Source organism: Silene latifolia, chromosome 10 (genome assembly GCF_048544455.1).
Source record: "Silene latifolia isolate original U9 population chromosome 10, ASM4854445v1, whole genome shotgun sequence".
NCBI lineage: Eukaryota > Viridiplantae > Streptophyta > Magnoliopsida > Caryophyllales > Caryophyllaceae > Silene > Silene latifolia.
Genome location: NC_133535.1, coordinates 156,115,138 through 156,187,226, shown reverse-complemented (window position 1 = coordinate 156,187,226; position 72,089 = coordinate 156,115,138). Strand labels below are relative to the sequence as shown.

General features: G+C 34.4%; 2 protein-coding genes and 2 long non-coding RNA genes across 4 annotated transcripts; 2 read left to right on the top strand and 2 right to left on the bottom strand.

The window, feature by feature from the left end:
• Window positions 1–35,239: 35,239 nt before the first annotated feature.
• LOC141608713 (receptor-like protein EIX2) lies at window positions 35,240–36,585 on the bottom strand. The gene has a single exon (XM_074428057.1). It carries the CDS (start codon window positions 36,583–36,585, stop codon window positions 35,359–35,361), a length of 1,227 nt encoding a protein of 408 aa, XP_074284158.1. The 3' UTR covers window positions 35,240–35,358.
• A 2,767-nt stretch (window positions 36,586–39,352) lies between these two features.
• Window positions 39,353–40,750, bottom strand: LOC141608711 (receptor-like protein EIX1). Its single transcript, XM_074428056.1, has one exon. The coding sequence runs from the start codon at window positions 40,748–40,750 to the stop codon at window positions 39,353–39,355; it is 1,398 nt and encodes a 465-aa protein (XP_074284157.1).
• A 3,216-nt stretch (window positions 40,751–43,966) lies between these two features.
• LOC141609411 (uncharacterized) lies at window positions 43,967–50,241 on the top strand. Its single transcript, XR_012527413.1, has 4 exons — window positions 43,967–44,125; window positions 44,225–44,292; window positions 45,268–45,354; window positions 49,957–50,241. It is a non-coding gene; the product is annotated as an uncharacterized LOC141609411 (long non-coding RNA).
• Window positions 50,242–53,149: 2,908 nt separating this feature from the next.
• On the top strand, window positions 53,150–56,073 carry LOC141609410 (uncharacterized). Its single transcript, XR_012527412.1, has 3 exons — window positions 53,150–53,263; window positions 54,240–54,326; window positions 55,784–56,073. It is a non-coding gene; the product is annotated as an uncharacterized LOC141609410 (long non-coding RNA).
• The last annotated feature ends 16,016 nt before the right edge of the window (window positions 56,074–72,089 follow it).

The following is a 72,089-nucleotide window of genomic DNA, read 5'->3' as shown; positions in this document are numbered from 1 at the left end:
CCAAGAATTGCACATCAAAATTATTTGGTTTCCACACAATCCATATCCTACCTCCACTATGATAGGCTGAGTTAGTAGAGATACTCCATTCCTTAAAAACATTATTCATAACATTATTCAATCTCCCTGGTTTAATTTTAGTCTCAATGAGACCAAATAGACCAGCATTATTAGACTGTAAAAAATTATGTACATCCAACTGCTTCTTTTCCCTATTCATCCCCCTCACATTCCAAAATCCAAGATTCATCATGGATCAAGGTGAGGAGGAGCATTACCATCTATACCAATCCCTTGTTTTGGAGAGCCAGAGAGATTCTCCATATGCATAGGGGATGTCTGAGTATTCCTGCAATTATTGTCCTTACCTTGCTTAGTAACTCTTAGTTTTATGACAGGTGATGTTGCTCCTGTCACTGGCATCACTGTCCTGGTCCGAGGAGTTTTGGGCTAGTTACATTCTCGTAAGAATCACATTCTCGGGCAAGTCACATTCTCGTAAGCTCCACATTCTCAGGGCAAGTCACTGTCCCAGTAGAGTCTCCCTTAGTTAAAGTAACATCTTTTTTAACTTGTGCAGGCTGCTGAATGACAGGCTTTGACAGAGTACCAGTTTTCTGAACAGGTCGCCATACCTTTGCTGTAGTCTGAACTTTCCTATTTTTATTCTTCCTGCAATTTTGTTGTTCATGTCCAATCTGACTACATTTAGAGCACACAGTAGGTTTCCATTCATATTCTACAACAATTTCACATAACTGTTGTTTTTCATCAAGAAATTTGACTTTACTTGGAAATTTTTGACCTAATGTTAACTCAACCATAACCCTTGCAAATCCCAATCTTGTTTTTTCAGTGGTAGCAGTATCACTTTTGAGGTACTTCCCAATCAGGTTAGCAATTTTTGGCAAACTATTGCCCCAAAATTTTAAGGGTAAGTTCTGCAATCTTACCCAGCCGGGACTTTTTTACCTCGTCCTTGGTCAATTCCACATCGGTGACCATGGTTTAATAATAAGGGGTTTATTATCAAATAGAAAATATCCACTTGAGAGACGACTTGTTTCATTTCCTCTCGTATTAAACCTAGCTAGAAATATACCATTTGGAAGAAAGGATATTTTGTCACGTATACTTACTCGATTCGTTTCAGAAACCTTCCAACACTTGCCATGGTGGATTAGCCCCTACAATGAAACCATACCGCTTGTTGCCAATACTCCAATTCTCCTTGGACATCATCATCTGACAATTGAAGTAAGTCATCTTGTTCTTCTTCAATAATCTGCATAATTTTCTTACCATGTCTTTGATACCATATTTCATCTTCTAACACTTCATTGTCAAGTGCTTCTTCCTCAGTCACATCCTCAACGAGTACCTCCTCCAGATCATAGGCCGGGATACCTTGGATTTCATGAATGCTCTTATGTTTTTGCCCCTCCTCAACATCTGGTTTGCCAATAGCCTTCAATTTCTCAGATCTTAAAGGGTTCAACACATCAAACTTATTGGCCGTGCTATGATGTTTATTAGTTGCTGATTGAATTGATTTCCTAGTCATTGTAAACCAGAAATTCGATAAGATTATGCCCTAGAGATGACGGCTGTTTCTCTTTCTATCTCTAGGTTAAACATCATAAGACTTTATTCTATCAACTCTCCTTGAGCCCATGTATCCCGATAATAATTCATGGTATGCCTAACATAGCGCATAAAACTTTAAAAGTTGATTTGATTAGTTGTTGACTTATTAGGAGACATGGGTTCTTGTTGGTGTTGACAGGGAGAACATATGAGATTGAGGGAATAATTGCCATTCAAAATCTACACTTGTTATAAACTAATGGTGGTTGATACCTGTTAGAATAAGTCTGCCCAGATTTGAAATATTTTATATTAATTCCAAATGCCGCATGCATCAACTAGGGAAATGACCAACTCTTTGAGACACTTCAAAGCCTGCAGAACAAATTCAATATTAAAAAAATACTCCGTAAATCCGTAATACATTGCGTTATAAATATCAAATGAATATATAAGAACGGAGGATTTACTCTCTACGCATCAGTCATTGTGAGGTGATTCACTTTTAACAAACAATAAGATATATTCCCTCAGACTTGATCGACCAAAAACATAAATAATTACTGCAAGACAAGGTAAACCAGAATTATTTCTGTGACAGCACTCGAAGAATAGACTGAAATTCCATAGTTTTGGCAATACACCTATGTTACTCAAAGTCGGATAATGGTGTCCAATACTAGTACATATGCAAGTGTTAGACTCTCCAGATACACATATGAGTACCCTAGATACACAACTCGATTTGTGTATCTGAAAATAATCATATCCCTTCAGATACACATATGAATACCCTAGATACACAACTCGCTTTGAAAAAAACACGACTTTGGAATAAAATCCAATTGAAACAGGCAATGCAAAGAAAAATGAGTTCCACAAACGACACAACACAACTACTCAAAAGCTGGTTAAAAAAACTTCACATTAAAGACAAGTCTGTTACCTGTATAAAGAGCTTCTTGTCATGGCCAGTTGCAGCAACTCGGAGAACAGATTCGGCAACTCCAACCGTGTTTGCCAAGCACGCAAAAAAAATTGTTTGCTGAATCATGTGAAATCTGCCACTCCAATGGATCCACTGGCACCCTGCATACACATATTAAACAAAAAATTAATCAAAATTCCACCACTTAAAAATCAGGATACCCATCATTCAAGTACAACTGATTAATCGAAGTTTCCAAAGTTTCCACAGATACGCAACACCACCTCCATCTACGAGCTCGCACCCCTCTGCACTCCTCTAGTCGGCACCTCTCGTACAGTCCTTCGACCCGCCGAGCGCCCAAAGATCGAGAGGCAGTGGCTTGGACCACCGCATGACCATCCAAAGAACACCAACATTCAACCCACCTGAAAAATCATAAATATGCAACCACCACCATTTGAATACTCCGATGACCAAAGACGATATACAACAATCTCATATCAGGATGTCATGCCTTTTGAATAGGACATGGCTATTTCATTAGTAATATATACATGTATCCAGAGTAATATATAAGTGTATCTAGAAGTACTATTCTATGTATCCACATACCATTACCATCAAACCCATGACCCATCACCACACATGACTAGTCCACCACCGCCTCCGCTCACTCCCACGACCATCACCACGCACAGCCACCTACTGCCCACATTGCCGTCACCACACACCCACAAGACCACCCGAGTGATCACTCTCACATTTTATGAACCATTGTCGCTGAATAAATCAGATAGTTTCATAGACGACATAGCACATATGCAAATGGGTAATATATATGCATTATCTACCATCAAAATCAAAAAATTGTTTGACAAAATACGATCTCAAAATCAATTACTAAACCCTAATTTTTCGAATTCCAATTGTTTAGTAAAACCTAATTTTGTAGATAATTCATGAAAAATGGAAATAGAAGTTGGAATTAAAGCTTACCTTTCTGAATATGGAGGTGTAGTAATGGAGTTAGTGTGCATGTGTATCGATGGCCTGCATAGAGGAAATGCGGGAGAGAGAATGTTAATTAGATGGAAGTTGGAGATGAAACGAGGATAGTGAAATGAGACGCTTAGTAGCGGTGGTGGCGGTGGCGGTGATAGTGGATGGGGGAGAAGGAAGTCAGATGTGGTGGTAGGGGGGATAAGAATGAGATTGAATGAAGTCAGGGGATGATGCGCGTGTTTTATTGATTTGGGGAGTTAAATGCGGTTAAATACGGAACTTTAGTTCGCACCGACCCGATATATATATATATATATATATATATATATATATATATATATATATATATATATATATATATATATATATATATATATATATATAGAAATAGGATCATATGAGTTTGGTTTTTTTGGTGAGTTACCCCTCTGAATCTGGACCATTGATCTAATCTAAGATGGATGGCTGAGATTAAATATTACATCTTGTATATAAAGATGGTATTAGGCGTTTAACTTCTTTTTTTCTCCATTTTTCCAGTAACTTTCTCTCTCTTTACAATCTCCTTCTAATATTCATCTTCCACTTTGTGTTTTTCGTGTCTTTCTTCATGATTGTTCTTCGTGCTCCTTCTTCGTGCTCAATTATTTTACTTCGTCTTCAATTTCGTGTAATCAGGTAATAAATTTCTTCTTTTTATACTGTTTTTTCGTTGAATGTGTTCAATTTCGCATTCAATCTTCATGTTCTTTGTTTCAATTTAATGTTTGTTGTGCTTGTAATCTTCAATTTATTCAGTTATCTTCATTATGTTGTTCAATTTATTGTGTTTATGTTGTTAAATGACATTTTTTTCCGTTTTCGCATAATTCTAGGGTTTTGTAATTGTATTTTGCGATTTTGCACCTGATTTTGGAATTGGATATTGTTCTTTCTGGTTGTTCAATCAAACTATTATGAATCTAGATAGGTGAAAGAATCTTGAGGTTGTTTACAGTATCTTATGTTGCTAACAATGGTGCGTCCTGATGTAGTTGAGTTTTTTTGGTACATTATTATTTCTCTGAAATATTCAGTTATTGTATTGTGTTGTTGCAGTTATTTCAATGTATTAGTTGGATTATTGTATTTCATTTTGCTTAGTAACTTCATCCTGACAAAATATGCTTCTATTTATCTAATATATCCAATTATTTTATAGTGTTTTTATGATTATTTCAATACTTATGGGTGATTATTGTATTTGAGTTGCATAGTTATTTTCAACTTACGTCTTCTTTGTTTTTATTTCTTTCAGCGAGCATCGCTTTATCCTGGTTCAACCCTCATCAATAGGCTAGACACGGTTCTCGTTGGGAAGAAAGGTGAAAACACGAGCAAGACAACTTCTTCTTAATGATTAACTCCAAGGATAAAGTCTGAGACAAAGTACACAGTAGTTCAATCACGGTTATTGTAAAGTTCAATCACGGTTATTGTAAAGTTCAATCACGGTTATTGTAAAGTTCAATCATGATTATTGTAATAATCATTGTAGTATTTCAATAGTTCAATCATGATTATTGTAAAGTTCAATCACGGTTATTGTAAAGTTCAATCACGGTTATTGTAAAGTTCAATCATGATTATTGTAATAATCATTGTAGTATTTCAATAGTTCAATCATGATTATTGTAAAGTTCAATCACGGTTATTGTAATAATTTAAGGCAATTATTATATGACTCTAATGTAATTACTCTATTTTTATGTTGTAACAAGTGTTGCTTCTGTCAAATTAAGATTTCAATTCATCTTCATCCTCTTTTTAACATCCAACTCCTTAGCTTATTCATCTTTCTCGCTATAGTTCACTCATGATTATTGTAAAGTTGAATCACGGCTATTGTAATAATTTAAGACAATTATTATACGACTCTAATGCAATTACTTTATTTTTATGTTGTAAATCTGTATTGCTTCTGTCAAATTCAGATTCTACTTCTACTTCATCCTCTTTTTATCATCCATCTTCTTATTCATCTTCCTCGCCTTCTTCTAAAGCACGCTCAATAAATCGAGAAGGGGGTTTATTAGCTTGGTTATTGTATTAACCAATCTTAATCTTTTCATTGAAGAAAATCAATTATTCTATTGAAAATGGTCAGTTACTCAATTAAACAAGATGAAAACAAACAAAAGATAGAAAGTTGGCTATATTTGAGTTTGACTCAATACAATAACATGAGTTCTTCATTACAATAATTGGCTTTCTACATTACAATAACTATCAATACCAGAGAACATTGTTCTCAGTAAACAACTGACTTAACTATAAAATAACTATGCTTCTATATTACAATAACCAAGTTTCTACATTAAAATAACTATATGTACCAGAGAACATCATTTACACTAAACATGTTATTTTATTACAGTAACGTAATTATTCTATCCTACAACACCGGTTATTCTATTACGTCTTCAATTATTCCATTAAGCATCAACTATCCTGTTCAACATCATTCCTGCAAATCACCAAAAAATATACAATTAATCGAAATACTAATGTTATTAATCACGGAAAAACACACATAAATCATAAGAATTTGTTATTTGATTCAAATACTACAGTTATTTGAGTATTAAATATGAAATCGTAAGAAATATTCATTCCTTCGTTTTGATTTGAAGAGTTAGGGTTTTCAGAAATTTGAGTATTAAGAAAAAATTGATAGTTTCGATTGAATTAATCGAAATTGTGAATGAATTTTGTGTAAACTTCTGGAATTTTCAAAAAAAAAAGTGAAGAATCGATGAATTCATCGATCAATTTTGAAGAAATTTTGTGCAATTTTTTTGACGTAATAGAGTAGTAGCGGCGGTGAGAGAGAGAGAGAGAGAGGGGAGAAGCGAGTTTAGTTTGTTTGTCGTATGATTGTGAGCAATTGGTTTTATTAGGTCAATTGTATATATATGTAGTGTCAAACTCACGAAAAGTGTCAAACTCACCGGACTTTTCGTGAGTTTGACACTACATATATATACAATTGTATATATATGTAGTGTCAAACTCACGAAAAGTCCGGTGAGTTTGACACTTTTCGTGAGTTTGACACTACATATATATACAATTGACCTAATAAAACCAATTGCTCACAATCATACGACAAACAAACTAAATTGCTCTCCCCCTCTCTCTCTCTCCTCTCACTGCTGCTACTCTATTACGTCAAAAAAATTGCACAAAATTTCTTCAAAATTGATCGATGAATTCATCGATTCTTCACTTTTTTTTTGAAAATTCCAGAAGTTTACACAAAATTCATTCACAATTTCGATTAATTCAATCGAAACTATCAATTTTTTCTTAATACTCAAATTTCTGAAAACCCTAACTCTTCAAATCAAAACGAAGGAATGAATATTTCTTACGATTTCATATTTAATACTCAAATAACTGTAGTATTTGAATCAAATAACAAATTCTTATGATTTATGTGTGTTTTTCCGTGATTAATAACATTAGTATTTCGATTAATTGTATATTTTTTGGTGATTTGCAGGTGGAATGATGTTGAACAGGGATAGTTGATGCTTAATGGAATAATTGAAGACGTGTAATAGAATAATCGTGTTGTAGGATAGAATAATTACGTTATCGTAATAAAATAACATGTTTAGTGTAAATGATGTTCTCTCGTACATATAGTTATTTTAATGTAGAAACTTGGTTATTGTAATATAGAAGCATAGTTATTTTATAGTTAAGTCGATTGTTTACATCGAGAACAATGTTCTCTGGTATTGATAGTTATTGTAATGTAGAAAGCCAATTATTGTAATGAAGAACTCATGTTATTGTATTGAGCTGAAACTCAAATATAGCCAACTTTCTATCTTTTGTTTGTTTTCATCTTGTTTAATTGAGTAATCGACCATTTTCAATAGAATAATTGATTTTCTTCAATGAAAAGATTAAGATTGGTTAATACAATAACCAAGCTAATAAACCCCCTTCTCGATTTATTGAGCGTGCTTTAGAAGAAGGCGAGGAAGATGAATAAGAAGATGGATGATAAAAAGAGGATGAAGTAGAAGTAGAATCTGAATTTGACAAGCTAAATATGATTTACAACATAAAAATAAAGTAATTGCATTAGAGTCGTATAATAATTGTCTTAAATTATTACAATAGCCGTGATTCAACTTTACAATAATCATGAGTGAACTATAGCGAGAAAGATGAATAAGCTAAGGAGTTGGATGTTAAAAAGAGGATGAAGATGAATTGAAATCTTAATTTGACAGAAGCAACACTTGTTACAACATAAAAATAGAGTAATTACATTAGAGTCATATAATAATTGCCTTAAATTATTACAATAACCGTGATTGAACTTTACAATAATCATGATTGAACTATTGAAATACTACAATGATTATTACAATAATCATGATTGAACTTTACAATAACCGTGATTGAACTTTACAATAACCGTGATTGAACTTTACAATAATCATGATTGAACTATTGAAATACTACAATGATTATTACAATAATCATGATTGAACTTTACAATAACCGTGATTGAACTTTACAATAACCGTGATTGAACTTTACAATAACCGTGATTGAACTACTGTGTACTTTGTCTCAGACTTTATCCTTGGAGTTAATCATTAAGAAGAAGTTGTCTTGCTCGTGTTTTCACCTTTCTTCCCAACTGAATAAATTGAAGATTACAAGCACAACAAACATTAAATTGAAACAAAGAACATGAAGATTGAATGCGAAATTGAACACATTCAACGAAAAAAACAGTATAAAAAGAAGAAATTTATTACCACGATTACGAAATTGAAGACGAAGTAAAATAATTGAGCACGAAGAAGGAGCACGAAGAACAATCATGAAGAAAGAGCACGAAAAAACACAGTGGAAGATGAATATTAGAAGGAGAGTGTAAAGAGAGAGAAAGTTACTGGAAAAATGGAGAAAAAAAGAAGTTAAACGCCTAATACCATCTTTATATACAAGATGTAATATTTAATCTCAGCCATCCATCTTAGATTAGATCAATGGTCCAGATTCGGAGGGTAACTCACCAAAAAAACCAAACTCATATGATCCTATTTCTATATATATATATATATATATATATATATATATATATATATATATATATATATATATATATATATATATATATATATATGATTGTAGGCATAGTTATGTAATTTGTTATCCTATTCGTTTTTTTTATCTTAAGTTCTAATTAATGGTTTTTTATAATATTTGTAGGGATAAGAGAACACAAGATTGCTAGCTTACCGAATCATTCGTAATTATAGGGTCGCAAGCTAAGTTTTTGCAATTCCGTAGAAAGGTAATAACGTGCATGAATAAACTACATAGTACCGTACTTCACAATGGTTACTTTCATATTGTTTATCTATACTCCTATTTATATTTCTTCTCATCTTAAAGTATTTGTCTTATATGAGTTATCAAAGAAGACAACAATGCATGGTGCATGTAATGGGATACGATAAAACGAAACAAAGACATATAGTATTGTAGGCCTTACTCTTTAGTTACTTTGATGAGAATTACTTTTCGCATTGTATAACAAATCATGCGACGGTTAGATACCGTGTTTGTGGGACTTGAGTAAAGCACGTATTATTAATTTGTTTTTTTTTTTAAATAAGATGTAAATTTAAAGAAGATAAATGCAAAAATTATTAAAGATTACTCATTACAAAATTCTTAATGTACAAGGATATAGGGCGATTTTTATAAGATGTTAGGGTGCAAACCCTTGTCCCACATCGGTAAAATAAAGATGGAAGATCATCTTTATAAGTGTCTAGAAAATATAATAGTACGAGGCCTTTTGGGAAGGAGCCCAAGAGTAAATCCGTGAGGGCTTGGCCCAAAGCGGACAATATCGTACTATTATGGACAGTGGACACCGGTGCAGCAGAGGCCCAACACGGGATATTCACGCTTCCGCACAACATAAGAAGTAAACGACTTGGGGATCATAGCTAGAGTCAATTTGTTTATTCAGTTGTTGGAGCTTCGATTGCAGGAGGATCGAGAATGGGTTCTTTAAGCTTCAGATAATAATTTCGCTTTCATCCTCAAATTCGTTGATTTGTTGCATAGCGAATATAGAACGCGTTTGCAAATTTTTGTTATAATTGTCAATGATGTAATGGAAGGAATTCATATATGAAGTCAGGTTAATAGACGTATTCGAATCAATTTTTTGGTTAAAGTTTATATATATAATTACATTCACATGATTTTTTCCGTCGTAACTTTAATTACTTTGTGCTTTTATCATGCGTCCTAATCATTTGTTTACCTTTAATTAGATATCTGTAATTTAAATATAAGTGCCTAACTATTACATTACCGCATAATGGCACATCATTATTATCCAAAAAGGCATCTTTGGCATCATTGTTGATGTAGGCCTTTCTAAAGTAAGACGGTAACTTGGATGATTGTGGGTTTAACAGTGAGTCCTATCTATAATTTAAGTAGAGAAATTTTCTCAATTTAGCGAAGTTAAGATATTTTTTACACCTCAATGTACGTCTATGTTTAACTAAAGAGTATCGTAAACTAAAGAGCATGGCATTTTAGGAGTGTTTTTGTTTTTCAGCGAGCGACCTATATAAATACAAGTGTAGAACTTTTTTTTTTAAAAAAATATAAGACTTAGCCATTAACTAATATAATTAATTGATGCATTATTATGAATATCAACTTCTTATCATTACTATCATATATACACATAATACAAAAAAGCCTATATTAACCTATCAAATTGATGGGAGTGAGATAGAGCATGGTAAGGGATGCAAAAATTGATGGTGTGAATCAGTGCATTTACGAGATTTGTGAAGATTATGGATGATCTATGAAATTTTGATTATATTTTGTTGTTATAAAGATCGCTTTTTTCGAGTAATTATAACTTTTACAAGGAGTTTTCAACTTTTGTGAACTATGTAAAACTAAAGATAGTATATGCAAACTCTTAATAAAATAGATTAAAAAATTTAAACTAATTCAACTAAACTAGATAGAGTTTATGAATTTATCAGAAACCATCAAACTCTATCTTATGTTGCAATCCTAAATTAATGCACTATCAATTTCTCTTAGTATATAGTAGTTGCGTTGTAGTAGATTACTAATGGATAAAACAAATTGATGATCAACTAATTCATATAGTAGTAGTTGCGTTGTGGTAGCTAGATTACTAATGGATAAAACAAATTGATGATTAACTAATTCTATACGGAGTATTTGTTAGGCATAGACAATTCTACAAGAACAACACATTATCGATAGATAAAGGGATCCTACAAGTTTCCACCTATTTTAAAAATAGATAGGATAATAAGGTCTAAGATAGTAAACTTTTAATGAATGGTGAGACGGGGACAGAGGATTACAAATAGGCCCGTGCATCGCACGGGCATTAAATCTAGTCTAGTATATTTATAAAAGAGGCTTTTTTCGAGCGATTTTAGAGCGTCCACATCATCAAAAATCAATTTAGGAAAGTATCATAAATAATAATTTTTGATGTAAAAAAATAAAGTGCAGAATCTTTTAATTATTATAATATATTTCCTAAATTATATTCAAGTGATATTTTCAATTTTTATTTAAAAACTTTTCCATTTCATTTGACAACAAAGTATTGTTAAAAAAATTTATGAAAATAGTATAATTAGATTCGTGATAAAAAATGCTATCATTAGAGTATAAATTTTATATCATTTGTACATACTAAAGATAGTGTACCTCTTAGTTCTTAATACATTATATGTCCCACATTGAAAAATAATGTAGGTGTGGAGAATATACTACGTATAAATAATAGAATTGTCCCACATCGAAAGATTAACCAAGTGGGTTAATCCTATGATTATAAATAGGAGACATTCTTGAAACTTAGGTATTAACTCACATCTTTTTAGTCTCTTAAGTATTGTCTTAAAGAGCTCTTAAAAGTTTGTATCATATCTCCACAATATGATATAAAAAATAAAGTGGATATTTTTTAATTATTATAATATTTATTTCCTATATTATATATCCAAGTCATGTTTATAATTTTTATATAAAAAACGAAATTATTAGAGTATGAATTTCATATCATTTACACACAAAAAAAAAGAAAAAAAAAGTACGATTATTAATAGACAGTATAGGATGTCGAACTAGGCGAGAAAAAGAAGACGTACTTCTTAGTATGTTATATGTCACGCATTGAAAAATAATATAAGTGTGATGAACATACTACGTATAAATAGTAGAATAGTCCCACATCAGAAAATTACCATAAGGTGGGGTCATCCAATTATAAATAATAGAATTATCTCACATCGAAAGATTAACATAAGGTGTAATGATCCTATGATTATATATATGAGTCATCCTTTGAACTTAAATATCAACACAAAATCTTTTCAGTCTCTTAATTATTGTCTTAAAGAGCTCTTATATGTTTGAGTTGTCTTATATGTTACATTTGTTGTGCTCTAACAGTTAAATTGATACAAGTGACCTTGATTTTCTTAATTCAATTATCTAATTATATTATACTTTAATCTAACAATCGAACACCGATAAGACTAACTAACAAATGTAACAATAAGTATGCATGATCTCCATAAGTAATGAATCTTAAAAGCGATTAATATTGATTAATTCAATTTAATGAGAATGAGAATATAAAAATGAGTTAGGTACGATTTCATTACGATGGGACCAACTCACTGAATATTAGTTAAACAATTAAGCGGACAACAGTTGAAGAAATCCAATTATAGCAAAAAGCTCAAGGTTTAGCTACCATAATAATTTTAGGAACTGCCAAGACACTCATAATAAAATGCTACAAAAACATTTTCCTAAAAAATCCAAAGGCCATAACAGCTTATATAGTCTTAATACCAAATTTATTTGTATTTTATTATCCACGATTTTTTATTTAAGACGGAATTATTCGTCTTCAACCTTTTTTTGTTTAAGTATATATGTACTTAAATTAAAAGACTTACAAAAAGAGTTCATACATCAGTTAAGGAGGGGAAATCCAAAGAACAAAACCTTATTAAATCGAGTTGGATGTCGAACTAGGTGCGAAAAAGATGATGTAATTCTTAGTATATTATATGTCATACATTGTAAAATAATAAGATGTGGTGAACATACTACATATAAATAGTAGAATTGTTCTCACATCGGGAAATTACCATAAGGTATGGTCATCCTATTATAAATAGTAGAATTCTCCCACATTGAAAGATTAATATAAGGTGTGCTGATCCTATTATTATAAATAGTAGAATTGTCTCACATTGAAAGATTAACATAGTGTGGGGTGATCCTATGATTATAAATATGAGTCATCCTTGGAACTTAAATATAAACCCAAAATCTTTTGAGTCTCTTAAATATTATCTTAGATAGCTCTTATAAGAATTTGTATTATTACCTCCTCAATAATGAAATTTATTTGTATTATACTTTTGATTTTGTTGGTTTCACAATTATATTGTTATATTATCTCCTTTTATACTCAAATTTAGTAGTTTAGCAATAAGTTATTTATTTTTTAATTTTTAAGATGAATTTTTACATAACGAACATACATCAGTAGTATTCTTATTATATAAGAGACTTTAAAAGTAACGTTACATAATGTTAATTTTTCAAGTTTTAACATTTTTTTCATCTAGACAGTCCAACCCTTAAAAACTAGTTAATATTTATAAGAAAAAAAATGTTAATTTTATACGTAAGAAAACCTTTGGACATTAGATAAGATTAGTTTGTTAGCAATAAGATAAAATTGCACAAATGTTACCTATATATGTGCGAAAAAATTTAGACTCTAGATAAGATTAGTTTATTAGTGTTTGCTCATTATTAAATATTAAATATAACTACTATTAGATAAATGAGTAGCAATTGTCCGTATTTCGGGATTCGGGTTGGATGTCGAGCTAGGTGTGAAAAAGATGGTGTATATATTAGCATGTTATTTGTCCCACATTGAAAAATAATTGAGGTGTTGTGAATATATTACGTAGAAATAGTAGATTTGTCCCACTTTGAAAAATTAGCATGCATAAGGTAAGGTGATCTTATGATTATAAATAGAAGTCATCCTTGAAACTTGGGAATCAACTCAAAATCTTTTGAGTCACTTAACTATTGTGAAGGAGAGTTCTTAAGAGTTTCTATTATTAACAGTTAAAATTAAAATTTAACAAACTATAATTTTGTTGTCACTAAATTGTATGTTTACTTATATTGGCCAAAAACATAGACGGATTTATCTTTTACGCCTTTACAGTGGAATGATAGCAATAAGATGATCATAGGAGTATACATAAATACATTACAAGTGCATTGTGAAAAAATGAACATAAAAATGAACTCTATGTATCATTAATTAAAAGATTAATTATTATTATTATTATTATTATTATTATTATTATTATTATTATTATTATTCTGTAAGACGGTCTTATTAATTGAACAAAAAAACTTGAAATGACTAACTTATAAGAATGACATGTATAAGTAAATTGTCCATATTTGAAGGATAGGTATATGGTTCAAACAAAATATATACTCCCTCCGTCTCAATTAATAGTTTACATTTGCTTTATTCTTCCTACCAAAATATAGCAAATGTAAACTATTCATTAATTTCACACCTGTCTTTGTATTAATCATAAGGGTTATCAAAGAGCCCCCATTGGCTTACACTTATGATGATTAGTAATTATAAATTTTGCTAGAATTCGAGATAACAAAGCTTTAGATGCTACTTAATACTTAGAATAAAATACGTATCAAGAGACTATAATGGATTAGGATATTTCATTTTTATTAGAATTATGTGACACCCGAATTTGAACTTCAAAACACCTATCTTTATATTACTCATAAGGGCTATCAAAACGCCCCGATTGGCTTACACTTATGATGATTAATATTTAATAATTTTTGCTAGAATTCGAGATAATAAAGTTTTAGAGGTTACTTAATGCTTAGAATTAAGTACGTATCAAGATACCATAAGGGATTAGGATATTTCTTTTTTTTTATAGAATTATGTGACACTTGGATTTGAACTTCGAAACACCTATTCGATAAAGTGCTAAAACTTAGTTTTAAAAAAATTAAGGTCATTAACCCGTACGAAGTACGGGCTTTCAAACTAGTAACTACTTATTTTTGGCATCGGTTCAATATGAATGTGATATGAATGTCGTAGACATGGCCGCCCGTAACTAAGTGCATAACTTTTGTATACAAGTCCAGCTACGAGTATATAATTATAATTCATATAAGCAAGATTTTATATTCATGTGAATGTTCAAATGATTTACCATGTGCCTGACTTTATTATACACAAATTCTTGTAATCTTATCCATCAGGTGTGGTTTTCTTTGATTTCAATTTGATTAATCTACTGTTAAAACAAAAAAAATATAAAAGTTACGAAGTATGATGCAATGATTATGATGTATAGGCCGACAGAAGATTATTATGAATTGCCTACGGACACTTTTGTTATCTTCTTATGTCACACGGAGAGTAAATGTTTAATATGATAATTTAATCAGTTTTGTATATTTTATATATTATTGAACTTGAAGTGTTGTATATTCGGTTATTAATTATTGAGAAAGGACATATCATATAATTTTGGATCTGAAATTCGAAAGGATTTATATTATAAAGATGAGAGATATGTCTATATTGTAACTTTGACATCAAATTCAAAGTTTTGAAGGTGTGTAATAATTTAACACCATCTCATCAGTACAATATATTTATATTGTATAAGTGTAAGTGGCCAGAAATCCATGTCTATGAGTATATGAACCGCTGTTCAAATTAAAGCGGTCTCTATAAAAGGCAAATTTATTTGCGAATTAATTCTTATTCACTTGAAGTTGAACAGTATAATGAGATATGAAATTTGTTCTATTCCTTGAAGTGAATGTGACATCTCATAAAAACTCTGTCTGTAGCAGAGATCGGGAATATGGCGTTATGATAAGCCTAATACTGCGCCTTAACTGAGCCTAATAATATGGCATTTGATGAGCCAAGAGACATTAATTGAGCTTAATGATGTGACCTTATTGAGTCAAATTTGTTCATTGAAAGAAATGAAAATATCTAATGAAAGTGAATATCTCATGAAAAATCATTTGAGAATATGAGACTCATATATGCAAGAGTTTGATATGAGAAATCAAAAAATGATATGTGAGCTGAAATTTTGATATTCATACTATATGAACAAACATCATAGTGTTTACATATACTAAATTATGACCAGAAGTTCATAATGTTTGCAGATATTAAAACCGTGACTTGAAGTTTACAGTGTTTATAAATTCTCATATTTCATATAGTGAGTATTATTTTGAGTATCAATATTAAGAATGAACTCGGTGTTTATACAGAGATGTCTGCAAATTATGCAACACTTTTGAAAATTCATAATCATATCAAACCGATTCAAATCATTCTATGGAGCGAATGGGATATCATGTTTTGAGGATGAAATTATTTACCTTTCATACAAGTAATATAGTCTTATAGACACATTACATAATAAATTTGATTACAGACAATTATTCCTCGAGATATTATAGCATTGCTTTATTGATCTAATAAAAGTATGAAAGTATACCACCAGCAGTGGTTAAGTATGAGGATGTATATATTTTCATAAGTTATGTGTTTATTTCAAAACACTGGTATTCCCACTAGAAGTGGACATTACTTCTTATTTGAAATAAGAGTGATAATGTCACCAACATATAATATATTGTGCAGTAATGGTCGAAAAATACAACTAATTTGAAAGTTGTTGAATCATCTCTGATCCTTTAAAGGAATAATTAATTTGTAAGTTGAATTATGAACAATTTATTATCATGCTATATAGTAATACAACAGATTAAAAGGATGTGTTAAAAATAAAATTTTATTTATTACCTTATTTAGCTAGATGCTTTTTAGATGGAAAACTAAGTGAATTTTTATTCTCTTAGTAGTATGGGGGATTACTTGTATAGATCTCGCGCGAATGCGCGGTTTTGTAGATGGGCAGATTAGAGAAAATAATAATTATACTAATAGTATTTTACTCTTGTTGACATTTAATTATAAAATTTAAATTAGTATAGTAATGTTTTGTATTAAAAGGTAGAAAAGAATAGTTTCAACATTTTTAATCCGTATAAGATTTCCGGTTTTACTCGAACTATTTTGTTAACTTTGTTTTAAAAAGTATTGTTATTACTCGTATATTATTATATCCACTAAATGCGTAATATAACCGTTAATTAACTATTGTAGTCATCAAGTTTGGTTTTAAAAATAATAATAGTAAAATATTGCTTTCACATCGTACTATAATCAGTACAATTTTATTTATATAACAGAATAAGAATATTCTATTAATATGTCTAATCAAATTGAAAAATATTATCCCTTTTAAATGGGCTAAAATTATATATTTATTACTCCGTATATGAAATTAACAATATCGCACAATTTTAAATATGACATAATGAAGCCAATTAAAGAGTAGTTTTCATTTAGGCGGGAAAATATTGAAGATCTCGTATTTCTTTAGTATAAGGGGGATTAATTAGGGGGTGTTTGGTTGGATAATTTGGAATGAAATGGAATTGGATTGAGTCTATTTAAGTGTTCGGTTAGGTGATATTGGAATGGAATTAGATATCCAATGGATTCTAACTGCACCCCAACCCCTTATAATCACATACCCACCCTCTTCTCTCGGATTCAAACTTCATCCTCCAAACAAGATTAGACAAGTATGAATTTAGAACTTCATACTATCAAGCTCCATTTTCTTTCAACTTTTTGAACCAAACGACTCCTTAATTATTTTTTTTAAGAAGACAAAGAACAACAAAATAATTTCAAATACCCTAATTTCAAATACCCATAATATATCACATGAAGGGTTACGAAGAGTATTATGAAATGTTTAACTCAAATAGGTGTGTAAAGCGATTTTATGTAAAGTATTACTCTCTCTTATTCTAGATAACTCTCCCTATTTATGGGGGCACTAGAATTAAGGAGATGGATTAAAATAAGATAAAGTATTATATTGGAATTAGGCAATTGGAGAGAGGGAATATATTGTGAGGTATTATTATGAGTGGAGTAATTAAAATAAGTATTGTTGTGGGGTTGCATGTCTCTTTGGTTGGTTTGAAACAAAACCATGCACATATTATTATGAGTGGAGTAATTAAAATAAGTAAACCTTCATTCACCCATGAATGGACTGTTCGAACTGAAACTCCACAGTTTTTAGAAACCCTCTCCATGGTGTTTCTTTTAGAACCGTCAAGTGACTTGATATGCTCAATGTCTGGTAGTATCCTTTTCCTGTTTTTATTGCCTATTCTTCCACTCTTGACATCAAGTTTATCTCCTACTAACCTCGGTTTTTTTTGCAAGTTTCCACATGTTTGAGATGCTTCTATCACTCAACCCAAACCTTTCTGCTGCCTCTTTGATAGCACCAAATGACAGCTTCCCATCATTAGTTTTTTGAAGCAAGTAGATGGCAACTTCAGTCCTCAATTCCTCTGTCATACACTTGAAAACCACGGCTGTGAAGTTGAAGTTTTCTGAAGATTGTTGTGTAATTTGAAGAACTAAAACCATGTAATTTTTTTTAACTTCAACTTGGTGTGAATGTGTATCCAGCTGGTTCCTTGTAATTTGAGCTGACATTTTTTTGGGGGAAAATTAAGTCCCACTTGTTTTGGTGGGGTTTTTGAAGTATTGAAATTTTTGGTGGGAAATTTAGAGGCTAAGTACTTCCCTAATTCAGATTATTTTATGGACAAAACTTTCTTTCATCCCATTTCCCATTGTACTTTTATTAATTCTTTATAATTTTCTTAAGACTTGTGCAAAGTGTATTATGGTAGATTGGAGTTGAATGGAGAAAGTATTAATTTTAGGCCACGACCAATGATATTAAGCGTCACTAAAAACACAAACAATAATTTAATAAGATACGTTTCTCAAATTTTATCTCACCAAAAAATTGGACTAAGTACGCACTCCGTTATGGACTGCATTGACAAGTCTTTTACACGAACAATTTTCGATAAACATCACATCAAATACCACGAATTAAACAACGATTTAAATATCATAATCAAAGACCAAGACTTAAATTACCCTTCACAAATTCTAATTAAAAAGGATACTATTCGTCATAAATTAAAGATGAATAGTGCTCATTTTACAATATGCAAGTGGCAAATTAAATGAAATTAAATAGAGCACTCCGTTTACCTTTCTACTTGTGATATTTTGAGAGAGATACTATCCGTTTTAAACTTATGACATATAGTATCCGTCTTCATTGGGACAAGCTTAAATAGTTTCATGGACAATTGGATGATAATGAGTTACAAAAATAGAAATGAATGTTGTTTAGTTAAAAATGCCGCAAGGCAGTCGCAAACGTACGGTTAGACTGAAAAAATCAACTCGATTCGATTGACCTGATCCGAAAAGGTTGACCCGAGACCCGAAATTGACCCAAACTGCCGCACCCAAATGATACTCGAAGCCCGAATTGACCAGACCCGACCCTAAAATGACCCGAGCTTTCATGGACCCGTAACAGACCCGACCCGAAATGTCCGACCCGAAACCACTCAACCCGAAAATGACCCGACAAAATATAACTCTAATTGACCCAAAAATACTTGAAATGCCTTTTTCTCTCTTAATCATTGACCCGGAAATGACCCGACCCAAAATGACCCGACCCGCTTGACCCGACCAACAAACCCGAAATAGACCCGAAATGACCCGGCCCAACCCGAGCTAACCCGAAAATTTGAGAAACCCAAAATGGCTCGACCCAAACCCGACCCGTTAACCCAATTTGCCAAGTCTACCTACGGCTCAGTTGTAGGGCTTAGGAGTCGATCTCAGGAATGTTAGGGATTAAGTACCAGTCAGTCTTAATCTAAGAGACAACTAAGCGAATGATAATAAAGGATTAAATAACTAAATTAAGTGAGCTACTAAAGCAATAATAAAACTAGAAAATACGAAATCAAAAGTAATAAAAGGTCTAGAGTTCATATGATCACTAGATAAGCTTACAAATAACGACATGATTGCTTAATTGCTATTCAAGTGGGACTAGTGCACCTCTGACATATTAAAGCTATCTCCTGAGTAACGATTATTCTTCCTAAATATGTCTAATCCTTGCTCCCGCATGTAAAATCGACACATAGAAGTAGTATGACTTGTAGATGTATCCTACAATAAAAACTTACGCTAAGTATTGTAGTGACTAATATGTTGGTACAATAAATGTTAGAGAGTACTAACTAACATCACTAAACATCAGGTTCAAAGACGAAGACTTTGACGATTCTTTTTTTTTTTTGATAACGAGGAGGTTGGATCCTCCCCGGCACGTGCCAATACCATGCTAACCAACACGTACCATGTAAGCTCAATCCACGGGATTACCCCTCACTGGAAGACATGTGGCCAAGTCTCTTCCTCTAGGGAGCTCTCAAAGACAATTCAAATAGTTATTAGTGTTAAAATTCTACATGTGTCGAAACTACACTTTTCAGGCCTTAATGGTTCTTTCGGAACAAAATATGTTCTCTTTACATATTTGTAGCGCACTCAGTTCCTTAAGCTAATGAAAAAGGAAAACTAAACCGTAGGAAACAATCGATCATTCGAACACAAGATGCGAGCACATAACTCGGTATTATGAAATCTAATGGTTTAATATTCATAATATTGGTATGATCCTTTTCAATACATATTTAAAATTAACGGTTACATATCATAGAATTATGAAATACAAGGTATCCTCCAACCCTTGGGCTATAATCTCCCTAACTCACTCACATAATCCTATCTTTGATGTTATCAAGAAACCGGAAATAGGCATGCCTCCAAGATGTTTTGATAACTAAAGTGCCACAAACTCCCCAAAACCCGACAATAAAGCCAAGCACCACACTTATGTAGAGTCCAAGGAAAAAAACAAAGTCGTCATCCCTGTTTTGAACACTAGTATTATCTCCTTTGGGTACATTGGAGGGTGCTCGATCTTTCAAACAACTTGGGAGTGGCGCGCCACAAAGTCTCGGGTTTCCTGCATACGATGACGCATCAAAGCTCTGCAACTGAGTGCTAACTGGAATTTCCCCGGATAAGTTATTGTTCGACACATTCATGATTCCGAGAGTAGTCACTTTGACAAGGCTTGTAGGTATTTCTCCGAAGAAGATGGTTATTTTTGTGGATCAAGAAGCTCCAAAGACGTAAGGTTACCAATTTCAAATGGAATGTTACCACTCAATTTGTTTTCAGACAAGTCGAGGGCTTCTAGTGCAGTAAGACTTGATATTCCATATGGAATTTCCCCGCTCAACTTGTTACCCGAAAAATCAATATATTTAACAAACCTAATTGTTCCTTTGAATCTCTGCTCCACCTTTTTCCATGAAACAATCACAGATTCAATCCTAGTTTCAGTTCCATAATCAGAAAAAAAGAACTGCATTACATCAAGTTCAGAATCCAACTGGAAGTTTTTTACCCCTTTCATCGCCCTAAAATTACCAATGCAATGGGGGAGTACCCCTGAGAGGTGATTAATTGCAAGGTCTAATATTTGGGAAGAGTTTAGTTGGCAGATACTTTCAGGTATTTCTCCAATAAAATGGTTTTTCCTGAGGATAAGTGCACGTAGGCTTTTAAAAGCATTACCAATCCATGATGGTATGTTTCCACTAAATGAATTGTATCCTAGATTGTAGAATTCTATGTAACTCCATAGACATTAGTTATGGAAGCCATTGATGATCAAGCTTAAGCTCAAAAATATCTAAGTAGAACTCAAGCTAAATAAAGTGTGATATTATTGATGTAGGTAGAAATGAGAAAATGAAGTTCTTAACTTACAAGAGTTTGTTACAGCTTTATTTATATCAAGCTGAGTAACAAACTATACAAAGAATGCTAACAAACTTTTGTTGACCAAAGTTGACAACTATGTAACTAACTAGGTCCATATACTTAACACCCCCCCCCCCTCAAGCAGGACTGGGAGCAGAAGCAAGCAGACCTAGCTTGGCAACAAAAAAAGAATGTTGTGCTTCACCCAATGCTTTAGTGAAGTCATCAGCAGTTTGCATTGAAGATGAAACATGGGCTGTTGCAATAAAACCCTCTTCAATACGTTCCCGTACATAATGACAGTCCAGTTTTAGATGCTTGGTCCTTTCATGAAACACTGGATTGGCTGCAATGTGCTGGGCAGCTTTGTTGTCACAAAACAAAGTGACAGGTTGGGGTATGTCAATCTGCAGATCTTTTAGAAGTTCTGCAATCCAGACCAACTCACTTGCAGTATGACTCATGCTCCTGTATTCAGCCTCTGCTGAAGATTTGCTAACTGTATTTTGCTTTTTTGTTTTCCATGACACCAAAGCAGAGCCAAGGAACACACAATAACCTGTGAGAGATCGACCAGAGAAGGCACAAGTCCCCCAGTCAGCATCACAGTAGCTTTTAAGGGCAAAATTTTGTGTAGCAGAATAGAAAAGTCCCAAATTGATGGTATGCTTGAGATATCTAACAAGATGGAGTGCTGCATTGTAATGAGGTGTCCTGGGAGCACTCAGAAACTGACTCAAATGCTGTACACTGTAGCTGATATCAGGTCTGGTCATGTTGAGATAGAGCAGTCTGCCTACCAACCTTCGAAATAATTCAGGATACTCCATCAATTCTCCCTCATCTGTAGAAAGATGTAAACCAGTGGGCAAGGGAAAAGAAGCAGGCTTGGACTCTTGCATATGAGTATCCTTCAAGATATCTACAATATACTTCCTCTGATTAAGGAGGATACCACTTGGTGACCTTGCAACCTCAATACCCAAGAAATACCTTAGGTGTCCCAGATCCTTGATGGTAAAAGCATTATCAAGTAAAAGCTTGATTTGAGAAATACCTTCATTATCATTGCCAGTAAGGAGAAGGTCATCCACATAAACCGCTATTGCAATGAATTTATTAGGAGAAGTAGTCTTAGTGAATAGAGAATAATCAGACTTGGATTTTTTGAAACCATGTTTGATTAGAAATTTAGACAACTCTAAGTTCCATTGTCTTGAGGCTTGCTTGAGACCATAGAGGGATCTTTTGAGAAGACAAACATCAGTCTTATCTCCCATGGTATAACCTTCAGGTTTCCTCATATATACTTCCTCCTCAAGGAACCCATGAAGAAAAGCATTATTGATGTCCAATTGATGAAGTGGCCATCCCCTGGCAGCAGCTATGGCAATAATACATCTCACAGTGGTAAACTTTGCAACTGGACTAAAGGTATGTTTGTAATCTTTACCTTCAATTTGTGTATATCCTTTTGCCACTAACCGTGCTTTATATCTTTCAACAATCCCATCTGGGTTAAATTTAATTTTATAAACCCATTTAGCTCCAATCACTTTCTTGCCAGGAGGTAACTTGGTCAAAATCCAAGTCTTGTTCTCTTCTAAAGCTGTCAGCTCCCTTTGCATAGCCTCAACCCATTTGGGATCAGTGCTGGCTTGAGAGTAACAAGAAGGCTCATAATGAGTGAAGACATTATAACAAGATGCTTGATAGACTGAAGAATAGCCTTGAAAATCAAGCTTGTCCAGAACAGTAGCAGAGAGTGCTACAGAATTAGCAGTAGCAGTGTCTTTGGAATGCAAAGAGGGAGGAAACCCTTTGCAGACGTATCCTTGTAATCTGCTAGAAAGTTGTCTGGCCCTTTGTGACTGTCTGGACTGAACAGGTTCATCAGTAGGAGAAACTGATGGTTGAGGAACAACATCAGTGCTAGCTGATACAGTAGGAGAAGGATTTGCCACTGGTTGAGCATCATCAAAGTCAGTAGCTATTACAGTAGGAGATGTAGCATTGATAGTAGGGGCACTAGGTGCAGGTTCTTCATCATAAAGGATATTTGAAGAAAGATTTGTAGTTGGATTTTTTTGAATATTTGAGGATTGAATGTAATTTGGTGAAAAAGGAAATAAATTTTCTTGAAAGATGACATCTCTACTAAGTATTATTTTTTGATTAGCTATATCAAAAAGTTTGTAACCTTTTTGTCCAAAAGGATAACCCAAAAGAATACATCTAATGGCTCTTGGTTCAAATTTGTCTCCCAATTTTTGTGCAGCATAACACAAACTTCCTATAACCTTTAAATGAGTATAATCTGGTGGCCTTTTGAACAAGCATTCATGAGGAGTTTTCCAGTCTAGGACAGCAGTGGGCAACAAATTAATGATGTGGGTTGCAGCTAAGACCATTTCACCCCAAAACCTTTTAGGTAGACTACTTTGTATCCTTAATGCCCGAGCAACCTCTAAAAGATGCATGTGCTTTCGCTCAACAGTCCCATTCTGTTGAGGATTACCAGGTATGGACTTCTGATGAACAATCCCATGGCTAGAAAGAAGACCCCCACATTCATGTTGCACTATCTCAGTACCATTATCAGTCCTAATGATCTTAACAGTGGCATGAAATTGAGTATGCACATAAGAAAGAAAATTACTAATAGCCTGTTTAACACCAGTTTTGTCTTTGAGTAATATAGTCCAAGTGACTCTACTAAAATCATCCACTATGGTTAGAAAATAAGAAGCACCATTGATGGACTTGACTCTGTAAGGACCCCATAGGTCAATATGTATTAAATCAAATTGAGCATCACTCTTAGTATTACTCAATGGGAATGGCAGTTTGTGATGCTTTGCCAACACACAAGTATCACAGTGGAAAATATCTTTATTACTGCTGGAAAGTACACTATGGTGCATGACATGCTTAAGAGTAAAAACAGACGTGTGCCCTAATCTAGCATGCATCAAAGCTACATCATCAAAAGTTACAGCAGCAGAGAAAGATGTACTAACATCATGTATTATTCTAGACTGATTACAAGAGGATGGAACTAAATGGAAGATGCCACCACTCTTCTGTCCAGAGCATAAGACTTCCTTAGTTGAAATGTCCTGGATGAAACATCCAGTATTAGTAAAAATGGCAGTCAAAAGACCATCCTTAAGAAGTTGTCCCAAAGACAACAGGTTATGTTTAAAATCAGGAATAAAGAGAACCTGATTTAGTTTAATTTTATCATTAACAATGACCTCACCAACACATTACACTTGTTTAGTCTGACCATCAGGTAAAGTAACTCCCAGTGACTTACTCAATTGTTTGATGTTATTGAACAAGGAAAGATCATGACACATATGGTCTGAGGCTCCTGAGTCTATAATCCAACTAGACGGAGCAACAGTATGAGAATGAGTACCAGCACTAGAGGCAAAAACCATACCTGTGTGGCTTGGTCCTGCAATGTCTGAGTAAGTATTTTGTGCCTGAATTCTAGCTATTTCCTTAGCAACAAGCTGAATAAACCCTGGATTCATCATTGGATCAGCTGGTGCAGAAGATGAAGAAGCTTCACAAGGAGTGTCTGCAAGAAAACCAGTTGTCTCCACCACATTCCCTGCAAATTTCTTGTGAGCACCACCAGCTCCCTGAGCAGGAGAGGCAGCTGCAGAGTGACCCTGAGCAGCAGCAGCTGCAGCCTTTGCTTTAGCCAGAAATTTCTTGTACTGCCAGCAATATTCAATTGAATGACCAGGTTTTTGACAAAAATTGCAAAAATAAGCTGGTTTTTCATACTTTGGCTTCTTGTTATCCTTCCTCCAAACATTAGAAGGCATGTATTGAGTGCCAGGTGCAGCAATGATAGGTGCATTATGAGGTACAGGATTAACAGGAAAAGTAGGATAGGATTGTGCAGCATTTGCAGTGGAAAACTGAGCAGCAGCAAGAGCAATACTGTGATGATCATTCCCTGTATCACTACTACTGATGTTCATTTGCACTTCAGTCTGATGGATCTTAGCAAAAGCCTGGTTAATAGTAGGTAGAGGATCTAAAACAAGAATTTGATTCCTCACATGCTCATATTTCTTATTCAATCCCATAAGAAAGTCAAGCAAATTGTGAGAATTCTCCCTATCTATGATCTTCTTGAGTAACATACAGCTACATTTGTCAACTGCACCACAATCACACATAGGCAGTGGATCAAGAGACCTCATATCCTCCCAACTAGACCTTAAACGAGCATAATACTCTGCAACAGGCAGATCTCCTTGAGAAATCTGATGCACATCCTTCCTCAATTGATAAAGGTAAGGGGCGTTGGATTGATTATAACGCTCATTCAACTCTTCCCAAAGTTGCTTACTAGAAGTAGCATAACCTAGGCTTATAGCAATATCCTCAGACAGAGAATTAACAATCCAACGCAGAACAGTATAATCAGCTCTAAGCCAATCATGAAAAGTCGCATCTGATTCAGATGGACGAGGACATTTACCAGTAATAAAACCTAACTTGTTCTTCGATATAAGAGCAACACGTAAATTCCGTGACCAGTGAAGAAAAGATTTACCGGAGAAGACCTGCGGTGTCAGCTGAGACAAAGACTGATCACCGTTGGTCAAATGCAGCGGATCCTTGTAGACAGAAGAATGCGTAACCTCTGGCATGATGATCGATCAAAGAAAGGCAGCGGAAAACTCAGTTGATCGAATAAGTGATCAGAAAAAGGATTCGGAGTAATCGCAAAAGAACAGCGAAAAGAAAGCAGTATTTTTATGTATTTTGATGAAGATAGACGAAAAAGGAACAAAAAATGAAGAAATTAGGGTTTCTGATTGAAGAAAATGAAAGAAATCAGAAAAAAAAAATGATGATCATAAAGAAGATGATCACTGAAACAACGCCAGAATCGAACAATTCGCGACTGATACCATGTAGAATTCTATGTAACTCCATAGACATTAGTTATGGAAGCCATTGATGATCAAGCTTAAGCTCAAAAATATCTAAGTAGAACTCAAGCTAAATAAAGTGTGATATTATTGATGTATGTAGAAATGAGAAAATGAAGTTCTTAACTTACAAGAGTTTGTTACAGCTTTATTTATATCAAGCTGAGTAACAAACTTAGTAACAAACTATACAAAGAATGCTAATAAACTTTTGTTGACCAAAGTTGACTAACTATGTAACTAACTAGGTCCATATACTTAACAAGGATCACCAAGGATGTTAAACTCTCAAATGCAACTGGGAATTGTCCTGAAAAGCTATTATTATACAAGTGCAAGTACTCAAGTCTCGAGAGGGTACTGATGGATTTCTGAATTTGTCCCGAAAATTTATTGTTTTCTAAGTGTAGGCTTTCTAGTTGTCTTAAATTCATCCAACAATCTGGAAGCTCTCCAGAAAATAAGTTATTGGACAAATCAAGCTCTTCTAAAGAACTTTCAGTTTTGGGACATAAGATATTAGAGCAGTTAGAAAACCTATTATCATTAAGCAATAAATAGCTTATGTATGCAAAGCCTGATGGTACAACACCTTCAAATAGATTTGAACTCAAGTCTATCGTCATTGCTAAATAATCTGAAAAGAAAGGTTTACGCCATTGTGGCAGATTTGGGAGCATTCTATAAAACTGATTATAAGACATATTCAAGTACATAAGATTGGATGACAATGAGCTCCAGAAAGAAACAGGAATGCTGTCATAAATGCTCGTATTTGAAACATCAAAATACCGGGGATTTGTTTGCAACTGAAGCCACTTTGGAAATCGTGGGCCTAACCTGCAGGATCGCAATTGGATTACATCCAGCTTAAAGGGAGGAATCCAATCCTCCTCAATGCTTATCACTATTCCCAGGTTATCCGACAAGCTTAGTTGACGCAAATTTACTAGCCTTGAGAAAAAAGTACGAGTAAGAGTACCTTCTAAAGAATTGGAAGAACCATCCAATTTCTCAAGCATGGTTAGTTGTCTAATACCTGGACTAATCTCACCTTTAAGTTGGTTACCGCCTAGGTTTAATTCCTTCAGAAAGGATAATGAGCCGATGTCATCAGAAATTCCTCCCCAAAAATAATTAGAACTCAAATCTAAAACTAACAATGCTTTGTTATTACAACTAACTAAAGAATGAATAACATCACTTAGCTCATCAGTGAAGTTATTATTCCCCAAGTTGAGGTGTTCCAAGTTGCATAACTTGCTAATGATTTTGAATACACTCCCCTGAAATGCATTATTAGAAAGTGAAAGATACTTAAGGGAGTGTAAATTCCCAATCTCGCTTGGGATGGGACCTACAAAATCATTGTATGATAGATCAAGATACGAAAGGGAGTGTAAATTCCCAATTTCGCTTAGGATGGGACCTTTAAAATCATTTCGGAAAAGATCAAGATATACGAGTTGGGTAGTGATTCTAGAAAAGTTGAACCAATGAATTATCAAATCGTCCTTTAAAGAATTTTCATAAAGGCTGATTTCTTGGAGAGTGGCTGAGGAATTAACATATGAAATTGATGATGGAATTTCTTGAGAAAGTTCACAAAATCCCATTGAAAAAACACGCAATGAAGGTAAATTATTAATAATTAATATCCAATTCTTAACTTTGCTAAGATTAACACCACTCAAATCAAGATATCTCAACAAAGTTAGACGAGAAATCCACGTTAAACTTGGCATGGGAAAAAAAGAATAAGCTTCATGTAAATCCAAAGTTGTTAACTTAGACAGATTACCCAAATGATGAGGTATTTCTCCCTTAAAGTTATTATGACTCAGGTTTAGATGTTCCAAATATTTTAACTTACCTAGGGAAGGACTCACTTTACCTTCTAGCGTACAAGAATCACCATCATAACCTACTACACTGAGCTTGACGACATGACTGGTCAAGTTATCACAGACGACCCCATGCCATCGACAACAGTCTGTTTGGCTCGTCCAAGAAGTAAGCATCCCACAAGGAATGTTTGTGAGGCCATGTTTGAATTGGAGGAGGGCATCCCTCTCAGTGTCAATTCATTGGATGTTATTACTACGGTTACCACCGAGGACAGGGTGACATGTACAAAGGGAAAGTACAAGCCATAACAGTAGAATGATGATAAGGTGATACAGTGGTTTCATTTTTATGTTGAATAATGATGATAATGATATAGTTTTGAGTTATGAAGCTGCTAGTATGGAGCAAGGGTATATATAACTCCAAAGATGCACAAATCACAGACGTGTTAAGTAGGGACATATTGAATATTGCAATATTATCGATATGTCATTGTTTTGACTTATGAAGCTGCTAGTATGGACCAAGGGTATATAAATACTTTGATATCGATATGTCATTGGGTTGAGTCAATATTAGTAGTTATCTTTGTTTTAAAATTCCCCTCATAAAAAAGTCAAATTAATAACTACCTATTGGGACGGAGGTAATACTTCAGAAGAGAGTAAATGTTACATAATGAAGTTAAGTCAACTTTGGTGACTAATGTTATATAATGAAGTCAAGTCAACTTTGGTGAGTTGAAAAAACAACATTATTATGATGACTGTTTTTCTGAATTATGAAATACGTAGTGCATAACTTTCAACTTTGATTCTTATATTATGAAAACCATTACAAGGCAGGCTTCAACAAGCCATATTATGAGTGATTGGAAAGAAGTCCATTCATGGTCCAACCCGCATACTAAACTCGTGCATGCTAGGAAAGGTCTAGTGTACTTCGACCCTCATTTTATTGCATTTTTTTGTTGTCAAATGAGACGTAATACTTGTACAATATAAAAGGGAGGAGGATTCAAACCTGTGACCTATCTATCGTTATATAAACTTGAATAATCCTAGGCGACAGGGCACATGGAATTACTTAAATGGTCGCGTAAAAATATTAGAAAATGAATTCCTGATTAACCGAATTACTAAAAAAAACTGTCCAAAAGATGTGCCCATGGATACTTGAATTCAAATGTTTTGCCTTTTTTTGAAAATATAATTCTTCGGTGAGACGGTCTTGGGACTAAAGCTCATCCACCTCGCGCAATTCTGAATAAGATGCTTGTAGTTTCGGGCACTAGTCAGTCAAAATCATTGAATAAGATGCTTATCGTTTAAGGTCTTATTCTGAAAACTAATTTGTAAGCTAATACAGTCCTGCTACATAATATAATCCGTCACAAATGTCGTTATATCCTACTATTACCCTTAGCCGTACTCCATTGTCCTGTTTCATAAGTCGCCCTGCCCTCCAAGGTAGCACAGTGAATAGCACCTAGGGTTTTGCAAAGGAAATAAAAGCCCTTCTCGAATTTAAACGGGCTGTTGTCAATGTTCAAACTTGAGGGGATATTATCGACGATGAATTCAGTGCTCGTCTAGAAGATAACTTAAGCTCCTCCCTTAGTGAGTTAAAACACGTGGGACATTGAACCTGAACTATAATTCTTTTATACAGCTGATTCCCGAGATAATAATTGCTCTCAAGACGAGCATTGCGATTATCCCTCACCGCCTACTGTTTTATCTTCCAGTGTTAAAACAGTTATATTAAAACATAAGCTCGTTCTTAGATAAAACGGACGAACTACGTACCATAGATAAAACAGCAATTAAGTTTTAGACGATGGTATTCATAAAACAGTAGAACATAATAGGTCACCGGTTCAAATCCTGACAACCTCAAAACTCCTCAAAAACTCGAAGTGGAAACTCAGGACACGGTACGGGGGAGCCGGTGCACAACCAACCACTCTTCAAGCCCAACGGGCATTTGAGTGAGGGAGCGTAATAGGAATATTTATAATAGTTGGGCCTTAACCATCACCTTAAGGTTTTGGTTGAGTTGGTTCATCTATCAAGACATCGCGATATCAGAGGACTCCATATCAGGATATCTTCACTTATCCTTCAAGTATCCATTCCAATTCTTCTTCAGGAAATTAAAGTCAATAGGCTATGTGCAACAAAATGAAATATAAGTGATACCATCCATATGATCATAGTACGAGTACAACATTGCAACAAAAGAGTCCACGATACTTACCACCAAGTTTCCAGTCTTTGCCAAACATCTTCCAGTAAGAGGATTATACATCTGATGTACTACATCCAATTCTATAGTTTCTGAGCATTATAATAAAGTTTTTGAGTTTTGTTTTAAAGTTTCCGAGTTTCACTATAAAGTTTCTGAGTTTATTCACTTAAATATTAAGCTCTAAAAAATTATAATAAAACTCAAAAATATTACATACTCCCTCCCATCCAAACCAAAGGTAACAGTTGCTTTATCACACTTGCCGAGGCGCGTTTTGCAACGTGAATATCTTTAGTTACATATTATTAAAAATTATAAAAATTTGATATTCTTATAGCATTTATGACGATAAATCAAACAAGATCTCACATGACTATATTTTGTCTTATAGATTAAGAATAATATCAAAAATTCTCTACGACCATGAATAGTGCCAAAAAGTAAGTGTTACCTTTGGTTTGGATGGGAGGGAGTACAAGACATGGTCTATTGCTAGTCTTAAATTATCGTATAGTAGTGTTGTGTACTTACAAGTGTAATAAGGGCGTAGTTTGCCTGAACTTTATGTAAGTGTACCTTTCTTTACCGCTGCCAAAAAAAAAAAAAAAAAAAAAAAAAAAAAAAAAAAGTTTAGTTAAATTTGAGTTTTGACGGAAAAAATACTAAAATCTAACTTATAAACTTTATTATGCTAAAATATATGCTCAAAAATAAATAAAGTTTGAGGTAATAAGCTCAAAAAAAATACATATATGCTCAAAAAATAAAAAAATTGGAGGTACTACATCCGATGTATGTTCCTTTTTCTCAAACATCTTCTCCCATTCTTCTTCGGCCCCTATAAGAAGGGAATGAGTAAAGTATACGAGTGAGCATGTTATATTGTAAAACCGTTTTACAGAAGACAAGCTGATATTAAATAGAGAGATCGAAAGAAAGTAGTTATTACCAGAGAGAGACATAATGGCAATGATTTTATCATTGTCAAGTCAAGATGCCTAAGTAAAAAAAGATAAACGTCCTCGTCCCCGTCCCCAAGCCAATCATCATCAACTACAGCTTGGTAAGTACCCAATTGGCCATTCTGCCAAGCGGTAAAAGTGATATATAACTCACATCCATATGAGAAGGCAACTGTTGGAATTTTGGCAGCGGAAGGTAATTGAGCCCGATATTCGTAACATGGATGATTTTATTTATATGTTGAATATGTATGATATTACATTATTTTGGAGGAGACGATGTTGGTGGTATGACCTTCATAGCTCCATGTTGGAGCTAGAGGCTAGTAGGCTACACACACAAATGGTGATCTTATGAGACCTATTTATAGGCTCCATAAGTTTACCTCTCTAACATTCTATTACATTGTAGAATAATCTAGAGCCTTGAGGTAGATTTTTACAAAGACAATTCTAGGAAATATTTCTAATGCATATATCTAGATTTTTCTAGATTAATATTCCAACAGCAACCCTAATAAAGGAAAAGAACTCAAGCTCGGATTGTTGGTTGCTGATACCGTTGTTGTACTGCATGATGGCTATGCGAGCTTTAGACGAGTAAAACTTGTTGGTTTCCTCGCTTAAAGTGGGACTATTCTCAATTGCAACCATCCCACCTTCACATTCTTCTCCACCAGGGTGAGTAAAGTCAGAGAGGCATCTCTTCCATCTACACTGCCACAACAGAGCGGTGAGGCGCGAAAACAGTTCCGGCTTGCTTAGCTTAAGTTTGTGACCGTCGACTTCCAAAATAGAGGCACCAGTTGTGTCAAGTAATCCTGTGAAATCACAGTTGGTTTGTTCCCACTCTTCTAATTTTCTTTTGGATTCTTTCTTTCTCATTTCCCTGTATGTTTCTATCTTTTCCTTTTTCTTTTCGGGTGTTATTCTCACCTCCGGATTCGATCGATACTCTAGACTATCGATAGAACTCGTAGAAGAAACGTCGTTATCGTCGTCGAATGAATTGGTCGTCATGTCTTCCTAATTTCAAATACCCAAATAAGTAATTAATGTTTACCCTAATTATATCTGATTGATATAATTTCAAATACCCGGACTCCAATCATTTTCACAACAGAAACACCATCGTCATGTTCGTATGAATAGAACGTCATGTCTTCCTAATTTCGTATTAATGTTTTAGATTAAATAAAAATTCAAAAACCCTAATTAATCTCGGGTCTTGCTAACTCCCGCACATTTTTATGCATTATTCCGTATCTACCCCTTTCATTTCCATCCCACCAAGAGAGACAAAACAAAAACCCTAAAAAATACTATGAATTTTGAATCCGTTTCAAAAATGGCGATTTTCACTAATTATTTAACGAACTAGGTCGAGTCTTAAATTTATTGTCGAAAATGGGTCCACGTAGGCTCGTTGTAGACGAAGCTAAGGAGAAGGGTTCAAGTCAAAAATGGGTACCATGGCGATTTGACTGTGAGAGTATATGAAATTTTGTCAAAAATTAGCTCAAATACATGCCTTTTCAGTCGCCATGGTGCATGGCGAGGTCGCCAGCCGCCCTGCCGATTTAACTCTGAGAGATAAGAACAGCAAAAGTCAGGTTTGGTTATACTTCGGGCATGGTCGCCAATTGAGATGGCGACTTAAATACAAAGCTCGCTTCGGTTATAACGTGAACCCATTTTGGGTAATTAATTTGCAACTCGACCCATTTCGTTAAATAATTAGTAAAAATCGCCTATTTTAGCAAAAAGTTCATAAAATTTGCCACCCAAATTTTCTCGATGGACCACCACTTTCCCTCACCTCCAAATGTCTCCAACCACCAACCGCTCCTCCAGCCGCTCCACCAAACGATCGGCGACGGTGAACGGTAAAGTCGACAACGACGTATTATTCCGAGTAAGGTTGGCGATGGAGAAGAGAGAAGGCATTTGGTTAAACGACGGCGTTCATGACAACTTCGAATGTTTGGAATCATGCCAACATGAGTGGGACTAATCTTCCAGTGTTAAAACAGTTATATTAAAACATAAGTTTGTTCTTAGATAAAACGGACTAACTACCATACATAAAACAGCGATTAAGTTTTAGACTTATATTAAAATTAGAACAGTCGAGAATAATCCAAACTAATAACACCAGGAAATGTCCTACTGGGAAATGTCCGGAAAAGTTAAATTAATTGAGTTATTTCATGAGAATAATCCAAACTAATGCAGTCGAGAACTAAACATATTGTTACGATCGAGGGTAGGATGACATGTACGTCTGAGTCGTGTTTACACCATAGTAACATCCGACCCCTCTGTACCCCACTATTTAATCCGTAAAGCCCTACAAACGCCAAAATATTGTATTTGATCACTTGGTGCAATAAATGATATAGTTAGGCAACTAGGCAAGCAGTAAAGGTTTGCATTCACTTGACTTCTACACATTCACCTTTAAAGACCAAGACTTAGACAATTCAAGTCCACGACTTCACCATCACATTTAAGACCAGCGACTTAAAAATCTGCTTCAAGAATAATCAAACGTAGTGGTTATTGATTAGTCACCCGAGGATCTTTCCTCGGACTCACCTTCGTCCTTCGACAGTAACAATGTAATTTGTGTCGAAACTCCACTAATCAGGCGGTCAGACTTCAATGGTTCTTTTGGAACAAAATATGTTCTCTTTACATGTTTGTAGCACTCTCAGTTACTTAATCTAATGAAATGGAACTGTAGGAAACTATTGAACATTCGTACCTGAGAGTAGAAATACCACTCAGGTTTATTCAATGAAAACTGAACTGTAGGAAACTATCACAGTGCGTTCGTTCATTGGAATTCCTGTTGTTACACATACAACTGAGCAAGAGTAGAAATACCACTCTGGTTTATTTGTACCAGCCTTTTAAATACAGATTATGAAATTAATGGTCTTAACATTCATAAAATTGGCCTGGTATGATCCTTTTCAATACAGATTTAAAATATCTGATTACATCATACAAATATGAAATATGAGGTCTCTTCCAACTTCATTCGGATATAATTTTCTTAACTTATTCACATGATTCTGTCTTTGATGTTGTCAAGGAACCGAAAATAGGCATGCCTCCAAAATGTTTTGATAACTAAAGTGCCACAAACTCCCCAAAACCCGACAATAAACCCAAGCACCACACTTATATACAATCCAAGGAAAAACACAAAGTCGCGATCCTTATCTTGAACACTAGTATTATATCCGCTGGGTTCATTGGAAGTCGCTTGATCTTTTAAACAACTTGGGAGTGGTGTGCCACAGAGTCACGTCCAAAGATAGACCCAAACATCACGTCTATAGACAAGTCACGTCATGTAGAAACCTTCCTTATATTCACTATATATTCACCCCTGACTGGCTCTCAAGTCTCAAGGTACACGAGATTTTATAACGAGGCCTTAAATTAGTACGAGAACTATCTATGATCTTTTGAAAGGCTTGTTCCAAAGTTTTTATCTGAAAAATATAATGCATGCTACAAATGATGGAAAAATATACTTTTAAGTTACAGGGAATATAAAATATGGGTAAACCAAGCACTTATGAGCTGAGTTATCCCATACTTACGTTTAACGTTCATAAAACTGATAGGATCATGTTCATTCAAACTGGTTATCACATGCTTAGAGCTTACATATCGTAATAAAAAAAAAAAATCATGAAATATAAGGTTTCTGCAACCCTTGGCCATGATTCCTAAAACTTATATAGTGCTTAAATACCACAAACTCCCCAATATTATCCAATGATATATCCAAGTGTCATTATCCTTGTCTTGACCACTAGTATTATCTCTGTTGGGTACATTGGATGACACTCGATCTTTTGGGCAACTTGGGAGTGGCGCCCCACAAAGTCCTGAGTTCCCGGCATATGATGAAGTATCAAAGCTTTGCAACTGAGTGCCAATTGGAATCTCCCCGGATAAGTTGTTGTTCGACACATCAATGGTAGTAAGCCAAGTCACTTCGACTAGGCTTATTGGAATATTTCCAGTAAGATGGTTACTTGACAGATCAAGACTCTCTAAATTTGTGAGGTTTCCGATTTCTAGTGGAATGTAACCACTCAATTTGTTATTTGATAAGTTCAGGAATTTGAGTCCAGTAAGACTTAATATTCCATTTGGAATTTCTCCACTCAACTCGTTACTTGAGAGATCAAAACCTTTAAGGAATTTGAGTCCAGTAAGACTTAATGTTTCTTTGAAACTCTGCTCCTCTTTTTTCCAAGAAACAATCGCAGTTTCAGATGCTTCTATATTTAAGATAGGCCTACCGAGGTACATAACTTCACTATAGTAGAAGTACTGCAATAGATGATCTGTATTACCTGCCATTGCCGTAAAATTAAATATACAATTGGGGATTACACCTGAGATGTGATTAATTGAAAGGTCTAACATTTGGAGATTGTTTAATTGACAAATACTTTCAGGTATCTCTCCGGTGAAATGATTATTATAAAGAAGCAGAAGACCAAGACTTTGAGAAGCATCACCTATCCACGCAGGTATGTACCCAGTAAACAAATTGTATCCTAGGTTTAGAATGAACAAGGATGTCAAACTTTGAAATGCAGCCGGGAATGATCCTGAAAAGCTATTGTTACTTAGGTCTAAGAAATGGAGATTCGACAAGGTACCAATGGATTTTGGAATGCGTCCCGAAAAATTATTAGTTTCTAAGTGTAGATTTGATAGTTGTATAAAATTCATCCAACAATCTGGAAGCTCCCCCGAAAATAAGTTATTTGACAAGTAAAGATCTGATAAACTACTCATCGTTTGGGAACATAAAATATTGTAGGAGTCAGAAAACCTATTATCATTAAGGTACAAATGGACTAAGTTTGTAAACCCTGACGGTACAACACCCTCAAACAGATTTGAGCTCAAGTCTATTGCAATAGCATTTAGTATGTCTGGCATATTTGGGATTTGCCCGTAAAATTGATTATAAGACATATCCAAGGACTGAAGATTGGATGTCAAGGACTTCCAGAAAGAAACACCAAGGTATTAACCATATCAAAGCAAATACACAAGATCTCACAAATATTGCCAACCAAGACAAGTATCAATTACACTGTCAATCTCCTCCTCCAATCAAGGCAAAATAATATTGTTCACATTGCAAATAATAGGAAACGTATATTTGTACAATATCAGAATTATAGAATGTATCATACCTTTCATCCTCTTGTATAACTATAAATATGTAACTCTTCTATCAATAATAATTATCCTTTACATTCACCCAATATCAAAGTCTAATATGGTATCAGAGACCTTCATCGATCCGCATTCAACCTACAACCCTTGCTTCCGCAACCCCCCTTCTTCAAGACCAACACCAATATCACCAACAAAAATAACACCATGATCACAAACCTATGTGAAACCTCCCAACCATTGATAACCTTGAACATTCAGCCTGCCTCTAACCAAACCGAGGCAGCCACCACCAACCGAAAGCAACCTACATCCAACCGTCAACACCAATGTGCACCAACAGCTCACCTCGCCACCCGTGGTAGTCCTCAGCCGAACCCGAATTTTCTCCTCGACAGTGGGGCGTCCCATCATGTAACCCATGACTTAGACACCTTGACTTCTCATTCTCCCTATGACGGTTTTGACGATTTGATCATTGGCGACGGTTCCACCATCACTATTGCCAACACCGGTTCCTTTCATATGCAAAATCTCAAAATCAATAACGTTCTACATGTTCCAAAAATTTCACGTAATATTTTATCAATTTCACAACTATGTCGTGATAATAATGCTTATGTGCTTTTCTCACATGACTCGTTTTTTGTGAAGGCTATGCAAACCGGGAAAACCCTCCTTCAGGGTTGTGCTAACCAAGGAGTATATGAATGGTGTCCTCCGAAAACCGTCGCTCTAGCTGCTGTCAAAGCTAAGACACCACCACTATCATGGCATCATAAGTTGGGTCATCCGTCTTATGATGTAATCAAAATTATCAATAAACACCTATCATCTCCAATTATGAATTATGACCACTGTCATTCCTGTAGTATTTCGAAGAGCAAGAAGCTACCTTTTTCTATTTCATCACTGCATTCCGATGCACCACTCGACCTTCTCTTTTCGGATCTATGGACAAGCCCAGTCCTATCCCGAGACCACTACAAATATTATGTCATATTTGTAGATCATTTTTCGAAGTATACTTGGCTATACCCATTAAAACGTAAATCCGAAACCACTACCGTATTTATGCAATTTCAAGCTCTCGTCGAAAAATATTTTCAAAAACCAATTCGACGATTTTTCTCCGACAATGGCGGTGAATACATTAAGTTAAATCAACACCTTCTCAATGACGGTATAACCCATAACACGTCACCTCCACATACACCGGAACACAATGGCTATGCCGAAAGACGACATCGTCACATCGTTGAGACCGGACTTGCCTTACTAAATCATGCCGGCCTTCCTACAAGCTATTGGCCGTTTGCCTTTAGTACGGCTGTCTATCTTATAAACCGAATGCCTACCAAAACATTACATGGTAGCTCACCTTATTTAAAAATACACAATACTCCACCCGATTATACCAAGCTCCATAATTTTGGATGCCTTTGTTATCCGTGGTTGAGACCCTATACAAAACATAAATTAGAAGACCGCTCCATCGCTTGTATCTTTGTTGGTTATTCAAATACTCAAAGCGCTTACCATTGTCTTGATCCCAAAACACATAGGATTTACACATCTCGCCATGTGCAATTTGTTGATGACGAGTTCCCTTTTCGCCACACCACCCCGACTACACTGTCATCCTCTTCTACGGATGATTGGTGCTCACTTCACATCCCACTGCTACCACCTCCCACCACACCCTCGCCATCACCTACACCTACCACTGCACCACTTCCACACAGCCAAAAACCCATCACCCATGTCTACTCTAGAAGACAACCTACCTCCACTACCCTACCCATCACGTCTGCCCCCAACTCGCATCCTTCGGGTGCACAAACCACCACCATCGACACATCTTCTGCCCAGCCATCATCCACCGTTACCCCTCCTGATCAACCATCTTCTTCCTCCACCCCCACACCAGTTACCGAGCCATCTTCTCCCACTCCTGTCCAGCGTCGACAACGCACTAAACCAGATATACCACCTCCACCTAAAAATATCACAACTCGACTAGATAACAACATTCGAAAACCCAATCCTCGCTATGCTAATCTTGCCCACATATCTCCACACACTGGCGACCTTCCCAACACCGTCAAACAAGCTCTCTCCTTCCACTTCGTCAAAGAACAACTTCAACTTGGTCAAATTCGGATTCAACACGTTGCTAGCAAGGATCAACTAGCTGACATTCTAACCAAGCCGCTGCACAAAACTTCCTATCATGATCTACGAACCAAGATTGGTCTCACTCCTCGGACGTCCATCTTGCGGGGGCGTATTAACCATATCAAAGCAAATACACAAGATCTCACAAATATTGCCAACCAAGACAAGTATCAATTACACTGTCAATCTCCTCCTCCAATCAAGGCAAAATAATATTGTTCACATTGCAAATAATAGGAAACGTATATTTGTACAATATCAGAATTATAGAATGTATCATACCTTTCATCCTCTTGTATAACTATAAATATGTAACTCTTCTATCAATAATAATTATCCTTTACATTCACCCAATATCAAAGTCTAATACAAGGTTGTGAGCAATGCCAGTATTTGAGACATCGAATATCGAGTAATTCGATTGCAATTGAAGCCACTTTGGAAATTGAGGACCTAACTGGCAGGATCTTAAGTTAACAACATCAAGATGAAAGGGAGGGATCCAGTTTTCATCGACATCTATCACCAATTTTTTGTTATTGGATAAGCTTAGTTCGCGTAATTTTTCCAGATTTAAGAAGTGGCTATGGGTAAGAGTACCTTCTAAAGAGTTGAAAGACACATCTAATTTCTCAAGCACGGTTAACTGTCCTATACCTTGACTAATCTCACCTTTAAGCTGGTTATTATTAAGGTATAATTCGCTCAACGAGGAAAACGAGCTGATACTATCAGGAATTGTACCCCCAAAACTGTTCAGACTCAAGTCCAGTGTTAATAGTGCCTGGTTTTCACAGTTCACTATAGTTCCGATGACATCGGCTATGTCATCCGTGAAGTGATTGTTTCCTAAGTAGAGTTGTCGCAAATTGCATAACTTACTCAAGATTTTGGAAATGTTCCCCTGAAATCCATTATCAGAAAGGGAAAGATATGAAAGGGCGAGGAAATTCCCAAATTTGGTTGAGATGGGAAGTTGAAATGCATTCTTGGAAAGATCAAGATATACTAGTCGGGTACCGATTCCAGGCAAGTTAAACAACCACTGGAATATTGAACTGTCATTAAAATTATTACCAGATAAGCTGATGGAATGAAGAGTGGCCGAGGAATTAACATATGAAAGTGATGATGGAATTTCCGTAGAAAGCTCACAATTATCCATACGAAGTACACTTAATGAAGGCAAATTGTTAACAATTGTCATCCAATTCGTGACTTGACTAAGTTTCATGCCACTCAAATCAAGATATTTCAACAAACGTAGACGAGTAATCCACGATAAACTTTGTATATTAAAATTACTGTATAAAGGCCTTAGATCCAAAGTTATTAACTCAGAAAGATTACCTAATTGATGAGGTAATTCCCCAAATAACTTATTATTGCTCAGGTTCAGATGTTTCAAATGCTTTAACTCACCTAGGGAAGGACTCACTATACCTTCTAGACAAGGAAGGACATTTAAATTATGTTCCCTTACTAAAGCGAGATTTACGACATGACCTGTTTGGTTACTACAGAGCACCCCACGCCATTGACAGCAGTCGGTGTGGCCTTCCCAAGAAGAAAGCAGCCCACAATTATCGATTATGATGCCGTGTTTAAATTGGAGGAGGGCTTCCCTTTCACTGTCAATACATTGGGTTTTACTACGATTACGATCAAGAGAAGGGTGACATGTACAAGGAGACAGTACAAGCCATGAAAGTAGAATGATGATAAGATGATAGAATGGTTTCATTTTGTGGAGTTTTGAGTTGTTAAGGTCCTAGTTTAGAGCATAGGGTATATATACAAAAAGCACTACTCTATTTCGGTTCTTAATAATGCATCCAATGACTTCAAAAGTTACACGACGTGTAACCAGGGATTCGTCTTAAGCTTAAGACGGATAATACCCGTCTTAAACAAGAATTTGTGAGTAAGAAATACGCCTATAAATGCCTAAAGGAATTATGAAAATTCACATTGTTTAAACATTTTCGTTTAATTCTCAGCAAAAAGCCTGTTTTACAAAGAAAAAAGAAGGCGAATTTATTGTGAGACTGATATATAGAGTACAATTTTAAGTAAAATAGTCCACAAGTAATTAAACAAATTTGTAAAAAAAAAAATAGATACAAATTACGGTTAAAGATAAAATGAGTTCAGCTATTATGAAAATTACTACGAAAATAAAACGTAATTTTGGATTACGACCAACCATAAAAGCGTCACGAAAAACACAAAGGGTAGTATAAAAGTTTGGTGACACAGTTTATAGACAATTGGATTAAGTAGGCAGGCATATGTGGGCTGCATTAATAAGACTTTTACTCCAAAACAATATTCCATGAACATCATCACATTCAAAGACTAAGACGACTCTATGATATCACTTTCAAAGACAATTCCCTGAAATCATTTTTCAGTTAGTCCTGCTCAATACCGTCTTAATTTCAGACTTTTCAAACGATTATGTATATGGTCTTAATATCTATTTATTCGGGTGTGAGAGTCGTTTTAAATTAAGGCGGTGTTAAACAAGAATTGGTGACCATTGTTTGGGTTGCACCAATGTAGACCAAATATTAGGTAAAATCTACACAAATTGATCGACCAGAGGGACTTTTACATACCATTTTTAGGATTAGTCATAGCATTCTTCAATATTAAATAATGAAGAAATTTCTTCATTAATTATTCAAGTCTACGACTTAAGAATTACGTCGAAAGACAAGTCTTCCTTGTCACTAAAAGCCTAAACACTTAAGAATGATTCAATGTCCGTAACTCAGACGATACAAGACCACGAATTTAAGCGACGATTAATACGATATTGTATGTTTTGGACCAATCCCTCAAGGATTTAGTTTTCGACTCCTTTCCAAAAGGACTCGTACTATTATATTTTGTAGACACTTATAAAGATGATTTTCCACCTCTACTGATTTGGGACATGAGTTTGGATCCTAACACATCATTTTATTTCACCTCTATTTAATCGAGTATAGCAACCATCTTAAATATTAAATAAAATCTACACAAAACTCTCTAAAAGTCCTAACCTCCATCAATAGTATGCAGATCTATTTTCAATTCAATAAAAGTCACTCTTTTGGTGAAAATCGTTTTTCAGTCCCTTATTTGGGGGGGGTTTCCATTTATTCGCGGTTTTAGTCTCATCAGTAATATAGTTAAAAGTAGTTCATTGATGGTTCGTGGTGTATTTTTTCGAAGGATACAAGTGATTTGGCAACGATCTTTGGAACCAGTAAGTCGTAAATTTATCTAATAACGAATCAAATGAAGAATGAGTGGGATCCTCTCTTCCATTTGGTGTCCCAATGTTTGTGTCATTCCAATCACCTTCTAACACATTAACAAATTAATATAATTATTACAATATTTTATTTTGCAACAGGTGATATGTCAAAATATGAGTGGAGTGACACACACAATGGGACACAAAAGTGGGTCAGAAGATCCTTACTGACAAAGGATCCCCTCAAAAGCTACATAAAGATAGCGATAATAGGACGAGCCGAGGTGTTAGATGATGTTTTGAGATCCCTAGTTGTTAGGGTGCAAACCCATGTGTAACACCCCGTATTTTATTAAGTTGGATAAAATTCTTTTAATTGCTACTTTATATTTAATTTCGTTCGTTAACGATTTATATATTTATTTTCTCAGCTAATTAATTAATTTCATTATAATTCGTTACGTTAAATTTAATAATCGTTAATAAGTTCTTTTAAAAGTTAGCTCGAGTTTGTTTAGTTGACTTTTTATGGGTTCATGTAAATAGTTTTATTTATTTAATAACTTTTTGTTTCTTTCTAAGTCCCTTATCGAAGTCGAGCTAAGTGGGCTCCAGACGGATCAGTTAGCTATTTCGAGTTTGTTCCGCTAAATTAGCAAATATCTTTAAAAGCCGCTAATTTAGTTAAAATCTCTAATAATTCCGATTCGAGCTAATTTCGTATTATTTTAGTTAACTAGCTGAGTTTATTTTATTTTCACTCATTAAATTTATTTATTATTAATTCCGTTTTATTACTGAAACTTTTACTAAAAACCGATTTTTATTAACTCGAGACGGTTTTAAAAACGAACGAAATTACTTAACGATGAAGTAACGTACGTATAATATATAGCAGGCAAGCAAGCTCGTCATTTATTATTATTATTATTATTATTATAAAATGCGCGCAGCTTTCATTATAATAAAAATAAAAGGTTTACATGAAATTGGTGGGGAGCCGAGAGACAATCTGGGCTCCCACACCCTTAGCAATAGTAAAGCTAATACGAGTAAAAATGTAAGCGGCTACCCGAGCCCCAAAGATCCGAGATACCGAGAATTTCTCGGATCCGCTTGAGCAAGGCAACAAGATCCGAACTCAACTCCCGAGTGAAGAGAAAGAGAAAGGTAGGAAACCATAACCTGCTACCGCGCACAAATCCCCATACTTAGCACACTTCCGCCGAGCAAAGATCGGCGACAACCCGCCCGACACAAAATCGCCAACCCGAGCCCCGAGTCAAAGGTGAAGAACCGTCGGTCGACGCACACATCACGCCCGTCCCAAGAATAAAGCAATAAATCCGCAGGACGAAGAGAGCCACCATGCCCATCAACCAAACCGATATCAACCTCCTTCCCCGAGATATACGGATCTATAGCGGATGTCGAAGAGAGTGTCCGGACAAGGTTATGCCGATGTTTAACGCCCACAAGATGCCAGACAAGAAACAGCGTGGTCCCCAAAAACATCCCCAAAGAAAAAACCCGAGAGCAAGCGGGATGGGGCCTAGATACCGAGAATAACGGAACACCCAGACGATACCCCAACACACTACGGTAAGTCCTCCCGTTCATAGTCTGCCCCAACCCTGAGATAGGAACCGCACGCAACCAATCAGAGGAGTTATTATTATTATTATTATTATTATTATTATCCCACGTCCCCCCCTTCACTTCCCCTTCTTTGTTTTTACGCAGCAGCAAGAACAACACGGCTCCATCACCATTTTTTTTGATCGCAAAAACCTCAGATCCCGGTCCATTTCTCGACCAAATTCCGTAATTTTTGTACCATTCTCTTCCCCTTTCCTTCCTCGTTCTTTTAAGGTAAGAAAGTCTCCTTTTTGTAGTGGTTTCGTCTTTCGCCGTCTTATAAAAGTGTCGTCTTTTAGCTTCTTTATTCCGTTTTCTTGCCCTTTTATGAAGGATTCGAAGACCCGGGGTGAGGCTCGTGCCTTGTGGACCATTTATTCGAAGAATAAGGGGCGTTTAAGGTAACACGATTCTACCGGTCCTATTAATATTATTATTGTTCGAGGTTGTATGATTTATGTGCTAATTGTTCCCCAATTGATGGTTTGTGCTTAAAATTTTATAAGGCGATGACTTGTTATAGTTGTACTTAATTTTCTAACTTAATTTTCTTCGTGAGATGGGCTGGATTAGTTTCCTATGTCGTTTGGCAGAGATTTCAGTTTCTTTTGTGAGCTGAGTTGTGTTCGTTTGACGAAACATTTTATAGTTGTACTTTTGGATGACATGGGCTTTATTGCACTAAAGATGATAGAATGACAGATTGGCGTAATTGTATTTGTTAGTGTAGTCACGTTTGATTCTTAGGAAACGGGAAGTTGATCTTATTTGGAGAATGATACTCCGTATTTGACGGAGGTCAAGACAAATTGTAAGGAATTTATTGAATTGGCAAGGTGTTTTAGCCAATAGTGAGTTATATGGAAAATTGTAGTAGTTTTGTATTGTATTTATTTTATTTGTCTTTTCCTTTGACCTCGACTCGTGGGTGAGTAGCTTGGAGTTATACTCTAAATTTTGAGCAATTCCTTTAATGGAATATTTGACAATATCGATATTGAATTTGAGATGGAAATCTGGTTACTATGGAGTATTATATTATAGGACGGAGTAATGAGAGAGATGGGGTAGAGAGTTGAGATTGAATTAATGTTTGGGACGAGAGTGACTTTTATAAGGTTGGCCTAGCAGCGGCCTGGCCGTGGGCTGCTGTAGCCTGGCCGTGGCCTGTTATAGCCTAGCAGCAGCTGGCAGTGGCCTAGCTGTGGCCTGGCCGTGGCCTAGGCAGTGGCCTGGCTAAGTCGCGAGTTTGGGCCGTATCTATAAATTGTTTTGACGCTAGTTTGGTTTATTTAAAATATAATTAAATTAATTTACGTCTCATATTTTATATAAAGATAATTCGTTAATATCGTCCTTTCACATAATTATTTTAGGTGACTCATATGGGGTTGAAGATGAAGAGTAATTTTGGGTTTTAGAAGCTTTCTCAAGTTTATTGCTTGTCTCTTTGCTAGCTTAAGGTAACTATTCCGAGTTACTCGACGAATTAATGTCACATTAGTAGTTAATGTTGTGCTTGTTGTTTGTTAAGTGTTTAGGGATTGATAATGTGTTACTTTCGTTTTTCACATGATAGAAATTAGAAATAGCATGAGAATAATATAGCGATAATTGTAATGTTGGATGATTATGCCGAAAACTGAGCCTTGGTCCCTTTGACTGATTCGATGTCAGTCAATTGTGTGATTGGTCAGCCGCAATTTAACCCGTACCTGTCGCAGGGCTGGGGTTGCGGGTAAAAATTCGGTTGGATGAAATTTTGAATGAATTAGATAATCGGCCTTTTTCTTGTTTTAGGCCATTTATTATATCTCTATTTCACATGTGTAATTAGTTGAATTTAAATAGCTTCTTATTTAGTTAGTTGAATTTAAATAGCTTCTTATTTTGTAGTAATGGCCTTAGATTCCCCTAAAGCCTTTAATATTGTTAAAATTGCTAGAATTGGAAGTTAGTATTGAATTCTTATTGAGGAACTGTTGGATTGTATGCTGTAAATAGACATTTATATAGCCTTTCACATGATAGAATGTTAGCATTTATGTTGGTAAGTGGGACTTTTTGCCCTCTTATGGTTAAGTGGGAGTCTTAATTGACTTGTGTGGTGAGTCGTGTGTGGTGTGGGCTAAAGTATTCAAGCTGGGACTAGCTGTGACTAGGTCCTAGGTGAGTATTTCGGCCTTCATCATAGATAGGTCTTTATAGTCTCTGACGAGTATATGTTCACTGCTTGATAGCCTTTGTGTTCCTGACTAGTGGATGTTTATCCAAGTTGGGGCATGACCTCAGGTACTTATTTTGATAGTATGGGGTCAGCTTAAGTACTAGCCAACCCTTCGGTGGTGTCCTTAGGGTACTCACTTCACTTTGTTTTAAAAAAAGTTGTGAGTCTTGGGTGCGGTGGTGTGTATCGGCATGTCTAGGTCTGCGCAGATTTTAGGCTAGGGTTGTGTTGTCTCTTGGCCATGTTTTCTTAATAGTAACCGCTGAGCCAAGATACCGGTTCGATTACCTTCCCTACCTCGTGGTATAGACTCGAGTTACAAAGTGACTATTGACGGTACTAAGAACTTATGCCTGTCTTTGATATATTCACTACTACAATATCTGGCTTCGAGAACGGGACTAAGAAGACGGTTTAGAACGGAACCGTCATGTATGTTTGTAATACTTTTGGCGCGTTGGTGATAGCTAAAAGAGAACGGTCAAGAAAAGAACCCGTTCTCATATGTGAAACAAAGAGAACGGTTGGTCAAGGGAACCGGTGTGCTTGTTAATATGTTTCATATTCAGCACGGTTAAATGTGGCAACCGTTCTTAATACAAACCAAAACCTAAAGCAACTGATTCCGTAGTAAGTCACCACTCCTTCACTCCGTCATTTCAAGCAACATGTCCTCAGCCTCGTCGCCAAACTGTTCGCACCGCCTTTCACGCTCATCACAATTTGACAGTCGGTGCCACCAACCAACCTCGCCGTTATTAACCCATTGGCAACACCATTTATCACTGTGTCCATCCTACACGCTCTCGCCCACCATCCGACGACCGCCATTTCCTACCGCCTCACGTATCCCTCCTACCACCACTTGTCCAGGTATGTTTTATGAACTCATCTATTGATAGTGAGCATATGATTTGGTAGCCGATTTCCCCTAATTTCGTTTTTCAATTGATCTTTTATGTCTATTGTGAAACCCTAATTGTGGTATTTTGTTTGAACGATTCAGTCAGATGCGATAGGAGTATAACTTTGTTGTTTTGCATCTTTGTGATGAGTTCAATTATGCTACATGTAATGCAGATCCCCGTTGTGCCTATTATGTACATCACTTCACACAAATATTCGATTGAGCGATTGCCTGAAGCTACTATTGGGGGAGCTATGAATCGTATGATCACCTTTTAAGCCTTGTATTGTCTGTTTGGCTCTCAGTTACGGTTTTCATTGATCTTATATGCTTTCTGATTCATTTCAGCCCTGCGATACTAATGCTTGGAGCTCTCTTTTTGATAAAATGCCTGATAATAGTTATCATGTGTTCTTGGTGTAGGACAAAAAATGGATTCATACAAGACAAACCTACAATATATCACTCAAGCAACACAACAATTTAAGTAGATTTGTAGAAGTCTTGTGCTTATCCTCTTATGGTGAAATTGAAAATGACTTTGCAAGACAGTAATAAAACTTCTATTATTTCCCTTTCTCTTGCTTCCATTCGATTTATTTGTTGTTAATTTGGGCCTATATCAGCTACTAACCGCTCCTTTTGTAATTAGTATTGTCTATGCTCTCTTTCTAGTGATATACGAGTATCTATGTTATACTCCGTATTATGCAGGTATTAGAAAAACTCGCGGAAAAGTTTGTGACTGGCAAGAAAGAAGTTGACGGATTTCCTGCAATACAAGGTGATTTCCATCATTTATTTTTTGTGATTGCAATTTTTCTTCACGGTGGAGTTTGCTTTCTAGAAATATAAAGTAGAAGTGGAGTTTTGAAATGTGAGTTGTTAATGTTTTTTTAGACAGAAAACTGCAACCTATGCCCGTCTCCCGTCTTGTTTCTTAGCATGATAGCCATTGATATTTAGCACAAAGAAAACTATGACCTGCAACTTAACGTTAGTTATACATGCTGTGTAATGTTATCATCAATGAATGTATGCTTAACAGCTTAAATAGTTTTCAATTTCTGGAACACGAACTATACAAGCAATGCGAGTGCTTGCTTGTTGATGCCTGAAATCAATGTATTTGTTTCCTGTGTTGCTCCATTGGGTTGACGAAGGAGAGGGTGAATTAATGTGGTTGGAAGGTATTTTCTCCTTAGTAGTGCAATTGACTTTTTATGTATCGGTTATGTAATATTCAATTTGGGCAGCAAGTGAACTATGACAGTCTCATATGAATTTTTTTCATGTATGGTGTTTGTTGGAGATATGTGAATCGTCATTGCTGTATTGACTGATGTTTTGATATTCACCTTTTTACCCATGGAAACAGGTCGTTGGTGACGTTTGCACTCGCCGTCCTAACTAGCTTACAACCTATATTTATTTGAAAATTAATTAAGGTATATCTTCTTTATAGTCAATACCAACTAATATACGGAGTAGTATATTTCAATAATTGTCTTTGTCGCAGCCTTTTGGTAACGTATTATGCGAAAATTATGTTTGTCGATATATGTTGGAGATTAACAAAGGAAGATATATTAATATTCTCCCAAATGTATGTTTTTTTCTTTACTTCAATCATTTGCATCTCTCTGTTTTAATTTTCTCATTTCCCTCGTAGGTAATTATTTTACTTCACAAGTCATATATAGTATATTAACTACATTTTTTGGAGCTCTGACCTGTCTGGAATGGCCATTGAAACACGAGAACATTTGTTTTTTGCGTGTAGCTTTAGTAGCAGATGTCTTAATGTCTTAAGTTGCTGGGAGATTGGATGGACTGTGTTATTCCAGAACATGATGTTATTGAATGGTGCAGGAAGGTGAGAGTCAGATCCTTGATGAAGAAACAAATACTAGTTGCTGTAGTGCTAGCTTTGATTGATCAGGTCTGGTGGTGTAGGAACAAATGTAGAATTGATATGTTGGTGTGTCAACCTCATGTGGTGCTACAACAGGTTCAGCAACGGATTCGATTAACTGGGGGTTGGAGGGTACGGTCTACGCAGCATAGAGTGGAGGAATCATGGTGTGCTAGACTAGGCATTACTATTAATAGATGAACCAAAAGTAGGATGGTACTGTATGCCTATAATGTAATGATAAAATGATGGTGTTGTACTTAATGTGATTTCTGAATTGTAACAGGTTTTATTCTTATATATGAGCTATACGATTTAATCGTGTAGGGGTTACGGATAAAAACAGATTTTTTTTTTAAAATGTGAGGTTCAAAGAGAACGGTTGTACATCATAACTGTTCTCTTTGAAAAGGTGAGCAAAGGCGCCAAAAAAATTGATATCCCCGTCAAAGAGAACTACCTTATCAAAGAGACTGGTTACTATATGCAACCGTTCTCTATTATATATCAAAGAGCACGGTTATTTGGCGCAACCGTTCTGGTTGATATTACAAAGAGACCGGGTTGACTTTATTTCAACCGTGCTCTTAAGTAAAAGAGAACGCTTGGCCACAGGACGGTCCAAAATGGCTATAAGAACGGCGTTTGACCGTTCTCTTTGATCAATATTGTAGTAGTGATTGCCCTTTCTTGTATGGTGATTCTATGAATCATAGAAGGTGAGATGCAAGCCGGCTATGGTTGATAGAGTTTGGATTCCTGGATGTTATGTGATTCACATGATAGTGTAGTATGAGTCGGTCTAGTATTCACATGCTAGGACTATGTGTCGTTATATTGTTGTTCACATGATAAGCACGATTGTCTAGCATCTATATGCTAAGGCATTGTGTGATTCGTATTCATATTCTTATGTTTACATGTTATATTAATTATGACATTTCGTGGTCGGGAGAACTCTGAGTTACTCCCCACTCGACCGTGGCTTTCGTATTTGTATAAAATGCGAATGACAGGTAGGTGATGCATATATGGGGTACATGGACGAGCTAGCGAGCAAAGTAACCTTGGGACCTAGACTGGTTTTATTTCATTGTGACCCTTAAACCCTTTTTATGTCACATACATTTTAGGGACATATGTCTCCCTTTCTCATATTTGGTTTGTATAACTTTGTTTCGCGACTTTAGCGATGTTTCATTCATGAGATTTATTTTGGACCTTGCATGTTTGACACCTTCCCTTTTGGATATCTTTATAACAGGTTCAGGTTTTAAAAATTACAGGTTTTTACCCAATTGAACCTATTACAAACATATCCTGTCAGTTTTTCTGTAGAATTACGTGTTTACTTTTCCGCAATATTTGAGGGTGTCACAGTTGGTATCAGAGCATATTTGCTCCCGACGCACGTTTGTGCACCCCAATATAAATAACTTGACCTTGAAATAATAAACTTGAGAGATGGGTAAGATGGGTAGATTTAGGACCTTATGTTGTAGTCTCTTTGTGTTTGCTCTTTGTTAGGTACTAACCTGTTTGTTGATTGTCATTTAATAATTGTTGCGTTCTTGGATCAATGACCGTGAGCTTATCTATAGCTAATGGAATTATTACCCTTATTATAAAAAAAAAATTTGAACTAAAGGTTTTGAAAATATTTTAATGTTTTTCACTGGTTTTAACGTCAATTAGTGTTAAAGCTTGTTATTGGAGACGTCTGATAATTAGTTTTATCATTTGTTGGTGTAAAAATGTATTTTTATGTCTTTGAATTGGAATATTGATGTTCTTGAGTGATCGCCAAGAGTATCTCCGTTCCATTGAAAGGACACTTATATTTTAAGAAGATCAAGATTTAGTGCCTCTTGCCTATTGCTGAGGATTGAAGATTTGTTCAACCTTTGAAGAATGCTTCTACTTCCTTGAAGATGTTTCTCGTTCTTTGTGTATCTCGCCTTATTCTTAATCTCTTGGTGCCTATCCTTCTTCTAAACTCTCTATTCTTCTTCCTAGGAAGTTACATTTGTATCCTCCCAACTTGTCCTTTCACCCTTGCTAATCATCCCTTAACGCCATTTGATAGCACTCTTTCTTGTGGGGTGTTAACCTTGGTTGGATTTGATTCTTAAGTATAAAAGTTTACTCGTTATTTCCTTGTCTTGAATACCTCCCTAATTCTAATATCTCTTACTGGTTGTTAACTAGTTATCTTTATGATTCGACTCTTTTAGTCTCACACTCTGACATGTTGCTTAAGTTTCCTTGTTGTCTAATTTCCCTTTCTCCTTGTTCATAAGCGTTACCGTTCATACCTCCTTTCCTCGCTTCATCTTGCTCCTCCTTTAAGTTTGACACTCGTATCTTGTGAAACTCTATCTTTGACATCCTTGTAAATTTGACTTCAATTCTTATCCCTAGGAAGTTCATCATACCTCTTTTGTTGGTTAAGTTTGAGCTCTCTTAACATACTTTGTTTTTATGCTATCTAAGTTACTTTCCTTTTTGTACAACTTCTAAACTTTCAAGCTACCAGTTTCGATTCATTCTTAAAAGTTTATGTCACTTCTGCAAACCTAACCTATTTTTGAAGACTTGAAAATGAAAATTTGATTTAGTTCCCTATCCCTTCCTTGAATATAAACTCATTTATCGTAATTTTAATTACTAGACCCGAAATTTCTTTAAATTTTATCCAATTTCTATTAACCTTGATCTATTTATGACTTCTTTGTCAAAGTTTAATATTATATTTCCGGAATTTAACTCCCCTTTTAGTTTAAAGGTGAAACCTTTATTTCTACTTTGGCTTTTTGCAAAAGAACATTTGAGAAGATTACCTTTCTCTTATTTTGATTTTAACGTTGATCGGATGTTAGAACTAGTTATTGGAAACGTTTGATAACTTGTTCTACGATTGTCGGCGAATAGTTTTTGTTTTAAATTTGTCTCTGACTTGGAAAGTTAGCGTTCTTGTGTGCACGACAAGAGCATTTCCGTTCCATGAATGAGGCTTATATTTTTGAAAACTCTTCATTAATGTTTTTGAAGGTATTTTGATTTTGACTTATACAAATAATTTGCCTTTTGACCTTGTCTTTGATTTGGAATGTGATGTTCTTGAATACGTAACGAGAACACTTCCGTTCCTCTGATGAGAGTCTGGTTCTGTAGGAAAATTTTATTTGAAACTTTTGAAAGAATTTTAGTTCTTACGATAAGTAACCTTTTAAATGTTTTAGTTACCGATTTCAATTTCAGTTTTATTTTCATAACTTTTTATTTATACTTTCAAGTTTCGAGGACGAAACTTTTTAAAAAGATGGGGTGATTGTAACACCCCGTATTTTATTAAGTTGGATAAAATTCTTTTAATTGCTACTTTATATTTAATTTCGTTCGTTAACGATTTATATATTTATTTTCTCAGCTAATTAATTAATTTCATTATAATTCGTTACGTTAAATTTAATAATCGTTAATAAGTTCTTTTAAAAGTTAGCTCGAGTTTGTTTAGTTGACTTTTTATGGGTTCATGTAAATAGTTTTATTTATTTAATAACTTTTTGTTTCTTTCTAAGTCCCTTATCGAAGTCGAGCTAAGTGGGCTCCAGACGGATCAGTTAGCTATTTCGAGTTTGTTCCGCTAAATTAGCAAATATCTTTAAAAGCCGCTAATTTAGTTAAAATCTCTAATAATTCAGATTCGAGCTAATTTCGTATTATTTTAGTTAAATAGCTGAGTTTATTTTATTTTCACTCATTAAATTTATTTATTATTAATTCCGTTTTATTACTGAAACTTTTACTAAAAACCGATTTTTATTAACTCGAGACGGTTTTAAAAACGAACGAAATTACTTAACGATGAAGTAACGTACGTATAATATATAGCAGGCAAGCAAGCTCGTCATTTATTATTATTATTATTATTATTATTATTATTATTATTATTATTATTATTATTATTATTATCCCACGTCCCCCCCCCCCCCCCCTTCACTTCCCCTTCTTTGTTTTTACGCAGCAGCAAGAACAACACGGCTCCATCACCATTTTTTTTGATCGCAAAAACCTCAGATCCCGGTCCATTTCTCGACCAAATTCCGTAATTTTTGTACCATTCTCTTCCCCTTTCCTTCCTCGTTATTTTAAGGTAAGAAAGTCTCCTTTTTGTAGTGGTTTCGTCTTTCGCCGTCTTATAAAAGTGTCGTCTTTTAGCTTCTTTATTCCGTTTTCTTGCCCTTTTATGAAGGATTCGAAGACCCGGGGTGAGACTCGTGCCTTGTGGACCATTTATTCGAAGAATAAGGGGCGTTTAAGGTAACACGATTCTACCGGTCCTATTAATATTATTATTGTTCGAGGTTGTATGATTTATGTGCTAATTGTTCCCCAATTGATGGTTTGTGCTTAAAATTTTATAAGGCGATGACTTGTTATAGTTGTACTTAATTTTCTAACTTAATTTTCTTCGTGAGATGGGCTGGATTAGTTTCCTATGTCGTTTAGCGTAGAGATTTCAGATTTCTTTTGTGAGTGAGTTGTGTTCGTTTGTGAAACATTTTATAGTTGTACTTTTGGATGACATGGGCTTTATTGCACTAAAGATGATAGAATGACAGATTGGCGTAATTGTATTTGTTAGTGTAGTCACGTTTGATTCTTAGGAAACGGGAAGTTGATCTTATTTGGAGAATGATACTCCGTATTTGACGGAGGTCGAGACAAATTGTAAGGAATTTATTGAATTGGCAAGGTGTTTTAGCCAATAGTGAGTTATATGGAAAATTGTAGTAGTTTTGTATTGTATTTATTTTATTTGTCTTTTCCTTTGACCTCGACTCGTGGGTGAGTAGCTTGGAGTTATACTCTAAATTTTGAGCAATTCCTTTAATGGAATATTTGACAATATCGATATTGAATTTGAGATGGAAATCTGGTTACTATGGAGTATTATATTATAGGACGGAGTAATGAGAGAGATGGGGTAGAGAGTTGAGATTGAATTAATGTTTGGGACGAGAGTGACTTTTATAAGGTTGGCCTAGCAGCGGCCTGGCCGTGGGCTGCTGTAGCCTGGCCGTGGCCTGTTATAGCCTAGCAGCAGCTGGCAGTGGCCTAGCTGTGGCCTGGCCGTGGCCTAGGCAGTGGCCTGGCTAAGTCGCGAGTTTGGGCCGTATCTATAAATTGTTTTGACGCTAGTTTGGTTTATTTAAAATATAATTAAATTAATTTACGTCTCATATTTTATATAAAGATAATTCGTTAATATCGTCCTTTCACATAATTATTTTAGGTGACTCATATGGGGTTGAAGATGAAGAGTAATTTTGGGTTTTAGAAGCTTTCTCAAGTTTATTGCTTGTCTCTTTGCTAGCTTAAGGTAACTATTCCGAGTTACTCGACGAATTAATGTCACATTAGTAGTTAATGTTGTGCTTGTTGTTTGTTAAGTGTTTAGGGATTGATAATGTGTTACTTTCGTTTTTCACATGATAGAAATTAGAAATAGCATGAGAATAATATAGCGATAATTGTAATGTTGGATGATTATGCCGGAAATCGAGCCTTGGTCCCTTTGGTGATTCGATGTCGTCAATTGTGTGATTGGTCGCCGCAATTTAACCCGCACTGTCGCAGGGGTTGCGGGTAAAAATTCGGTTGGATGAAATTTTGAATGAATTAGATAATCGGCCTTTTTCTTGTTTTAGGCCATTTATTATATCTCTATTTCACATGTGTAATTAGTTGAATTTAAATAGCTTCTTATTTAGTTAGTTGAATTTAAATAGCTTCTTATTTTGTAGTAATGGCCTTAGATTCCCCTAAAGCCTTTAATATTGTTAAAATTGCTAGAATTGGAAGTTAGTATTGAATTCTTATTGAGGAACTGTTGGATTGTATGCTGTAAATAGACATTTATATAGCCTTTCACATGATAGAATGTTAGCATTTATGTTGGTAAGTGGGACTTTTTGCCCTCTTATGGTTAAGTGGGAGTCTTAATTGACTTGTGTGGTGAGTCGTGTGTGGTGTGGGCTAAAGTATTCAAGCTGGGACTAGCTGTGACTAGGTCCTAGGTGAGTATTTCGGCCTTCATCATAGATAGGTCTTTATAGTCTCCGAGTAGTATATGTTCACCGCTTGATAGCCTTTGTGTTCCCGACTAGTGGATGTTTATCCAAGTTGGGGCATGACCTCGGGTACTTATTTTGATAGTATGGGGTCAGTTAAGTACTAGCCAACCCTTCGGTGGTGTCCTTAGGGTACTCACTTCACTTTGTTTTAAAAAAAAGTTGTGAGTCTTGGGTGCGGTGGTGTGTATCGGCATGTCTAGGTCTGCGCAGATTTTAGGCTAGGGTTGTGTTGTCTCTTGGCCATGTTTTCTTAATAGTAACCGCTGAGCCAAGATACCGGTTCGATTACCTTCCCTACCTCGTGGTATAGACTCGAGTTACAAAGTGACTATTGACGGTACTAAGAACTTATGCCTGTCTTTGATATATTGCCCTTTCTTGTATGGTGATTCTATGAATCATAGAAGGTGAGATGCAAGCCGGCTATGGTTGATAGAGTTTGGATTCCTGGATGTTATGTGATTCACATGATAGTGTAGTATGAGTCGGTCTAGTATTCACATGCTAGGACTATGTGTCGTTATATTGTTGTTCACATGATAAGCACGATTGTCTAGCATCTATATGCTAAGGCATTGTGTGATTCGTATTCATATTCTTATGTTTACATGTTATATTAATTATGACATTTCGTGGCTGGGAGAACTCGGAGTTACTCCCCACTGACTGTGGCTTTCGTATTTGTATAAAATGCGAATGACAGGTAGGTGATGCATATATGGGGTACATGGACGAGCTAGCGAGCAAAGTAACCTTGGGACCTAGACTGGTTTTATTTCATTGTGACCCTTAAACCCTTTTTATGTCACATACATTTTAGGGACATATGTCTCCCTTTCTCATATTTGGTTTGTATAACTTTGTTTCGCGACTTTAGCGATGTTTCATTCATGAGATTTATTTTGGACCTTGCATGTTTGACACCTTCCCTTTTGGATATCTTTATAACAGGTTCAGGTTTTAAAAATTACAGGTTTTTACCCAATTGAACCTATTACAAACATATCCTGTCAGTTTTTCTGTAGAATTACGTGTTTACTTTTCCGCAATATTTGAGGGTGTCACACCATGTCCCACATTGGTAGAATAAAGATGGAAGATCATCTTTATAAGTATCTACAAAATATAATAGTACGAGGCCTTTTGGGAAGGAGCCCAAGAATAAATCCGTGAGAAGCTTAATTGCCTTCTATTCTCGAACCGTCAAAATTTAGCTTTAGGAAATCGTTTCTAGGTTTCTCCCACCAGATTTCTTCCTTACTATAATCAATTCTAGTTGACTTGTCTTTTTCAGGGTTGTTGAGATCCTTATGTCTAGTCTCATTTCACATCTTAATGCTATTATTACATAAAATAATAATTTTGCTGATATTGAAATGAACATTGTTAAAGATAATGTCATTTCTAAAAAACCATACATTCCACCTTCATCTTTTGGAATTAAGTCTTTGAGATAATTTAGTTTCATAACAAAACTTTGACTTGTAATATTATTATAATTCGACAAGAAAATGTTAAAGCTACTAATATTCATGTCTTGGATAACAGAACCAATCAAAGGACATTCGTAAAATAAATAATCTTTGTTTCCAACATGATGGTTGCACAAAACACAATTAGGTTGGACATTAATATGACTTTTAAGAAGTCTGTCTTTCGTTGGAAGGCCATCAATACAGGCTTTCTAAAGGAAAAATTTTAACTTTGGAGGAATATTCCGTTTCCAAATCTAGTGAAACTCACATTTTTCAAAACTTTAATCGAACAAACCTTGTGTTAACCATGTTGCTGTTTTTGTAGAAAAATTTCCATCTACGGATAACCCCCAAAGGAGCGTATCCGGAATATCATTATGTGGCAGTGGAATGTTAGTAATTGATTGACAATATCGTTGCTTACTAAATTGGATAATTTACAAACATCCCATTGTTTATCAGAGGTTAAGAAATCTATAACCAAAAGATTAAGATCACGGGTACTCTCATCAACAATATAACTATAATCGTTTGGTTGAATGCATGAAACTGAATTAGTTAATCTGGTTAAGTTCAGACCTAAATCGGAAGATTGGAATGAATAGATCTGTTTGTTAGAAATCATTAATCTCATTAATTTACATATTCATATATGAATCAATTTATTTAGTCATAAAATAAATTCTAGATCTTATGCATGCAAACATAAATAAGATAAGAGAAGAAATCATTGTTCTTACTATATGATTTCGGTTTTATGGGCACCAACAAGATCTCCTTCTTGTTAGTTCTTGAGCTTTCCAACAATGGATGAACAAGATTCAAGTTTAGAATCTCTCCCAAAAGCATATACCCAAGGAAACCTCTTAAAGACTAAAATAATATGATCTAGTATTAGGATTAGTCTTACTTAAAATTTTGACACAAAATATTAATTTGTTGTCCTCTATTTCGGTTAAGAGGAGAAGAGATTAGTGAGTTTTATTTCTCTAGGATTTTCACAAATAGTAGAGAGTTTTTGTCTATATCTTTCTTACTCTAGAAATTATAGATTTTGAATGAATAATAATCAAAAGGAGAAAACTCCTTCTCTTTTCTTTTGTTTTGGCCGAAAAAAGGCCTTGGGTAGGTTGCCCAATATTTTTCATTTTTGCTCTTCACAAGAGACTAGGCATGCAACCCTAGTTTTAGGTTTGTTCTTCTCAAGATGTTTAGCCTTGCATGCCTACAACCTAAGTTTATGATTGTGTCTCCATTTAAATATAAACAACACAATATAAACTATATACTCCCAACCTTATTTTCGGTACATTCATAAAATGGAGAATCCATTTTATTTTGTCATTTGTCAAATTGTGACATATGTGACATGTTACTTGACATGTGAATTTGTAATGTATTTTTAACATATTAAAAATCAACATACTCATAAATATGTCATTTACAAAATCGACTAGTAATTCGTAATTACTTGTACCAAAACGGTTTATCAAATTATAAATTACAACGTCTTGTATTTATAATAAATTATTCATTCAATTTCAATTCCAAATTGTTTCGTAAACAATAATTTTATGTAAATAATAAAACAATTCAATTACTTAGACCGTATCTAATATAATCGAATTACAATAAGACACGTTAATTTTACTCACAAAATCATCTGTCAATTTTAAGCAATTTAATTAATTAACTCGTATCGGCATACGATTAATTAAATAATCAATTAAGAGTATTTCCCTATAGGTATGACCTAAGGGGATCAACTGATCACCACCGTCGCATGACAGTAATGTCAAACTCTAGTCAGCCAATCATTACCGATATGTGTGGACCAGTTGACTGTAAAATTATTACATCCCACATGTATTCTTAAAATGAGATTTAAACATGTGATCATCATGATCGACAGTTGTGATCGCATTATTGTCGAAGGACACATATTCCAACACTGTTGTGAGCAATAGACTACACTAGTGAGGGTGGAAGCTAAGCTAGTTTTATTTTAGGGTGGATAACGGATCGGAAGGACATTTCCTTTACCCTTCTCACATCAGATCGACTGACCTACCTTTAGCTGATTTGTATAATACCATGATAACCCGACATCCTAGCATCTCTCTCTTTATTCTCTCTCTACCCTTACTTTTATTAGTTTAGTTCAAATACTCAAACCCCCCATCTTGTGACCTTAGACAGACTGAATTAACGAGTAGACAGTGACCGCCTCCCTGTGGATACGATACCCGACTTACCTCTGCTACATTAGTAGAGCCAGTTGGTTTTATTTTTGATAGGGTTGCGACAACCGTGTCAATTCGGTTGTAGGAAATTAAAAACAGGAGAGCGGTTTTTAAACCGTTTTTTTTAGAAACTAAAAAAAAAAATAACGTAAATTCAATACTGGAGACCGTTTTTAAACCTGTAACCTAATTTTTTTCTATGTGTTTCTATGCATTTGAGTGTACATCTTTCTTGAAACCGGTTATAAAAACCAGAGCGGGTAAACTAGTTTAGAGATCCGGTTTTAAAATTCAGAAAAAACCGGTTAAGCGGATTAATCCGGATCGGATTCGGTTTAGGAAAAAACCAGTTTTTAAAACCGGTTATCCAAACCGGTTTGCAAAACCGGAGCGGATAACCGGTTTTGCTCGGCCCTAGAGGAGAGTGTTAATGGAATTAAAAAAAATGACTGATTCCTAAATAAACGGGAGTAGGAATCATTTCACAATAAATTATGAATGAGATATATATGTATGATATCCTCCCAAAAATATAGCTAATCAGTTCTCAAAACACTCTAAGAGAATCACTATAAAATAGACATCCAACCGACTCATCTCAATCCTTCACAATTCACAAAAAACTGAGGCCAATTAATTGAACAATCGAACATGCAAATGATCGGGAGAGATCTGAGTTGAACTTGAATTCTAAGGAGGAAGATGATTCCAACTACACTCAATGGCGGAGCCAGGATTCAAGCTGGGGGGGGGCGAAAAAATTTAGGGGGGCGGATGGGTAATATTATAAGGCACACTCGAATTTTTTTTGAAAATTTTAACTAAAAACTTCGAAAAATAAGCAGGAAATAAGATTGAGAACAAGACTGATCAAAGCTCCTCTAAGCTCCAAACCATCGTGAGTCCCTCACCCATTGTTGTTAGAATCCCGATTCGATCCTATGATTCTACGATTTTATGATTCAAAAATGCTTGACCGATCTCGGATCCTACGATTCTATCATGTTTGTAGAATCTTAAGATCCTAGTTATTTGAAATTTTCTAGAGGTAGGATCATAATACGATTCTACGATCTTACGATCCTTCGATCCGACTCCATAGTAAACACATTAAAATATATTTTTATATAATGACATGGTAAAATCCAAATTTCGTGTAATTTATAGAAATATGTTCACGAAATGATATTAAACTCATTAACTATCAATATTTTGTGTATAAAATAAGTGTTTCGAACTTCAATTATATATTTTTATCAAATAAAAAACTATATTTAATGAATTTGTAGAATTTGTAGAATCTTACGATTCTACGATCCAATTCTACCGATTCGATCCTACCCTCCCCATCGATTCAAAGTAGAATCCCGATCCTAACAACATTGCTCTCACCGGACAGTCTCCCTTCCAAACCACTTCTAAACCGCCACTCGCTCAACGTCATCTACAAATTGTTATCTTGAAATTTCTAAGTCTTGATTATACTAATAAACACAATATTTGTATAGTTAATAATTCTAAAATAATAGCTTTGTAAATCAGCTATCTGTATATCTTTATTATTATTAAGTGTATACATCTAAAATCATAAAAGCAGACCCGTGAATTTTACAGGTTAAAACCTAGTTTGTGAGAGATTCTATAACCAGGAGTGAGAATATTTTTAAGACAAGACGACTTTAAATTAGAAATGGTTATTTTTTGTTCGTAGCCCATTCGTCACCGTCATTTATTTACCTTTTTTTATTATTATTTTTGAGAGATTTTATAATCAAAGCTAAACAAACTAATGAGACGGAAGAAATATAACATCTATATCTATATATCTATCTATCTATATTAATAAAGGAACACTTTTAGACTAAACTTTATAATACTCGACTCTCATTATTCATAATCTCCATTATGATGTCAAGTATACCAGTTTCATCAAGGATTTATCATCGTATTATTACTTTAATAAGATAATAAGAAAAAACCATCTAATTATTAATCCCCATTAATAATTACACTGTATGAAGTTTGTTCAAAACATTTCATAATGATTGCTCTGGGGCATAGTTCCAACAGAAACATCATCGTCATGTTCGTATGAATAGAACGTCATGTCTTCCTAATTTAAAATTCCCAATTACGCAATTAATGTTTTAGATTAAATAAAAATTCAAAAACCCTAATTAATCAAATACCTGATTCATTTTAGCAATTTGTAGCCCGTTTAAAAGCACTCGACAACTTACTCGACCGAGTATAAACTACTCGACCGGGTAAGCTAGGAGCAGAAAACCGTAGTATCACATCGCTAGTTAAGCATGTTTTAATTGTAATTGATTGCGAAATTGTTTGTTCCAGTTTGATTCGAAATTATCATGAGTTGGGTAACGAATTTGATATGATTTTACATAAAATAACTTGTAGCTATTAACGGAAGTTGGGCGATATTTTATTGAGTGTTTAATCTGTCTTATTGAGTTGTTTGATATTCGTTATAGTTGAATTTACATGCGGAAGTGGAGATTCAATTCAAAAACATATTTTTAAATGATTATACGACTTTTCATGGGAATGTTAGTTTGTAATGTTGAGATGTATCTGTTAGATTTTGAGTATGTACGAAAAAGGAATTGACAATAAAACTGCACCGAATCGACTCCGCTTTCCTAATAGAATAATTCGACCCTTAACAGTGACTGGGTATAATCGAACTTTCTACTGAGATAAGACGGTGCCCTCTGATTTTTGGCACAAAAATCAGAGACGTAATATAGAAATATTTTTTGTAGATCGTTATACATTCTTTGATGCAAAAGAAGATTATAATTTTCTAAAACTTTTCTTCTCATCCTTTAGCTATTTATATAGAAAGGATTGGGTGTGTCAGGGAAACAGGGGATGGGATTGTAACAGGGGATGCATTTGAGAAGGATGGAATCATTTTGTGGTTTTTGAGTTCTCAAGCTACGCATATGTATGATCTAAGGCAAGGGTATATATGCACATTTCACTTGTGTACCTCGGTTTCTAGGTATGCAATAATTGACTCCAAAAGTTACACCAACCACATATTTGTAATCAGGGCCAAAGTAAGGACCATTGGAATATTGGATACGGTAAAAATACAAAAATTTCAGAGAGACTGTCTCTCAATAGCGTTATTGAGAGACCTCTCACATGATGGGGTGAAGGGTCCACTAATTTTTTTTTCTATTATGTCTCCCACTAAATTAGCGGTAAAAATGACTTATCACTTATAGTAGGAGTTTTACATAAAATGTTAAAAGAGGTAGTTTTGTAAACATTTTAAGGAAACAATAATAGTGACATCTTAAAAAATCATTCTAGAGTATATAAATATTCTACGTAATTTATTTTCGCAGTACAAATTTACTCAATACAGTACTTTTTGCGTGATATTTTCCATTTGCATACCCTTTGTTAAAAAATTAACTCTACACCAAATTCTCCCAATTCCTAATTGTACAGCCCCTACGATTAATTAGGGGTTGTTTGGTTGCCCTCTTAAATCATGGGAAGTAGAAATTCCCATGAATTGCTTAAATATGATGTTGTTTGGTTGCCCATTTCGATCATGGGAATTAGAACTTCCCAAGAACTTCAATTCCTGCATAATGTAGGAAGTTGCTTACCTAGCCCCCCCCTGGTAAGTGCAACTTCCCACATGAATTCATTTCCCACATGACAACCAAACAACATTTTTACAATTCACATGAATTACAAATTCACATGAACTTAACTTCCTAGGAACTTTATCTTCCCATAGTGAACCAAACAACCCCTTACATTTTTTCAATTATAACAATAATTTGAATGTAAAACTGATATTTAGTTTGTTAATCGCATACTTATTAATCAAATTAATGTTTTTTAGAAGTTTTTGTTTAATTTAGGGTTAGTTTTTGTTGAACTAACTATTGTTGCAGGGATTCATTGTTGATGGTGGTGAACTATTGGTTTAGGGAGAGGACGGCGTGAGAAGGTCGTCGGTGGTGGAGGCGGAGGCGGGGCAGGGACAACAGTGGTTGTGGATTCAATGGTGAGAAAGAGAGAGAGAGAGAGAGGGGGGGAGGTTAGGTGCGTCGGGGGTGGGGGACGGAATTGCAGCCGGTGAGGGAGGGAAGGATGCGACGATGTCACCGGTAAGGGGAAGGGGGAGGCTGCAACGGCGTCGCCGGAGGAGACCGGAGAGATGTGGCGGCGTTAGAAGTTGGTGTAGGGGAGGACTAGAGGAGGAGGAGGAAGGGTGGTTGGCGGGCAATGGAATAATTTGTGTGTACGGTAGGTGGCCAGGGGTGGTGGTTAGCGGTTGGTGGTGGGTGGGTTGATGTACTACGGACACGGTACACATGTTTTTTTTTTATTTTTTATGTAGTACAATGAGAGATAAGAGAGGTGTGAAAGTGAGGAGGGCAAAATTGTCAATAGTGTACTGTAACGAGGAAAATGTGTACTGCGAAAATACACACCCAATATTCTATTATAAACATTTTATAAATGCGAAAAGTTTTAAATATAAGATGCAAAAAATGTGGATGTTATGAATTAATCATAAGAGCATCAGTAATGGTGGTTTGTGAGGTGCGTTCTTAGGAACAAACGAACGGACGAAAAAGTAACGGTGCTCCATTGTTTGCAAGGAGTTCGTTCATCATGGTTCATGCAGAAGAACGCGTTCGTTTATGGAGGAAACAAAAGTAAGGGAAAAGGAGGGAATAGAGCGTGTGGGGAATACGCATCCCCCTACTACTAAGAGAATAAAAATTTTCTTAGTTTTTCCCTCCAAAATGCATCAACTTTAATAAGGAAATAATTAAAACTTTCTTTTAATAAACTATTATCTTTTCCATAAAATATAATCTTATTATAATTATACTCTAATCTTTTAATTAAATTCAAAATTATAATTGTTTTTATTATAAAAAAATAAATTTGGTATTAAACTATAAAAGAGTTAATTAAATTTTACTCCTTTTTAAAATTGACTTTTTTAAAATTACTCAATTTTGAATTTTTTTTCCTTGAAATTACTCCCTTAGGTTACATTTTGACCTAAAATTGCTTTCGAACTCCAACTGAAAAGACTTATTTCGTCTGTTTTTGAACTTATTTCGTTTGTGGATTAGCAAATTTATATTTTGAAAAGTATAACCGTGTAGACAAATAAAGAGTTAAACAACAAGCAAAATAAGTCACATAATTGGAGTTTTGAAGTAATTTTAGGTTAAAATGCAACTTAAGAGAGTAATTTCATGAAATAATTTCAAAAGGGAGTAATTGTAAAAAAGTTGATTTTAAAAAGAGTAAAATCTAATTAACTCAACTATAAACTATAAGTTGCTAAATTTTGTACAATCAATTTAATTGTTAAATTCTTTATAAAAACAATCAAGAATGGACCATCTAATTAATTACTACTTATCAACTATACACATTATTAAAATTTGTTTTAAAATCAATTTAATTGTTAAATTCTCTATAAAAACACGGTCTAAAAAATCGCGCTTTCGCGCGGGATCTGGACTAGTAACAAATAAAGAAGAAAAATAGAGCGTGGTTTACCAACACGCCTAAAATATTGTTTTTTGGCTCATTGCACTAAAATAATAGGCGTGGTGTGCGGGTCCCACCTGTAATTAATATGTTTCTTCATTTCTTGTGTTGTTTAAGCCACTTTTGTGGGTATTTTTTTTAACATTTTCTTATTAAATCTTTTTTTTTTGTTTTTAAATACTCCCTCCAATTTTCTTTTATCTTCCCTTTTTTTTTGGGCACAAAAATTAAGAAAGGGGAAGAAACAAGGAATAAACTAGAATAAAGTATTGTAAGTTGTGAAATTTATAGGGGGAGAGAAAATAATCAATACATATATATAAAGCAGGAACTTTTCGAGCGGTATTAGAGAGTCCAATTTTTTTAGAATTCCTAACAAGGGTAGATTTAGAAACAAATTTAATAGAATTATCCTAATAAAATAGATTTCTTAACATTTGAATAAAGTTATCCTAATAAAAGTAGATTAAATTTATTTTAATAAGATTATTCTAATATAAGTAGGGTGATACTCAAAATACACAATGTATAATTATATGGCATATTAAATATAATATAAACATTATTTATATACTATATCGAGTTAATTAGATTTTACTCCCTTTTGAAATTCACATTTTTAAAATTACTCCCTTTTGAAATTTTTGCTAAAATTACTCTCAAGTTGCATGTTTTTCTAAAATTACTTCAAAACTCCAATTTTTGAACTTATTTCGTTTGTGTCTTAGCCAATTTATACTTTGAAAGGTATAACTATGTAGACAAATGGAGGGAGAGTTCAAAAACAGAGAAAATAAGTCACTTAAATTAATGTTTTGAAGCAATTTTAGGGAAAAATGCAACTTAAGGGAGTAATTTTAGTAAAAAAAAAAATCAAAAGGGAGTAATTTTTAAAATGTGGATTTCAAAAGGGGTAAAATATAACTATACTATATCTTAAATTTACTTTGTCATACTAACTGAAAAGTTAACTGAAACCTAAAATTGTAGCTTAAAAGGTAACTAAAATTAAGAGATGATAATTTAATTGATTAAGCCAAAAATATTTGGCAATAATTTATCTATCAATTGAATAAATAAAAAAAAACAGGTAACTTATTTCTCACATGTTACTCTTATTTTGGTAAATAATTTATCTATCAAATATTTTAAACAAAATTAAGATAAATGAAATTTTGTTCAAAAGCTAATTTCAATTTCTTTGAAATAAAGCCTAAATATGAGATTTTTCATGATCTCCCGACCTTCCTCATATCTAAATTACTTCTTGATGTTTTTTTGCCAATGTTTACTTGTTTTTGACCCTATTGTTAGTAGTTGATCTCAAGTTCCATTTTTAATTTTATAATCTCCATTATAGCTATTTATTCAGAATAAATATTAGCAATTAGGCATTGTAACACAAGGTACATATATACTACAAAACCACGAGAAACAGAATAAATAAGTAATTGGTTCAAAATAAATGTTAGCTTTCTACATAAGAATAAAAATTATTGTTAGCTCTACAATAAAAGCAAATTAATTTGGTCAAAAAGGAAAATCTATCACAAGTGTCCAACTATATCGCATTTGATTTGGATGTAGCAAATATAAATAAAGTTTTAGACTCAAACTGAATTTTAAATCGTGTCAACCATGGATGTTATATATGGGTAAAATAATATCAGAATTATTTGAGAAAGTTATAGAATAGACGAGTATATGACATTTAAATGGAACGAAACTATTTTAAGATCTCCCAAAGTTGAAGCGATTACGGTTTTGAAAATTTTTAGTTGCGACAAGTAGGGGCATGTAATTTTTCTATTAAATACAGGTATGAGAAGGCCTACATTCGTCATGTCTTATTCCCCATTTGGTATCCTTACTTTTAGGCATCGCTTTGTTTTCATTATGCGAGATTTGGTCGGGTATTTTAGTTGGTGTAGACTTTGGGAGTAAGATTCAATGTCTTTTAGGAATTTCACACTAAATGAATTTCTTCCTCTTCGTAATGATCTTCCGTATTGCTTCTACACAATTGTTAATGTGGGAGTTTGATCATGATTTTCGATATAGTAATGGTCAAAGTTATAAAAGTTTGACCTCTAAGAAGCAAGGTGGGAGAGTTTAAGAAGAAGAGAGAGTATACATGATGATTTTTTTTAATATTAACTAATAATAGTATGCTATACCAAGCGTGGTATGCCGTTTACATTATAGAGGAACATTAACTCCGTAAGAGGATTCTCTAACGGGATCTGTCTTATTATCAATCGCCCTGGAAAATTCATAGTAGAAGGGAAGATACTTACGGGTTTCAAAGTCGGCAAAAGGTACTGAACCCGGGGATAGCAATGACTTCCTCAGATACAAATATTCTTTTCGTTCTTAAAAAGAGACAATATACATTTAGGCCATGCTATGTAGACGTGACAAACAAATCAGGTCGTGTCGGGTTCAGGTGTCACATTTAAACGGGCCACGAACTCTCCAACCCAAACCCGACCCGATTAAATCTCGTGTTGTGTTCGTGTCGATCCAATTACATTAATAGGTCATCAAATCTCAACCCTAACTCGTTAATTTATGTGAGGATCGAGAAAACTTGGGATTAATTTAGTAAATAGGTTATTCGTGTCGGGTTCGTGTGTAGAGTGCTCAACCCAAACCTAGCCCAATTAAATCTCGTGTCGTGTTCGTGTCGACCCACTTACATAAATGGGTCGCTAAATGTCAACCCAAACCCGTTAATTTCGTGTCGGACTCTTGTCGTGTTTTGGTGTCGTGTCATTGTTTGCCGGCTCTAATACTGCGCCTTAAGAATAAACAAGAGTTAGGGACAGTCACTAAATCATGTTGAAATTTACCTCCCGAAACCAATTTTTATTAATGGCAAGCTTTATGTAGTTTCAAGAACAACGTCATCCGATAGTTTAACGTTTTACATCGTCACATCGATGATAGAGACCAAATATATCAAGGCCACAAGAAGGACATTGTTTATAAAGAAGTTTTCATAATTTACCAAATTAAGATATCGTCTTATATATTTTGCATGGAGTTTTTAAGGATAAGTAGTCAAAGACTATTTCGGTAAAAGAGTAGATTGTGCTAAAACAATAAGAACGGTAACTCTATAATCCAACTATATCTCTGAATGTTAGTATACAACTGACATAGTTAAATAGCAAATGCCACAACGCTTTCGTTGCGTTTTTGTTATAGGAACTCATGATTAATCTGTCTTCATCTAAATCAACCCCCGAAATTTTGGTTGCTTCCATTTTTAGCATAGTTTGACTTTTTGTTAAATTTAATAGTTTTCTATTACCAGACCATGGCAATGTATAAAATAACGTTTCTGCGGTGCCATAAAATATAGGGTTAATTGATGAGAATAATCCAAACTATGACTGACCTTCTCACAATAATCCAAATTATTCATTATCTCATAATATTCCGATTTATGTCATCATTTAACTTATACTGCCTTGAGTGAAGGGCAACCAGCTTAGCCAGTCACTCCTTCATTTTTGTTCAGTTTAAACCCTTCACTTCACTTAATTTACCTATTTCATTTTTTCATCACCATTATTTTTCTTTCTTCTTCTTATTCGCCATCACCTCCGATCCATTGATAATCCATCCCTCTTCTTCATCATTCTTATTTCTCAGCTTTGAATGAGTTAGGAGCGCAATCTATTATCATTCTTAGAACAACAATAATTGCAATTTTTTGAGCTTTGACTGAGTTGGGAAATTCATAATTATTTATACTTGAAATTGTTGGAATCTAACTTAGCCTGTTCACCGGTCATTTTATTCGAGCATGAATGTTGAATTTGATGAATATAATTTTGGTTAGGATTAGGTAAGAAGCATGATTTTCTCGGTTTTGATTTTTGTTTTCAATTTTGGAAAATAATTGAATGAAAAGATTCAATCTTTTAAAAAATGGGTGGAAAAAATGGGATAAAGTAGGTGAATGCAAAATGTGGGAATATTACCGAGGAATGAGAGAGAGAGAGAGAGACAAAAAGGAATTTTCGTGAAGAATGAGAAGAAATCAAGTTGATGATTTGAGAAATTAGGGTTAGATTAATTTGGGGGAAAATGATGATTGAAAATTTTCTGGGAAATTTGGGTGTACTAATTATGATTACGAAGAATGAACAAGGGATGGCACTTCCGAGGCAGCTTGGTGATAGTACTTGGTGTGACCTGATGAGCAAAAACAAATAATGGAGGAAGTCGTCGTTAGAACAAGGAGGAGATTGAAGAAGAAGAAGATTAGAATAAGAAAATAAAGGCAACCTTCAAAAATTGAAAGACTACCGGTGACAACCAGTCAATAGGAGGACCAAAGCAATATAAGTTAAATGATGGGATAAATCAAATTATTCTGGAATAATAAATAGTTTGGATTATTCTCATCAAATAACCCTAAAATATATACTATTAACTGACATTATTATACTAACTTGGTAACCCAACTATTTTAAAAAATGACATAAACTACTAACTGATGTTGTCACAAATAATACTACTAGGTGCCCGTGCATTCTATGTAATAGAATGAGAGATATTGGGTGATGTTTATAAGGAGCAAATACTCCTAAGTGTAAATAGTCAAGGTATAATTATGTTGTAAAAGATCTACCATTTTCTCTCAACGCACTAAAAATATATAATTATGATACCTGCTGTTTTTTGTAACATCATTCAGTTTTACGTAGTTGTAAAATAATTTGCAAAACTCATAAAGATATGTCTCCGTTATTAAGGATTCATATTGATGAGCTCCACCATGTTATAGAGAAAGCGTTTTGTATTTAATTAAAAACCGGTTGTGCCTCTCAAAATTAAAAAGCTAGCGACATGCTATAACTATGTCACTTGATGTTATACTAATCGTTAGCAAAACGTTTATGCTAAAATCACTAATAATTCATCTGTTATCATCTATACCAATCACGAATTTTGTTTCCATCAATGACAACATAGTACGACTTTTTTTTATCAACTTAAGAATATATTTTTACAGATAATTCTAATGGGAGTCCCGTGCATCGCACGGGCTTTCCAACTAGTAAAGAATGAATAAAGAATAAAGAATAGATAAAGTAATGGAACTTGTTGATTTTTTAGGAGAGAGCAATTAATAAAAAATGAATGAAATTTACCAAAAAAGGAAAGAGGAAAGATAATCAAACGTGTGTGAAAAAGGAAAGAGGGGAGATAATAGGAAATTGGAGGGAGTAGCTTTTTAGTTTTATTGTTTTTTAACTATGTTTCATTTATTTTATCTATAAATACTAAAGGATAGTTTCATAAAAAATGGCACAAATTTCTTCTTTCTTTTTTCCATCTTAAACATATTAAAAAGTCTTAACTTATTTAATTAGCCATGGATCCTAATTGGAAAGGATCATTCACAAATATGTTAAATAACACAAATCCTGAAAAACAAGAAAATTCCGATAATCCGCCAAGTTTCCATAGTTATCTCTTCCCACCAATTTATATTCAACCACCACAAAGTGCAAATGAACCTGTGTCAATATTCTATCTAGGGTTTTATCCACACCCACCATCCGGATATGATGTATCTGGCAATTTTAGCCCCGGATCAAGTGTTACAAATACAAGGGGCACCGTGAACATAGATGAAAATATATCGAGTAGTGAACAACTCGATTTGTCAGTTCCTCCTTATTCAATAATATCCGTGTGATGTTGAGAGTCCAAAGAAGGTAGAATGGACAACTGATGAAGACAAGGCTCTAGCAGAAGCGTGGGTGATGGTTTCTGAGGATGAAAGCGTTGGAAATGATCAAAAAAGTGAAGCATTTTGGCGGAGGGTCACATATTACTTTAACAAATACAACAAAGATAAAACCAAGAGAATTATTCCTGATGAGTCGTATTTTGGTTACATTTTGCCCCGCATTTATACCCAATTCGGACTCGATTTTGCGTGCTTTATTGTTTTAAAGCTCATTTTATTAACTAATTAATACATATATATAAAGCAGAAATTTTTCGAGCGATATTAGAGAGACCAACTTTTTAAGAATTCTTAATAGGTGTAGATCTAGCTTTTTTCTCTTACTAATTTATTAGAAAATTCTCCTAATCAAAGTAGATCTAATAATTTATGACAAATAATCCTAATAGAAGTAAATCTAATATTTTATAAGAAAAAAAAATACTAATAGAAGTGGATCTAATAATTTATCGATTATTCTTTACTAACATAAAAAATAGAAAAAAAATGTTATAAAGAATATTTATTTTAAAAATATTTATAAAGCAAAAAAAAAGTCATATAATAAACGTACAAAAATGTTAAAATTGTATATTTTATAAACATAAATTAATCTTTGTGAGGAAAAAAACACTTAATTTCTTACAAATTTAAATATTGTCAAAAATCTTAGTTGTTCGATTTTAACTACTTGGTGAAATTCGTTTAGTAATAAAGATAATTTTATTTAGAAACTTTTTTGAATATTTAAAATATTTACAAAAGATTCGAGTTGGTAATTATAACCAAATCTGTAATTGTCTTACAAAAACCTTAGGAAAAAGCTGAACTTTATTTAAAAAAAATAAATACTTCATGAAAAAGTAACATGTCATAATAGGAATAAAAAGCGGTAAAGAATGACATTTACTTAGCATTTGACAAAGAAAAATTTCTACAATGATAATATTAGAAATAAACAACTTCAACGATGGCATGAAATCGTTTTAACTCTGACTTTCTATAACGTATCAAATGTGTATGATTAGATTACCAATAAAATTCACATAAGATTAAAAAAATTAAGCTACCATTTAAAAATATTAAATAAGTCTCATACTGATTTTGTCAAATGAGACAAAAAAATTAAATACAAATGAACAAAGTCATGAATTTCGATTTTATGCGGACTAACATTTCAAGAACCAGCTAACTATGAATAAATCAGTGTAAATATATATACAAATTGTGAGAACTATATATAATATACTATTATATCACCGAATTTTTTTTTCAAACTGGTTTCAAATTCATATCAAATCCATAATAGTAGTTAAAAATGTATTGAACTTCCAAATATACAAAATTATGTGGTTAGATCAATTTTTACTTTCTAAATTCCAATTCTCCTATGTGTTTTTATTCACTTAACTATTGACCGCGGTTTGCGAATGGCTGGTTATTACTTTGCTATGTATTGATTGTATATTTAAAAGTGCAATAGTTTTTACGGTAGCTTACGAAGGTGTTTTTTTTTTTTTGGGGAAAATTTTCATTTTGTTTTCTGATGTTTGGGTTAATTCAACTTTAGTGCCATGGGGTTTGCATAATTCCACTTTAGTGTCCTAAGGTTTCGACTACTTCTACTTTGTTAACCGGAGTTTTGAATAAAATTTCATTTTGGTGGCCTAAAATATTTAATAGTCAACTTTTATCTTAAGTAATTATATTTTCAGTAAAATAAAGTGCAAAATTGGATATTAAACTACATACAAAATAGTAATATTGCAAAAAATGGCAGATTTATTATGTTCAAAATATTTTTTTAGTATCCCTCCATTATCTTTTATCTTCTCATTTCAATAAAATTCTCTCACATATATTAGAGAAGTGGTCGGGGAGATAAAAGATGATGGAGGGAATATGAAATATTAAGAATGTTATGTATAGGTCACTTAAGTGGGAAGTAGACCTCAAGGTACCATAGTGGAA

Coding starts and splice junctions, on each gene's coding strand:
- LOC141608713 (XM_074428057.1), bottom strand. CDS start 36,585: ATGCCAGACATACTAAATGCTATTGCAATAGACTTGAGCTCAAATCTG.
- LOC141608711 (XM_074428056.1), bottom strand. CDS start 40,750: ATGAAACCATTCTATCATCTTATCATCATTCTACTTTCATGGCTTGTA.